We start from the raw sequence: 72,089 nt of genomic DNA on the forward strand, positions 1-72,089 counted from the left end.
TTTAATTTTCTAAAATAATGAAAACGCGTTCTCTTTATTATTTTTAAAAATATATTTTTGAAAATAAAAAAAAATTATAAAGAAAATTTAAAATAACAAAAAATTATTTTGAGTGTTTTCATCTAAAATAAACTTTAAATTCAACATACATTTATTTATTTATTTATTCATATTTTATTATTATAATGTGAAAAAATATTATAAAATTTATTAACTATATATTTTTTTAATAATATATTAACGTTAAATATTTCTAATTTACTGAATAATCAAATTTATTGAATAAAATATTATTTTCAAAATTTCAAAGAGAACGCTTTTTTAATTTTCTAAAAATAGATTATCAAAACAAAAAAACTGAAAATGAATTCAAAACTAAAAACTAAAAATTAAAAAGTAAAAGACAACATAGCTCAAGGGTTTTGAATGTAATTCACCCTTTTAGTTTGCATATATTTCAAAGTTCCGTTTGAGTATCATTGCCTAAGAAATATTACCTTTTATAAATTTTGGAAAAAATGTTATTTTTCTATATAGATATAATTGGTGGTTATATTTATTATGCGTCACATATATAATATATGGATTGAAGCAATCAAGCGTGAAAATAGAGTTTCCAAATTCAAATTTAGTTGCAATTTCAAATAATAAAATATGTAGGCAAATGTCATGCTAATAATTAATTCTCAGTTAATTATTGTGTATGTTAAAAAGGGATTTTTTCATGCTTCAATTGTGATCATGCGCGAGTTTGACGATGCGCAAGCACTTGCCGGCGCCCCACAATTTGCTGTCGCTATTATCCCAACATATAGCCAGACGGCAAGCCATTCAGCAGATCCACGCTCAACTACTCCTCACTGGAGCCTTCCACTCCATCAACCCAACGTTATGCAATCCTTTGCTCCGCCATTACTCGCTCGGATCCTTCCCCCAAGAAGCCATCCTCCTCTTCAAGCACCTCCAACTTCACCCCTTATCTATCTGCTTCTTCGACAGCTTCGCCTACTCCTTCCTTATCAAGGCCGCCGCCAACTTGCAGGACACCGCTGCCGGTAATCAGCTTCACGCCCTCACGTTCAGGGCTGGATTCCAGTTCCACGTCTACGTGCAAACTGCTCTGCTCAACATGTACGCGGATTGTGGGTCGTTGGTTTACGCCAAGCAGGTGTTCGACGAAATGCCTCAGAGAAACTTAGTTACCTGGAATGCCATGATCACTGCCTTTGCCAAGTGGGGTGATCTTCGGTTGGCACGTTCTATGTTTGAGCAGATGCCGACTGCCAATGTTGTCTCCTGGACTGCGCTCATTGCCGGCTACACCCGCGCAAACAATCCCAGGGAAGCTCTGGCCTTGTTACGGAGAATGGTCATGGACAATGGTATTGTCAAGCCAAATGAAGTAACAGTCTTGGCTGTTCTCCCGGCCATATGTAATCTTGGGCGCCTTGAATCTTGCCAATCGGTTCATGCTTACATAGAGAAGAGTGGCTTCACCGCGTATGATATTCAAGTTGCTAATTCCCTTATAGACACTTACGCAAAATGTGGATGCATTAATAGTGCATTCAAAGTCTTCGAGGCTATATCTCATGAGAAGAGGACTTTGGTGTCATGGACATCCATAATCTCTGGGTTTGCAATGCACGGAATGGGAAAGCAAGCAGCAGATAGCTTCAAGCAAATGAAAGAAAAGTGTTTAAAGCCAAACCAGGTAACCTTCTTAAGCATCTTAAATGCTTGCAGCCATGGAGGATTGGTCAAAGAGGGGATTGAATTCTTCAGAAAGATGGTCGATGAGTGTCAAATTCTGCCAGATATCAAGCATTATGGGTGCTTGATCGACATGCTGGGGAGGGCCGGTTGGTTGGAGGAAGCCGAGAAGATATCTCTGCAGATTCCTGGCCAGATTTCCAATGTTGTGATATGGAGGACGTTATTGGGAGCGTGTCAGTTGTATGGTGATGTTCAGATGGCAGAGAGAGTTGTGGGGAAGATAATGGAGATGGAGATGAGATATGGTGGAGACTATGTGCTTTTCTCCAACATAGTTGCTGGCTCTGGTAAATTTGAAGATGTTGAGAAGGTTAGGAGAGTGAAGGATGAAAGGAACGCCTCGAAAGTTCTTGGCATTAGCATGGTCTGATAATTTGAATGTTTACTAATTGTAACATTTAACAACAACGAACAACGAAGCAACGCAAGGCTGCACGGAATTGAACTATGGCAAACTGAAATCCACGGATGTGCCTGAAGGTACCGTAGTTGGTTTGCAGAAGGACACTGATCGAGTTGGATTTGTGCTCGTGCGTATCCATGGAGCGAACAACCCGCAAAGGGTAAATATATCAACTCTAGAGAGAGTTACATCTAGCTTTGCTGCCGGAGATTGGGTGCGCTTGATGGAAGAAAATGGCCAGCACTCCCCTGTTGGGAGTTCTACACTCCATACGACGAGATGGAACTGGGTATATTGGTGTTCTTGGGCTAGAGACTATCCGGAGAGGGCATTGTTCTGAACTTGAGGTGGCAGAACCTTAATTCTGTGGGACAGTTTGTGAGGTTAAGTGAAGATGTCTTCAGTCAAGATGTTGGTACTTTGCAATGGGTGTCTTGTTGTAAGATTTCCAGGGAGGTTTGTGTTTGGAGATGAATATGATAGCTTCTTGGCCGGTCCAGCTCAAGTGGGACTGGTGTCTTTCGATAGTTGTCCTGGGATAGTGAGTTTTGAGACAAATATTTAGCGAAATAAGTGTAAAAGTAGAAATTAATATCATTTTATTAATTTTTTTATTTTATTTTGTTTCTCAATTTCTTTTATGCTCTAGAATGCCAATTAGATTATGATTGCCTTTATTATTTTATGTAGAATTTTAATAAAAATTGCATGCGGTATGTAAAAATACTTGGATCGTTGCGGAATAATCGAAATTAATTTGTCTAACGATCTTCATGGAAAAAAATTATAAAAACTTTCTTACTTGTCCATCCCTTGTCTGTTCAAGACTCGAATAATGATGTCGAAGATGGTATATAAGTAATTAGAAATTGATTCTGATTGTTATGTATTTTTTATTGTCTTCTATACATATTAATAGATATTACACAAATATAAATAGGCATATCTCTATAAGAATTTGAATTTAATTCAAATTTTAATTACTTATTCCATCGTATTATTAAAATTCAAATACGAATGAATTTAAAATAATTTTAAATTCTAGATACTTATCTAATCATTAAGAAACTTATCCCAACGTAACTATAATTCTAAGAATCTTTCACTTGAGTATATGGGATAATACTCAACTCATCTCTTCATATAGGACGTAAAAGAGTGCGAATTAAATGATATTAATAAGAGTACTATATCAAACAATCACAAATGCCAACGTAGTACTGTTATAAAATGAAATAAACGAGGACAATAGCATCTATGGCTTAGATAATACATAATACATCATTCAAATGCTTCAAATCTCTCGAGAGTAACTCTGAACAGCATTTGATCATCAATCGAAGTTTTTACACTCATGACCATCACACGGATAATTATCCGGACTATAAGTTGCAAAACTTACATGATGTGGTATAGATTTTCTTTCCTAAAATTCTAATCAATCAATCTCTTGGTTCAACCACTTGCCCAATCATGGCCCGTCTAGCTGCTTTCTTGTTGGCCAATTGGGTGACATGCTAAATTAGTGTAATTGGACATCAATTTCATGAAACAATGTTAGGTAAGAAGACATGTGTGAATAGGGTCACACGTAGTGACAGAGAGAGAACAATTTTGTCACTTTCCTATAACGATCGAACAGTGGAACCCTCACTAATCAAGGATGTCACATTCAAAACACCTTAAAATAAGTTTTATATCAATTAATTTTTTATAAATAATCATTAAAAGAAATTGGAAGACATATTTTGATGAATAATATTAAATATTAATATTAATTTTGAGTAATCAAGATTATTCTTGTTTCTTTTGATTTGGCTTATGCATTAATTGGTATGAATTCATAAATTGTTTTTGGGGATTTTCTAAAATTTTTTAGAAAATTTTAGAAAACTCAGCAGTGTTTCCAAGCCCTTACACGCCATTGAAGAATCAGTGTAAACCCTAGTCGCATAAGCCATCACCATCGGGATCCTTTGCTTAACCTCACCGGAAGCTGCGACAGTCTTACCGAAAACTGTGTTGTCTAAACCATAACCTGTGAAGTCGGAACCCTCGGAACCCTTCTTTTAACATGTTCGCAGCAAGCCAGCGAACGGAATGGGATTGAGTTGATGGTGAAGGATTCACTGTAACAGACCTCGTGACAGTAGTGAACGACGTTGAATTGTCCTCATCCGATCTCCTCGCGCACATGTTACTCACTGTTCGAAGCCATTGGAGTACTCATCTACCGTCAGCAGCATCCACGGCTCCCCAGTCGTCGGTCGCCACCATCACGATGCCTCAATCACCACTGTGAGTTCAAGCTGCAATCTTGCTAGTAACCACCACGCCTTCACTGCTTCCCCTTCTTGTTGCATTGTAAGTATAACCTTACCCAATTTCTCAACTCAAATCCTAACCCGATTTGACGATCCATAACCATTTGACTCATGTGATCCGATCCATTTAACAGAAAAATTTCTAAAACCCACGACCTAATTACCCATTGACGTGATTCCTAACTTGACCCTACTATTCCCAAACCCATCAACCCACAAACCTTATGGAACCGCCCAATACACATGCTTGTACACTTCATTCCTTTTTACACCATGAACAAAAAACCTCCACTTTCCTTTAATTAAAGGTATATTCCTTCTTTTCAAAATATGATTAATATTTATCAATTGGGTATCTTTAGTAAAGAGAGAGAGAAAGAGAGTGAGGAGTGGGGGAATTACCATATTTGTTGAATCTTGAGCATTGTTTTTTTGTTATTCATATTGCCATTTAATTTAAATTTCTTGGTCTTAATTGTGCAGGTTTCTTGTCTGCAATTAAGTTGTAATTTGAGTTTTCTCAGTAGTTAATTTATTGCATGTCTCCTTGGCCTTCTTCCCCTTATTATTGTTTCCTTTCCCATGGCCTCCAATAAACATGAACAACCTTTCTTCACTACACTGATTGATGTTCACTCATTATAAAATTTAGTAACATCTATTGAAACTTGAATGAACAATCTCGAGAGTCTTTCAAATACATTGGGAACCTTTACTGAGTAGATGACAGAAATCCTCAAAATACTAAGTAAAAGATAGGATTGTTATGACCCCAGGAGGTAAACCAGTAAATGTATCGATAGAACTACTTGTATTAACCGTTAGTGGTTAATTAGCTGGGGGGAGGGGTTAAGTAGTTAGGGGATTAGCTAACTGTACAACAGCCTACTCTTTGTTGTTGCGTTAGTTAGTTTGTTGTTAGCTTGCTATTATATTGTTAGAAGTGATGTTATAGGCTCTATAAGAAACCTACAACAATGAGAGGGAAGGGCATCGAGACTAATAACAAGTTCTACACTTTCAATATCTCTCTCTTAACTTTCTCTCATTCTTTCTTTCTCCCTCCTATCTGTTTCTTCCTAAATTCATCTCTTCTTTTTTGAATTCTGCTCAAATTCTTTTAATTGTCCAGCCCACAATCTGAGGGCTGAGGGCTTGACAAGGAGATGATTTTGTAGAGTCCCCTCCTTCTAAATCTATATGTGGTGCACTCCATAGCCCAGGGATACACATTGCTTCCAACAAGATTCCTCACTCACAAGAAACAATGGATCCCTTTGAACCTAGACAACCCTAAGATAGGAATGCACATCTTGAAGCACCTAGATATGACTGCCAGCATCTAAACTTTGAAGAACCTATAAGTGGAAATTCTAGAATCGATGCATATCATGAAAGGAATCTAGAAAGATAATATAGACAATCACCTCCACTCCATACACTACAAGAAAAATCAATTTTAGTGACGGGTTTTGTGACGGGGATGCTCCCGTCACTAATTTGTGACGGATTTAGTGATGGAAAGCCGTCACTAAAGTGGTTTAGTGACGGTTTGAAATTACCGTCACAAAATTGCGACGGGATGGTGTATCCCGTCGCAAATCAGCGACGGGATACATTGTCCCGTCGTAAAATAGCGATGGGACCGAGCTGTCCTGTCGCAGAACTGCGACGCGTCTGACGACCCGTCGCAGTTCTGCTACAGGGACTGACGCCCCGTCGCAGATTTTCCTTTAAAATCAACCCCCCCTCTCCTTCCCCACTCTGAACGAACCCTCTCCCATTTTACCCCCTCACTCTCTTAGTTTTCTCTCTTTGGTGCTCATCAGTGGAGGGGTAAGTAATTATTTTATATTTTTTAGATTGTTTTAGTTTTAATTATTTTATGTTAATTTAGTTGTAGTTATTTGTGTTAGTTTAGTTTAATAGTATAATTTATTTGTGTTAGTTTAGTTGTAGTTATTTTATTTTTGTGTTAGTTTAATAGTTTATTTTATATTAGTTGTTGAATTTAATGATTATTTTATATTAATTAGTTTAGTTTTAGTTTAATTGTTTATATTATTTGTAATGCTTAGAAATTAAAATGTAAAATTTATTAATTGTTTATAAATTAATTCATTAATTATTTTGATATGTAATAATTGGACTAGGGAACCATGCAACTCTAAACATACACATATAAATAATGTTTATTTTTTTATTTTAGATATATTTTTAATGAAAAATACTGTAATTTTAAATAAAATATGTAAAAAAATTATATACTAAAAATAGACTTACTATTTAAGAAAGCATATATTTTATGACAATAAAAAAATATTTAAGTGTATACATTAAAAAATTAAAAAAATTCTATTAAAAATATAAAAAATTCTATTTAAAATATAAAAATAATAAATAATAAATAAAATTTTAATTAAAAAATTTAAAATTAACATATGAAATAAATTAAATAATTATTTTTAAAATTAAAAACGTATAGATTAAGATTATTATTTAAAATAAAACACTAGCTAAAATTAAAATTAACATGACAAATTAATTAGATAAATATTTAAATTAAAATATATAAGGAATGCAATATTAAAAATAAAATATAATATAAAAGTAAACACTAAAAATACACTAACGAATTTTAATATTTTTATTTAAAATTAAACACTAAAAATACAAAATAAAATTTACCGTGAAAAATATATTAGTTTTTATAACAATAAATAACCATAATAATTTTAATAACTCAATGAAAATAAAATAAAAAATGTAACAAATCAAAATTTGAATAATTGTTTAAGTAGTAAAGGAAATAAAAGTTTAAATTGCGTTAGTTTAGTTTAATAGTTAATTTATTTTTGTGTTTAGTATGTATGTTGAGTTTAATGATTATTTTATTTTAAATAGTTTAGGTGCATTTTAATTGTTTATATTATTTGTAATGTTTAGAAATTAAAATGTGAACTTTATTAATTGTTTATAAATTATTTCTTTAGTTATTTTGTTTTGTAATTGTATTAATAACATTTATTTTTTTGTTTTTAATTTAAAACATATTTTTAATTTAAAATACTGTAATTTTAAATAAAATACGTAAAAAATAAAATACTGAAAGTAAATACAATATTTATGAAAACATATATTTTGTTGCCATAAGATTAAATATAGACATTAAAAATTAAAAAATTCCTATTTAAAACATTAAAAATAGTAAATTTGTAAAATTAGAATATTTAAAATAATGTACGAAATAAATTAGATAATTATTTTAAAAATTAAAATAGAATTTAAAAAGGTATAAATTTTAATTTTTTTATTTAAAATAAAACACTAAAAATTAAAAATTACATGAGAAACAAATTAGATAAATATTTAAATTCAAATATATAAGAAATACAATATTAAAAATAAAATACTATTAATGAGTAATATAATTTATTGTTATAAAATAAAATAAGTACACTAATGGATTTTAATATTTTTATTTAAAATTTCAACGTGAGACATTTATAACTAACTTAGAAAATATATTAGATACACTATTTTAACCATATTATTCTTAATTACTCAATCAAAATAAAATAAAAAATGTAACAAATAAAGTTTTTAATAATTGTTTAAGTATTAAAGGAAATACAAATTTAAATAAGTATTTAGGAAAAATTCAATTCAAACATGTAGAGTTAAGTAAAGATATTAAAATTTATCTTAATTATTTATTATCTCAATTTATTAAAAACATACAAAATTTATCTTAATAAATTATTTATTATTATATTTATTTTTTGTTCATATTTATCAATTACCTATGACAGTCTGGAATGATGAAATATAATTTGGTTAGTTTTCACTATAAAATATCTATTAGGAACTAGCGCGTGCTTCTTATACAATTTTGAATTGAAAATGGAAACTCCGTTGCATCGTCGATGGATTGATAATAGGTGTATGCCAAGAAGGGGTGGGATCACTCCTGAATTTTATGCTGGTGTTGATGAGTTTATTCATCTTGCATGTTCTCAAGAAAGTTTCATAAGACTAGGAGTGTTGAAATGTCTTTGCATGAAATGTGAGTGTTTGAAGTTTAAATCAGTTAATGAGGTGAAAAGGGATCTTTGTAAGCATGGGTTCATGAAAGGGTATTATTATTGGACGAACCATAGGGAAGAAATGCCAATAATGCCTCCAAATGTTATTGTAAATGAATATTATAGAGAAGATAATTTTAGAGATCAGTTTAATCCGTATGAACAAATGGTAATGGATGCGGCAGGACCGTCACATGGGCATGCTACAATGCAATGAGCGTTTAGCGAAAGTGGTCATCAGTCATACAATATTGAGGAACCACCTAATGAAAATGCAAAAGCATTTTATGAGATGTTATCTGCTGCACAATCCCCATTATACTCGGGTTGTGATGTAGAGAGTGAACTTTCAGCTGCAGTTAGGATGTTGAGCATTAAATCTGATTACAACATGCCTGAAGGTTGTTATAATGAAATCATGTAGTTTATGCAACATACAATGCCAACTGGTAACCGTGTGCCCGATGACTTTTATCATACTAAAAAGTTGGTGTCTAAGCTTGGACTTGGTTGTCAGAAGATTAATTGTTGTCCAAATAGTTATATGTTATATTATAAGGATGATTAATTTGAGACGAGTTGTAAGTTTTGCAGTCATCCTCGTTTTAAGTCTGCAAGAAGTGGCACAGGAAAATTTAAAGAAATTCATTTTAAGAGAATGTGGTATTTGCCACTACAAGAAAACAGTCAATTTGAGACGGATTTCGAGATGAATTTTGGGCCGTCGCTAAAATCTCCGTCGGTAAATTTGAGACGGATTTTGAGACCGATTAGAGACGGATTATTTCCGTCTCTGTTTGAGACGAATTTAGAGACGGTTTTTTTTCGTCTCTGTTTGAGACAGATTTAGAGACGGATTATTTCCGTCTCTGTTTGAGATGGATTTAGAGACGGATTAGTTCCGTCGCTATTTGAGACAGATTTAGAGACAAATTTTTCTGTCTCTGTTTGAGACGGATTTAGAGACGGTTTTTTTCCGTCTCTATTTGAGACGAATTTAGAGACGAATTTTTCCGTCTCTATTTGAGACTGATTTAGAGACAGATTTTAGAGACGAATTTTTGCGTCTCAAATTGAGACGAACTTATAGACGAAGTTTGAAAAGAATTTGAGACGGATTTTTGCCGTCTCTAAATCCGTCTCTATTTTAAATTTAATTAAAAAATAATTTTCTTACAAAATTTTATATATAAACCTGTTATGCACAATATAAATAATGTATAAATATATAAATATGATATACACAATATTAAATCCATATAATATTAAATTCATACAAGAAATCCATACAATATTAATAAAATACATCGTCCATGAATAATAAAAATAATACAATGTAATATCTATCCATGGCAATGACGAATCCTCTTAATGATCCGATCCCATATACACGACCCTTCTTTTTCTTGCCTGCAACCTCCAACCATAATGATGTCTCATCAAAAGCTGGTTGTGAAGGTTGTGCAGCAGCGTCACTATCTTCTGTCGGGCCAACTGCTGATGATTGTGATGATGCATCATGTTAGCGCATCTGGAAGTCAGCCTGCAAGTATATACATGGAATAAGTTGTATTATCAAAAATGTCAGTTAAGCATAATAGAATATAAGACACAAGTATTGTTGTATACTTACATAAGTTTCCTCAGACCTATTGTCAATGAATCCTGATTTATCTTTTTTTTGGTGCGTCGCAATAAATAACTCAACCTGTGTAGGTGGGCGACCAAGTAACTTAGACTGCAAGGGAAAAAATAAAGTGTTCATGCAACCATACTTAAGTAATTAAGTATAATGAAAATAACAAAAAATATCAAATATTACCAGTCTCTTCTTATGCTCTGATATAGGGATGGAACCACAAGTATGCTTGCTACCTCCGACATCTGAAGACTGATTTTTCTTGGCCTTTTCTGATTTGTTTTTAAATTCTGGAGTATTCCAATACTCCTTGAGTGCTTCAAATATAACTTCACACATCCAAGATGATTTTTTTGACAAGTCCATCCTCACATGGAACAAAAGGTCAGTCAAACAATCAGAGGCTGTCTTTTCCTCCCTCACATTCTAAGTAAGCCAACACTGACAAAATAGGTATATAAACTACCCTAAGCCCAGTGCATATATATTTAGTCACTAATATCCAATGTTATTTTTAAAACTATTGTTTTTCACAAGACACTCAAAAATATAAATGATAAAATAATGAATCTCAAGTGAGAAAAAACAAATCTAAATAGTAACACCACAAAGAACATCAATCATATTCGGATTCCTTCAGATCCCAAACATCTTTGATCAATTCATCAATGATTTATCTCCATAAGTCATCAAATACCTCTACCAATAATCATCTCTAAGGGATATATGCATGAAAATGCTATTTGCTTGTATACTACAATAAACACATCCAAGGAACTATTAGTGTGTGTGTGAGAGAGTGTGTTTAAAAGAAAGAGAGAAAGTAGAAAGAGAAGGTAGCCATAGCAGTAGAGGCAACTGTTCACGACTAAGGCCTCGTTTGGCTTGGCAGTGTTGTGTTGTCCATAAGACCGCAAAATAAATAAAGATTTCCATCATTGGGCAAATGTATCGAGATATATACCACATTCAACCTTAACTTGTATATGAACATAACTTCAAAGGAGTGCAATATAGATCACACAGAGCAACTGCTTGCTAGTGATCAGACCAAAAAATCAGCAATTTAATGGCGGAAGAGGCAAGGAAAATCTGGGGCTAGAGAAGGCAGTGATTTTAAATAGTCATTCCATGCTTTGATAAAAATAGTGTTGGTAACGATTAAACGCCTGCTTGGTATAACAATATTAAACTAAACAATAATTGATAGGTAGTACACAAAAGCTTAAGCAAGGAAAACACTATTCTAATCCTCAAACAAACTAGCAATACAACAACATAGTATAGCTATACAAAATAATTGCAATAAGAAAACCACTATAACTTCTAAAGCTTCATACTTGAAACACCTACAAGTAAAAATAACATTTAAGTAATCATGAATTAAAGAATCAAGACATAATCAACAAGTTAAAATCAATTGACTAGAGCGAGCATATCAAAGTTTCATGGAAGTGCTGGAAAGCAAAAGGAATAATGACTGATTTTTCACAAAAAGAATAAAAAAGTCAAGCAATACAACAAATTGGTACAAACTTTAATGATATTGAATTATAGATAAGGCCACAAATCCTAGTGAATCTATTTCCTATCTTTCAAAACTGCTTGTTCTTTTGTGTTGTTAAGGAGTTGGATGAAAACTATGGCAATTTTCAGCACTTTGAGAAAAAGAAAAAGGACATAAAGCGCATTTATTCACATTTACAAAGACCAAAGTCTCTATATATACATTTTGAAGTTAATTTATTCTTTCTAAATGAATGAACAAATGAATAAGTACTCCAATTTCTTTCACAACAAGAAGAGGAAGTATAGATTGTCCAAACATTTTAAAAGCTAACATTTGAAGCAAAGGTACACTTGAACCATAGCATGTTCAACACTTCCTAAGTTCCATGTCATACCTCTCATAATAGAATCTAAATTTCCAAATAGCCCACTTTTGAGAAAAAAAAATTTATGTATTGCCCCACCCCCACTCACTTCATATATTTATATATATTTTATTTATATTGCCCCTCTAGCCTACAATACCTTCATATATCTTGTTGTTTGGTTAATTGGCTTAGATTGGTAGACATTTTTTTGCTTGAAAAAATTGCAGGCTAGTAAAGCAAGTAATATGATCATTATCTCATAAATCATGCTACTTTATCAGAACATCAAATTAGAGTTTGGGAGTGTATTTTAATTAGTGATAATGATAACAATAAGGGAAGGTTATCATTGATCCCACCCACTTCAGTTGCAAGCATGTAATCCCCTGGCATCACTGTGCTCCCAAATTATTGGATTTTCAATGCATATATATATATATATATAATACGCATACGTAGAGGAAATGGGCACTTCAATTATTCATTCATTTCATATCTTCCAAATCACATGATTTTCATGAGTATAATAGAGATTAATATGTGTTCAAGTTACCTATGGTTTTGTTACAAAAAAAAGTCACCTCAAATAATATATATTTAGAAAATAAATAAAAACAGAATTTGAGAGTTTAAAAGTTCATGTCTCTCTGAAAACTATATCTATCTATATACATTTTAAAAGATTATGTGGTATTCCAATTTCCACATAATCTATGGAAAATAGGAGTATACAGTTTGTTGTGTGAATCAAAGATACGTGTACAGTAATTTTCTTTTAACAGTTAGACATAGTAATTCATAATTCAATGGGATACTCATAGCTATAACACATTCAAGTAAATGTCTAAAACTAGACATCGAAAACACTCTGGCTGCAGCAATTTCACCTGTCTGATGAACATTGCCTTTTAGTCACTTAACGAACAGTCTTATTTGCTATTCAGTTGAATCAAACGAGAAAATATCTTATATTAAATTATCATCAACGACTTATTTCCTTTCTTGCTCTCTATATTTTATTCTATTTTGTTATTATCATTTTTGCTTTTCGATTGTTCCTTTAGAACCTGCAAGCACCTATATGGCACAGCCAAGCATGCACCGATCCATCCTCAAGAAGGTTGAGATTTCTAATTGAACTGACACAAACACAATTCTTATCCTAGAGTTGAGCTCTGTATGAAACGATTAAAATCAAACAGCATATAATTAACTACCAAACTGACTAGAACAAATGGAATCATCAAACTCTTAACCAACCTAGTCGAGGAGGACTTGGAGAAGAGCTGGTTGAAGAGTGAGAGAGAAAGGGGGGGAGTTTAGCCTTACGGTTTCTTTTCGCAAAGAGGGAAATCGAAATGGGCGGTGGAAGAACTAGACCTTGAGGCAGCTGCGATGATGATTGGAGGCGGATCAGGAGGCGGTGACGGCGACCGAAGGCGGGAGACGAAGCGGCAGCGATGACCCGAGGCGGGAGATGAAGGCGGCGGCGACGACCGGAGGCGGAGACGTCGGGCGTGAGTTCAAAGAGAGAGAGGGGGGAGCTAGGGATTTGAGGGAAAGAGGGAATGAGTGGAGGAAAGAAGGATTTGGGGATTTGAATTTTTTTTTAAAAATAATTAATTATTAATTAAATCTTAATAAATTTTTTAAGTACTGTGTCACACAACTTGGTTTATAAAATATTAAAAAATTATAATTTTTATAAAAAACAACAAAATTTATTATTAGATATACTTTTTAATAATAAATGATACAAAAGTGGTTTTTTACTTTCTCATTTGTATATGTACTTTTCTATTATTAGATATATTTTTTCAATGATAATCTTTATTATCCTTTCTTGAATATCAAATATTACTTTAATATTTTCATATTTATGTATATATTTATCATTTATATTTTTTAGCTGAAAAAATCTCAATGATCTAAATATAAAGGATAATGATAACATCAAAATTAGTTGTCCAAATTGATTGTTGAGTTAATAAAAAAATAAAAAATAAAATGTCAAATAAATTATTATGTAAATAAATAAAAAATAAACTATCAAATATTTTATTATATTTTAAGTTTGGGAGTGTCATAATACTTGAAAAGTAATCAAATAAATATTTAATTTTGAATCAAATTAGTCAATAAACTTTATAATAGTAAAATAATAAATTATTTTACTTTTAGAATTAGGAATCTAATTTTGAGTTAGTATTTAAATTACGACTTAAATTTGATAATGTGTTGCAAGTGCCATTATTTTTATGAAACGCTTGTGTTTTTGAGTTTCAATACCATTCATTCTCCTACCAACATACTCAATTAATCAAAAAAAAAAAAATTAAATAAATCATACATAAGCCCTCAAACTTCTAAAGAAAGGGCTGCACGATTAATGAAGATTCATAAAACAAAGTGAAACACTGTCAATTGTCGCCGGCTATTTTCGACGATCAGAGACAAGCACCCAATACCCTTACCCATATTGACCAACATACCCAAAAATCAACAAAATCCAACGGTTGGATCTCTATAGATCTATGTTTAAACTTCTGGCCAAATACTTAATTTCCACATATAAGTATATATATCATGGATATATACTGAAAAAATTGTATTGATGAAACTAAAAGACTTACCTACTTGTACATCGAGTTCACTTTCATAATTAAAACGTGTCGGATCGACGATCGAACGGCTAGATACATGACATAAAGCGATGATTTAGAAAAGTGTTATTGAGATAAAATTGAGAGAAAAAATAGAGCAAAATTGGTGGGGAAACTTTCGCCTCCCACTATCGACCCCATCCTATTTATCTTTGGGCTGATCGGCAAGAGACCTTCTCTTTTAGTAGGCGGATCTGACCCGGTTCGCTTGATTTCTCTTCTTTTTTTTTTAATATAGATATATGTGTATATATATATCTATTTTTTTAATATAGATATTATTATTATTATTATTATTATTATTTAGAGATCGATTTTCTCCCATATCTTCCGTCTCTAAATTTATCTCAAAAAATTTCGTCTCAAAAATCCGTCTCTAAACTGTTGCTTTATTATAGTGTCGTTTCGTTACAATAAATATGTTGTCAGAATTTTCATACCTATTGTGACAAATTAGTTTGTCAGAATAAGTCTAAATTCTTGTAGTAAATGTATTCACTATCTTAATGTGACTGGCATTGTTGAAATCTATAGGGTCCAATTGAACATGTCTTTAACCTATCATCTTTAAATAAATAGACAGTTCTTAGATTTCTCAGAAGAAAAATATCATAAATTAATTATAAACTGACACATGGACTACTACTTTTAATTAGTATGAAATATTTATATTAAAGAATAATAAGTCACATATCAATATTCATGAGATGAATATAATAGATATATGGATAAATGTTAGTTGAACATCTACTGAATGTGACACGAGTCACATAGGTAGTACCATTTTTTTTGTTGATTCATATTAGAAAATTATTTATATATTTATTATTGAATGTCTATAATTTTTTTTATTTAACATTTTTTTAATTAATTTAAAGGTGTTTTTAATTAATTAATCATCTTAAATTTTAGATTAATTAATTTTTAATTTAATTATTTTTTAATATTTGATTCTCCCATTTTACGTCCTCAAAATTTAAAATGTAATGTATGTTTAGTATATATTTTATTTATAGAGTTTTATAATATTAAAATGTAGTGTATTACTAATTAAAATGTAATGTATATATTATTAATATTAATTACTAATTAAAATGGAGTGTGTGTTTTATAAAATTTTATATTTAGTTTGCATTTTTTAATATATTTTTTTATTATTTATCTATTTAAATAAACTTTCAATAGATTTTAAATTAAATAATTATATTTAATTGCTAATTAGAGACGGATTTAGAGACAGAAAAATATTCGTCTCTGAAGTTTGAGACGGATTTTAAGACGGATTTTTTTCCGTCTCAAATTAAAGACGGATTTAGAGGTGCAAAAAAATTCATCTCTAATTAGAGACGGAAAAAAATCCGTCTCAAAATCTGTCTCACATTTCAAAGACGGATTTTTTCCGTCTCTAAATCCGTCTTTAATTTGAGACCGATTTATTTTTGTCTCTAAATCCGTCTCAAATTAGAGACGGATTTTTTCCGTCTCTAAATTCGTCTTAAAAATTTTCTGTCTCAAAATCCATCTCTAAATCCGTCTCTATTTGAGACGGAAAAATCCGTCTCTAATTTACTGTTTTTTTGTAGTGTGCCCCTCATACCAAGATTGCAAAGAATCTATGCTTCAACCATTACTGCTTCGAACATGAGATGACACTATGAAAATCGGAGAGAGTTTGGGGTATTGTCTCACCCGTGTGACGGTGAAGCATGGAAATATTTTGATTGGACACATCATGACTTCTCTGCTGATCCTAGAAATGTAAGGCTTGGTTTGTGTGCAGATGGGTTCACTCCATATGGTCAATCGGGTGGCCCGTACTCTTGTTGGCCAGTAATTGTGACCCCATATAATTTACCTCCTGGATTATGTTTGAAAAGAGAGTTTATGTTTTTAACGGTTATTATTCCGAATCCTTCAAATCCCAAAAGTAAGATAGACGTATTTTTACAACCTCTAATTGATGAATTGAAATTGCTTTGGCACGAAGGAGTGTTGACTTATGACATATCCACAAAGCAAAATTTTATGATGAAAGCAGCTCTGTTGTGGACTGTCAATGATTTTCCTGCATATGGAATGTTATCTGGTTGGATGACATCAGGTAGATTAGCATGCCCTTATTGTATGGAAAACACAAAAGCTTTTAATCTCAAGTACGGTGTGAAAACATCATTTTTTGATTGTCATCGATAATTTTTGCCAATGGATCACCCTTTTCGAAGGAATACAACTGCATTTCGAAAAAATAAAGTTGATAATTATTGTCCACCTCCTCGTTTAAGTGGAGAAAACGTATTTGGTAGAGTATGTAATGTCCTGTCTATCTTAGAACAACAAAATTGTGTTATGATCGGATATGGTGTGCAACACAATTGGACAAAAAGAAGTATTTTTTTGGGATTTGCCATATTGGAAAGATAATCTTATCCGACACAACTTAGATGTCATGCACATCGAGAAGAATATTTTTGATAATATTTTCAATACAATCATGGATGTGAAAGGTAAAACTAAAGATAATAGCAAAGCTAGAATGGACCTGAAAGAATATTGCAGGCGGAAGGAGTTGGAATTAGTAGAACGTGGTGAGGGTAAATATTGGAAACCTAAAGCTCAATATACTTTCACGAGAGAACAAAAGTTAAGTATTTTGAAATGGATAAAAGAACTTAAACTCCCTGACGGGTATGCATCTAGATTAGACAGATGTGTTGATATGAAAAATGAAAAATTGTTTGGCTTGAAGAGTCATGATTGTCATGTTCTCATGGAACGGTTACTTCCAACGACATTTTCAGGATTACCAGATCGAATTTGGAGTCCAATAATTGAGTTATGCCAGTTTTTCAAAGAAATATGCTCAACAACGTTAAGAACTGAACATTTGGAAGTTATGGAACAGAACATCCCAATCATTCTATGCAAAATAGAGCGTGTATTTCCGCCTGGATGGTTTAACTCAATGGAACATCTCCCAGTACATTTGGTTTACGAAGCAAAGGTCGGAGGGCCAATCCAATACAGATGGATGTATCCATTTGAACGGTAATAATAATTTTATATTTATATAATTTATTGATTTTGTCGTATAGTTTATTATGTTCTATTTCATAAATTAAGACAACTTTAAAATGATTTAGATTTCTCAATACTTTAAAGAAGAAAGTTCGGAATAAGGCTCGCATAGAAGGATCTATCTATGAGGCATATTTAATTGAGAAGACGGCCACATTTGGTTCATATTATTTTGAATCAAATATTCAATCAAGGAGGACGAGAGCCCCTCGAAATGATGATGGGGGAGAATCTTCGCATCCACAAATTTCTATCTTCAATTATCCAGGTCGTGCGACTGGTCCAATGAAAAAAAGATGGTTGGATGTTGATTAGTGGTTAATTTTGTAAAAATTTTGTTATAATTATACCCTTCTTTCGATCTTAAATATCGTTTAAATTAGATATTAATATATATTTTATGGTTATATGTAAATTTAAATTGAAAGATGAATGAAATGAAGTTCTAAAGTAAATAATAATAATATATAAAATTATATATAATACATATATATCATTATATGCATGCATGTAATATATATATAATATAATCTAATATATATATGTGCCATGTGTAATACATATATATAATATATAATTTATTAATAACATTAAATTATTTTTATTTTTTTTAGGCATGAAGAATTCAAGCCCATGAAGACTTAAAGTCCATGAAGAATTTAAGTCCATGAAGAAATCAAAGCCATGGAGAAATCAAGTCCATGAAGAAATCAAACCCATGAAAAATTAAAGTCCATGAAGAATTCAAGCCCATGAAGAATTAAGGCCCAATTTGAGCAACCCATGGAAAATATTATTTGGAGAAGGCCCAAGGATTATTTTTAATCCTAATGAAGATTAAAAACCAATTTATAGAAATCTATTTTTATTTTTTATGTGAGAGCTTTATTAGGTGTGTTTTTTAGCTAAAATCCATTTAACTATTAGGTGGATATTATAGCTAAAATCCATTTAACTTTATGAGTGCTTTATTAGGTATGTATTTTAGCTAAAATCCATTTAATATTAGGTGTGTATTATAGCTAAAATCCATTTAACTTTAAGTGTGTGAGTGCCCATTAGATATAATTATGTCTAATTGAATAATTGAAATTGTATGGTTTGTATTGCATCTTGTGGCCTATAAATAGCTCACTTGATTGCATTTGTAAGTGTGATTATTATTCTTGAATAAAAGTTTAGTTGTTTCCTTATAATTCTCTCTTTGAGAATTGTTCTTGTTCTTTCTCATTTTCTTTAGTACTTTCTCTTATAATCTTACTTTTTTTTCTTTCTTCTTTTAAATTCTTATGTCATTTATTATTACTTTATTATTCACCGCCTAAATGACCGGTTAATTTGTGCCTTTAAATTTCTGTAATTTTAATTCTTGTCATTTAATTATTCACCGCCTAAATGGCCGGTTAGTTTATGCCTTTAAATTTCTGCAATTTTAATTCTTGTCATTTAATTATCCACCGCCTAAATGGCCGGTTAGTTTATGCTTTTAAATTTCTTGTCATTTAAATTCTGTTATTTAAATTGCGTCATTTAAATTTCTGTCAATTAACTTTCAAATAAAAATGAGTAGTTAAATCTAATCTTGGGTTAAGGCAAGGACAGTGTCCAATGCCAATGATTCCCAAAGAAAGCTGCGCTTTAAATAAGTAACATTAATTTAAATTTCAGTATGAGTGTGTATTAATTATTAAAAAATCACTAGGTTTGGATTGGAGCGTAAGCCTAACTTAGAGCTTTCATGCCATGTATGAGAGTTACTAGAACTGGAAACGCTATCATACCTAAACCCAGATGATTAATTTAGTTGTTTTGTGTATTAATTGCAATTGGATTTATGGTGGTTGCTTAAATTAGAATCTCGCATATCATGTATGGGGATTGCTTAATCTAGAACTATCATCATCTCTAATTGCATTTAATAACAAACCCTCATATCTGAAATTAAATTAGTGTTGCTAATTTTTTATGCTAAAATTTGGGAATCAACGGGTTGGTACTGAAATTGTCTTAACTCAAGCACTATCCAAATTCATATTTTTACGTTTAATGTTTATTTCAATTTCTGCCTTACTTTATTTTTTAGTATCTGTTGTCTAAAAAAAACTCATAAAAAAACATTGTTTCCAATTTGTCCAAATGCGTGTGCGTGTGTGTGACATTCTTTTTCTTTTGCCATAAATAAATCTCTCAGTGGACGACCTGGATTCATCCAGAAAATATAAATTTAAATTTGGACTACAACTGCACTCGTACACTGGCGAGTATAAACCTCTCACTAAAATAAAACAAATATAAAAGTTTTATTATGATTTGTTCTTATTATGTTTTAATTGCAGGGTGAGAGTGCAGCCAGATGTGAATGAGTTCCAAACAGCAAAGTTGTATGTCTTGCTAAATACGCCAAAGGTCGAAACTTATATTGAGTAAGAACCCAAACTTAATTATATTAATATATTTATGAGTTCATATTAATAATTTTTTCATATTATGTTGATATATATATTTTAATGTTTCAGCATCTATACAAACATGTTACGTGAATTATCGCCAGTAATCAGTGACGAAGAATTAGATAAACAAATCGAGGAGCATTTTTGTGTTTGGTTCCATAATCATGTAAGTTTGTAAAGTTTAAGATATTTATTAATTTAATATTAATTATGTATACATAAAGTACTAATGGAAATATTTGGTTAGGTGAATTTGAGTGGCGAAGTTATTGCAGACCCACTAATTTAGAACATAGGGTGGGGGCCAACTTCCAACGTGAAACATTGGCCAATGTATTTCATCAATGGATACAAATTTCATACTATTGAATGGAGTCAGAGTAGGTCGACAGAAAACTATGGTGTTTGCGTGTCTGCGTCAGGAGGCGGAGCTTCACATATGAATTATTATGGAAAACTTATAGACATACTTGAGTTAGAATATGCAGGCTTACCAATAAAAAGAGTAATTTTGTTCAAATGTGAATGGTATGATCCAAGTCCACGAGGAACTAAAATTCATGATAAATATGGAATTGTAGACATTCGATCATCAAGAAGATATAGGAAATATGATCCATTCATATTTGCCCAACAAGTTGAACAAGTGTATTACGCGCCTTACCCTGATTACTGTCATGAAAAAAATGGTTGAATGGTTGTAATTAAACCAAAGGCACGAGATACAGTAAATGCTCCTGAAGCTAACATGGAAGAGCCTTTTCAAGAGGATGAAATATTGCAACGGCCTGTAATTGATGTAAATATTGACCTCGGAGGCACTTTATAAGATGATAATGGCCTAGTAGAAGAAGTTGATGTCTCGAATATCGTTGAGGAAGAAGAAAATGATATGGATGAAGAATCTGTTTCAGAAGAAGACGAGGAAGATATATTATCTGATGACAGAGATAGTGACCAGGAAGACATTGATGAATATATAGAAGATGACTGATAGTTTTTTTTTTTTTTTGTGCATGCTAATTAATTACCTTTGTAATTTTAAAATAGGAATATTAATAATTTGTGTACATGTACTTTTAGTATGTTGACTTTGATGTTAATGTAATTATATATATATATATATATATAATTGTCAAAATAGATGTCAAGACATTCAACACCTCCAGGTAGGGGAAGAGGTAGAAGTAGAACATCCTATAGGACCACACCTTCTCCAGATGCCAATTCTGGTTCGCAATATTCTTCTCCTGACTCCACACCTATTGTCCAATCCACACAATTCAATCTCCAGTCACCACCCCCACCACCACCCTTACAACCTTTTGCTCCCATGCCTCATCAGTTTCCATATCCTGAAAGCACGATTCCATGGGGTTATTATGGTGTTCCACCTACTTTCTACCCACCAGATGTTGTACCACCGAGTGGCTAATATGTTGGGGAAACTTCTCATATGCCAGACAGACCTTCCCTATACACATTCGTGCCGACACCGCAATGACTCAATTCATCATCTGCTTCTGCACAACATTCTGAGCCCATTCCAACTGACCCGGTTGACATCAGCCGAGGAGATGGTCGAAAACACTTATCTTGCGATGAACAGTGTAATCAATGAGTATCGTATTTATTATTTTAAATTTATTACTTGCAATTATATTATACATTCAAATATATATATATTTTGTGTTTGACAGTTTTATCCCTAAGAGTGGCCCACCAAGCAAACTGGGAAAGATTTGGAGGGCATGATACACTGAACCGTGGATTCATTGGGATGAAGTGCCAGAAATAATACGAAGGATGTGGCTTGAAGAATTTAACGTAAGTTAATTTATAATTCTTTTTTAATATAAGTTTGTATTTAAATTCTTATATATATATATATGTTTCTTAACTTAATGTAGAAGACGTATTTCTGGCAACCCGAGGAGAATGATCGCATATGGCTCACATGGAATAAGTCTGGTAGATGAAGTTTTAGGAGCCATATGCATCGAATTAGAAACGGGGAAGACGGAGCAATGTGGATGGATCCCAACGTGCGTAAGCCACTTGATGCAAAGTGGGCAGAAGAAAGCAACAAAAAAATTGCCACACAAAATAAAAAAAATCGTGCTTCCGAGACCGGTGGGTCGCTCCACACTGGCGGGTCCATTCCATTCTCCTTGACTCGAAGAAGGCTGGTAATTACTTATGCTAACTTATATATTTTTTTAATTTATTTAAATTATAAGTTTAGTTTGATCAAATTTACTATATTATTTATTAATTTCTTATACAGGCAACTGAATTGAATCGTGAGCCCAATGAGTTTGAATTCTTCAGGAGAACCCACACTAGGAAAGATAATCAAGGAGAAGAAGTGTGGGTCGATGATAGATCTAGGGCCGTTGCTGTATGTGTGTTTTATAAATTAAATTAAAATTTTTATTTTAAAATAATTTCTTAATTCATTTACATGAATGTTTTAATTTTATAGGAAAAATATGAAAGATTGAGTGCAGAGGCATCTTCATCATCCGCAAGTACCGGAGAGTCCTCATCGCCTACAGTTAATGAACACGACATCTTCTATCAAGCTGTTAGTGGTCGGAATAGAAAGGGTCGAATATACGGGTTGGGCTCTTAAGTTAATTTGTTATATCCATCTACCGCCAATCGTTCTAGCCAATTATCTTCAAATGTGTCACCAGAGTTTGAACAAATGAAACTTAAAGTCACCAAATTAAACGATGAGCTGCTTGAATCCCGGGCTGAGAATCGGCAATTACGATAGTGGCAAAAACAGGTGACAGCGTGGCAGTTAGAAATGAATATGGTAATAAGTAGATTGACAAAACTATCTACTGTAGATGCTGGACCGTCGATTGTTCCAAGTGGATCTGACCCGGTAGTTGATCAAGATGAGGGTGATAATGATGAAGATGAAAATGATAATAATAATGATGATTGATTGTAGTTGAATGTTGTAAACATTGATGATGTGAACGTGGGTAATATTAATATTAATTTTCTTTTTAATGTTAAATTTGTTTTATTTTTAATGTGAGTGTGGGTAATATTAATTTTTTTAATATTTTATTTAAATTTTAAAAAAAATTCTTGTTATTTTAAATTTTTTTATTCTTATAAAAGAAAATATTAATATTAATTTTAATTTTAATAAATATTAATTTTTAAAAAATATTTTAATATAAATTTTAATTTTATAAATTTAAAAATTAAAAAAATATTAATTTTGTAAAAACATATTGATTTAAAATATTAATATTAAATTTAATATTTTTTTTCAATTTTTTTTATTTCAAAATATTTGCGACGGGCTGTCCCATAGCAGATTGGCTGAATTTTATTTTTTTAAATAAAATTATTTATTTTATATTTTTTTTATTTAAAAAAATTTGTGACGGGGTACTGCCCGTCACAGAGCCCGTCTCAGATTGTTAGTGTAAGTTTTAATTTTTTTTTAATTTTAAGAATATTTGTGACGGGGTGTTGGCCATCATAGATCTGTGATGGGAATTTACCCCTTCATAGATCTGTGACGGGGTACTGCCTATCACAGATATGTGACGGGGTAGTACTGTCCGTCACAGATCTGTGACGGAATTTACCCCGTCACAGATCTGTGACGGACAGTACTACCCCGTCACAGATCTGTGACGGGTGTCCCGTCACAAATTTGTGATGGAATTGCTCTCCTATCATAGATCTGTGACGGGTTACCCACACCCCGTCACTAAAATTCTATCACGCCCTCTTTTGTGACGGTTCGTTACCTCGTCACTAAACCCGTCATAGAAAAATTTTGTGATGAATTTTATGTTTTTAGTGACTGATTTTCCTGTGACTAAAACTGATTTTTCTTATAGTGATAATAATAGATAGGAATATAATAGAGAAAATAATAGGAATGTAAAAGTGGATGTCACTACAAGAAACAAGCTTTTTAGTGGAGGCCATGATTGTCACTAAAAGCCCAAAAAGCCGTCACTAAAAGTATTAGTGACGGCCAGACAGACCGTCACAAATCGTAACTAATGCCCTCGTCACTAATGTAATTAGTGACGATAAAACTGGCCGTCACTAAAATTAACCTATTAGTGACAGCCATATGTGGCCATCACTAAAGTTAACCTATTAGTGACAGTTAATATGACCGTCACTCCATGTTGACTGTCACTAAAGTTAACCCGTTAGTGACACGATGTTGACTGTCACTAAAGTTAACCCGTTAGTGACACGATGTTAGCTGTCACTAAAGGTAATCCATTAATGATGACGATGTTGGCCGTCACTAAAGTTAACCCATTAGTGACGATAATGTCGGTTGTCACTAAAAGTGGTTTACCCATTAGTGATTACCATATGTGGTCGTCACTAAAAGTGGTTTACCCATTAGTGACGACCATATGTGGCCGTTACTAAAAGTGGTTTTAACCCATTAGTAATGACCATATGCGGCCGTCACTAAAAGTGGTTTACTCATTCCAGTGAACTAAAACGCGACCTAGGTGGCCGTTGGCCGCCGCAATTATGGCCAAATCGGCCACCTTAGGGGCTAGCTCGGCTAATCGGTACCGGCGGACGCCTAGCCGCGTGAACCACCTGGCCGATTATGGCCTAATCGGCCGCATGAATAGATTAGTATAAATTTATTAGGGTTTTGTTTCCCCTTACCCGTTACCATTTCTCTCTCATCGATTTCCCCTTCTCTCTCACACGTACCGCCATCGATAATCTGTTGCAAAGTCGCCGTCGTCGGCGCCTCTCTTGTGCTCGCACGCAGCCACCGTCTCTTGCAGTTGCAGAGTTGCCGTCATCGCTATCTCGTGCTCGCACACCGTTGCCGTCTCCTCTCTCGTTCTTTCTCACACATCTTCCTCACTCACCCTGCGCCTCCTCTGGTAAGTAGTACGCTACTGCTTGCTATTGCCTCTCTCGTGCTCGCACGCCGCCACCATCTCTTGCGTTGCTGGTTCTTGATCTTTTTCCTCCGTCGAGTGTTTTTGTTACAACTGCTTGTTGTTGCTGTTGGTTGTAATTTGTTGCTTGTATTTTGTTGAGTTGTTCTTCCTCCACCAAGTGTTGTATTTTGTTATTGTTGTATTTTGTTATTATGTCTATTTGATTATATTATTTTTAATGCCTATAAATTGTGTTTCACAAAGTCTAAACTCTAAATTTAATAATTTCATAATCTTTATTTAATTTCTATATGTATTTGGGATAATATGAATTTTAATTTGTATGTACATTTAGAATAATATGAATTTTAATTTAAAAAATAACAATTTTTCTAGTTCCCGCCTAGGCCCCAACCTGTCGCCCAACTAGCGCCTAGCGCGTTTTAAAACACTGCCCATTAGTGACGACCATATATGGCCGTCACTAAAAGTGGTTTTAACCTATTAGTGATGACCATATGCGGTCATCACTAAAAGTGATTTTAACCCATTAGTGACGACCATATCTGGCTGTCACTAAAAGTGGTTTACAATTTCACCTTTTTTGGCCTACAACTTATACCATGTACATTTACTTTACAAATTTACGAACACCTGTTTTACAAAATGTTACAAACTATCACAATATATGAAATATATTGTTATACAATCATCAACAACCCAAAAGGCAAACATATATATATACTCACATTATCAACAATCAAAAACTATGATTCAAAGTTTTGGGGGGTTTGGCGGGAGGATCTCCCGCTTCATAGAAATACATAGGTTTTTTTTTATTTTAGTTAAAACATTTAATTGTTAAATAAAAATAAAATAACTTATAAAATTAATATTAATAATAGTTTGATTGATAAAATAAAATAATTATGATTATGATAACTAATAAAATAATTTAAATTATAATAATTATTAAATAATTTAATTAATAATATATTATAATAATCTAAATTATAATAATAAAATAATTTAAATTATTGCATCAAATTAATATTTATTTAAAAATATAGTTATATTATAAATATAATAATTATAATAAATTAGTTTAATATATTATATTATTTTTAACGTGTTCGTAATTTTTTAATACATTGTATTATCAATAAATAATTAATGTTAAATGTTAGTTAAATCTTAATAATTTGTTTCTATTATTTAACAGTTAGAATTTAAATTTTGAATCAATAATGTTGGAAAAATGGTATAACTATTTTTTAGGAGTATAGTTAGTTGTCTTTATTTAAATTATTATAATATTTCACATTAAAATAAGTTATATTAATTTATCTAATGTTTCATTTATTTATGTTTTTAGGTTCTTGCAATGCATAAATAATAAAAGAAGAAATAGCACGAAATTAAATTTAATGTTGCTATCATTACATGTATTCACATTAAAAATAGTTAGAGATTTTTTGTAATGTGTGGTTAACATTAGTTTTATTTTATGTGATTAATTGAAAATTTTTAAAGTTATATATTGTGTGCTTTATATTTCATTTAGATTGTATAGGTTGGTATAGGTTTAGAAAAAAATATTATTCCCAAAAAAATGATTTTTTTCTACTACAAAATTAAATTTAGTAATATCATACATAGTGATTTATTAGTTTTTTATAAAATTAACTATAAAAATATAATTATTGATTACAAAATTTTTTGTAAAGAAAATCAATTTACAATGAAAATTAATATAATTAGCAATGATTTGATGTAGTGAAAAATAAGGTTGCGTTCTATTTGCGTTTTAATTTTCAATTTTGAGTTTAGAATTCATTTTCAATTTTCTGTTTTGAGAGTTTGTTTTCAAAAAATTGAAAATGCATTCTCTTTATTATTTTGAAAAACTGTTTCTCAAAATAGAAAGTTAGAAAATGCATTCTTTTCGAAATTTTGAGAATAATTTTTTAATAATATTTTATTTAATAAATTAGATTATTCAATAAATTATAAATATTTAATATTAATATAATATTAAAAATATATACATTTTAAAGTTAGTGAATTTTGTAATATTTTTTCCCATTACAATAATAAAATACGAATAAATATTGAAAATGAAACTTGTTTGATGTGTTTTGAAGGGTAAATTACACCAAAAATCACTAAACTTTGGTGTATTTTTTATTTTAATCACTAAACTTTAATTATTTGCAATGTGATCACATATAAGATTTTTCGATCACTATATAGATGAAGTGGGTGACGTGGCGCTGATGTGGTCAGAACGTGCCACGTGTCAAAAAAATATTTTTATTATTTGTCACATTAGCACCACTTCATCCACTCTGGCTATAGAGTAACCGAAAAATTTTATATGTGACCACATTGCAAATTTTTTTAAACTTTTATAATCATATTGCAAATAATTAAAGTTTAGTGATCAAAATGAAAAACACACCAAAATTTAATAATATTTGGTGTGAGTTATTCGTATTTTGAGTTTAAAGTTTGTTTTGAATAAAAACATTTTTGTTGTTTTGGATTTTTTTTACAATTTTTTTTTATTTTTGAAAATGTTTTTTTAAAAATAATAATTCATTATTTTAGAAAATTAAAAACAAAAAATGGCTTAAAAACAATAAAGAGAATGCAGCCTAAGTGTTTTATCTACAATTTCGTAGAGAAAATGAAACTTTTTGCAGTGAATACAAATTTTGATTAATTATTTTTTTGTATTACAAGAATTGTTGTGACTAGATAAATAAAATTACTCAAAATATCTAGCTATTTGAATGAAAAAGTGATTAATTATCTAGAGTTAAAAAAATATGTAAATTTACAATTTAATTTGTGTGAAGACATTAGTATATCTATATATTTTTTTAATTCAAAAACTACACCATCACTATTTAAGTGGATTCATTTTATTAGTTTCAAATTACATAATTAAGTGTATTAAGACTAAATCATGTTAAATTTATATATTTTATTTTTTTTAATGTGCAACTCTTTTTGATGATTCTTTTTTAATCCTTAAATATCACATTTAGTGACGGCCAAGTGTGGCCATCACTATTAACCTCTATTTGTGACCACCATCTCTTGGCTATTACTAAAGGCGTACATTTAGTGACAACCAATTCTGACCGCCACTATTGCTAACCCATTTGTGATCAAGCATTTCCAAGTCTCACTGAAGGTCAAATATTCAGTGACGACCATGTGTGGTGGTCACATTATGTTTCCATCTATGATTGAGGTTACCCGACCCTCACTAAATGTGATACATTCAGTGACGACCATCTCTGGTCGTCACTATTGTGCCTCCATCTGTGATCGACGTTGCCCTACCCTCACTGAAGGTGGCACTTTTAGTGACGACTGCATGTGGCCGTCACTATTGTGCCTCAATTTGTGACCAATGTTGCCCGGCCCTCACTGAAGGTGGCACTTTTAGTGACAACCACGTGTGACCGTCACTATTGTGCCTCCATCTGTGATCGACATCGCCCGGCCCTAACTGAAGGTGGCACTTTCAGTGACGACCGCATGTGGCCGTCACTATTGTGCCTCCATCTGTGACCGACGTCGTCCGACCCTCACTGAAGGTGACACTTTCAGTGACGACCGCGTGTGGCCATCACTATTGGGCACCATCTGTGACGGATTCAATCTGACCGTCACTAAAGATTGGAATTAGTGACGACTTTTAACTAGCCATCACTAAATGTGGTCACTAAAAGTCATATTTCTTGTAGAGTGTTCAAGAGTATAATGGTAGGCTAGACCCTAATGTGTTTTTAGATTGGGTACATGACATGGAAAATTACTTCACTTGGTATAACATGACTAATATTGAGAGAGTTCGTTTCACAAAAATGAAATTTACTTGTTTTGCAAAGAGATTGATAAAATGTTCAACATAATTTTGAGAGATTAGGTGAACCTTTCATCACCCAATAGGCCGTCATGAAGCAAAAGTTAAAAGAGAAATACATACCTTCCTTCTATATATAAGACTTAGTTACGTCAACAACTACTAAACCTAAGACAGTCCAATTTAAGTATAACTGAATACTTGACTCAATTTGAAAATCTTCTCATCCAATGTTACTTAATTAAAGATTCTTTCTTTATAATGCAAATGTTTATAAATTGATTGAGAATAAACATAAGAAAGAGATTATATTATACTTCCCTAAAACTGTGGAGAAAGCTTATCATAAAGCTTTGCAAATAGAAAAATACCTTAAATCCTCTCTTGTTCATCAAATGTCCACACAATTATCTAACTCCTAACCATTAAGATCATTTTCTCCACCTTTCCTAGATATATTAATGTCAATAGGGTAGTCCTTTACTCAGCCTTTAGGGATAGCTTTGCTAAGAAAAGAAAATTTCTGAACAATAATTCTCAACCTAGTATTTCTCGTCCTTATAGCCCTTCCATTCAATGCCACCAAATTCATAAGAAATGACACATAGCTACTCGTTGTCTTGAGTGTGCCTCATCTTTAGAGCATGAGTAAGAACTTACTAATCAACTTGAGGATGAAAATGAAATAGTTAATTCATTAGATTTTTTTAGAGGAGAAGAAAAGGTTGATGACGATTTTAATTTGGTTGAACAGGTTAACATTGTGAGGTGTGTATTGACAAAAAGCATCCATGATGATGAATAGAAGCACACTAGTATTTTTTAGACATGCATCTGGAGTGGTGAGAGAATTTGCATACTAGTTATTGATGAGTGTAGTACTATGAACATGATTTCTAAGTTTGTAGTTACTTGCCTTAATCTTAAGGTAGAATCATATCTAAAACCATTTAAAGTTACAAGGGTGAATAACACAACCTTACCTGTCACTGAGAGCTGTCTTGTTCCTATTCAATTGGGTGATTACAAAAATGAGATTTTTTTGTGATGTTTTACCTATGGATGTTACTCATATTCTTTTAAGTCATCCTTGGTTTTATGACATAGGTGTAGTTTATTATTGGCAAGAAAATACCTATGCCTTCAACTATAAGGTTAAAAAAATCACATTGATCCCTACTAAACCTCTTAGTAGAGGCACCAAGATCAAGCCCAAGAAAATACCACATGTCCCTAGTAAAAACACATTCATTTGATAGATTTTTAGGTATTCGAAAAAGACTATCAAGAAAGTGGATATGAGTTAGCCACCATAGCCAATAAGTCCTCTTTAAGTTCTTCTACGAGTTTGGGGTTTGCTTGTAACAACTCTATTAATAGATCCACTTGGAAAAGTCATTTTAAGATTGTTTGTGATTATTCCCTTTGCACCCTTATTTATCTTGTACCCTTACCCCTATAAACCTAAATTTTCAAGTCTATTAAAAACTTTGCCCAACATATCCATGACTTGCATGTTGAGATTAGAATAAAAATTGTAATAAGCAATGTTGACTATAAACTTGCTACTGTACATCATAGGGCTTAGGAATTTAACGAATGTGACTATGTCATGATTTGTATTTGCCCCGAGCACTTCCTTAAAACATTCTTTCAGAAACTACATGCTTGAGCTAGTGATCTCTTTCTTAACATTCAAAAACTTGGACCTAATGCTTATTTACTCGACTTACCTAATAATATGAATATTAGTCAAGTTTTTAATGTGGAAGATTTAATAAGGAAGATTTAATAATTCTTACCGAGGCACATTTGAGCCTTCTCACTTACCTGCCAGTACCAGTGTTCCTACAGGTCATTAGGTTTCTTGTATTCCACACATACAACAACAAATAGATGTGATTGATGTTGTGCTTGACGATGAGATTGTGGCTTCTTATCATGGTGGTGGTTATTGCCATTTTCTTATCAAATGAAAAGATCGACCAGATTCCAATAACACTTGGATTATTAAAAGGGATTTCTAGTCCTAGATCCTAAGCTCTTAGAATGGTATTTATAGTCCAACTCATTGGAGTTGAGTTATTTTCAACAAGGAGAGAGATGAAGATATCATAGAGACAAATATTTTGGAAAATAATGCTTTAAACATAAAAGTAGATATTAATATTATTTTATTAATTTCTTTATTTTAGTTTGTTTCATAGTTTATTTTAATTTCTTTTATATCCTAGAATTCTAATTAGATTAGGATTGCCTTTATTAGGTTAAATACAAGGAAATTTTTGTTAGACTAGGTTTATGTTTATTTGTGATAATTATGACTCAAAATCCTAATTCATCCATCACTACAAGAAAAACGACATTTAGCGACGGGCATCTTCCCGCTGCTAAAATTTAGTGACGGCACAAATTAGTGACGAAATCAGCGACAGAAATTTTCATTGCTGATTAAAATAAAAAAAATATTTAAAAAATTAAAAATTATTTTGGCCATGAAAAACTTTCCGTCGCTAATACATAATAAAAAAAATTAAACATTAAAATAAATTTGAATCAGCGACGAAAAAAGATCTATCACTAATCAGCAACGAAAATAGTTCCGTCGCTGATTTTTATTTTTTTAAAAAAAAATAATTAATCCTATGGGCAGGCACGTGTGCAAGCCTCTACGCGCCAAGCGATGCCCCCTTAAGCTGCCATGTGTACGACTGGAAATAATCCCCCGACGCAACCTTCTTTACTCCTCCTTAATTTCGATCTCAGGTCCCTCGCGTGAGAACACGCGCGCACGACCATCCGAGCTGCAAGTCTTCTCATTATATATACTACATATATTAATTATATACTAAATTTAGTTGTAGTCATTTTAATTTTATTTTAAATTAAAATTTTAAATCTTTTAAATTTATAAATTAATACATAAAAAAATAAATATTATAAATTTTTAACTCAACTAATGTACCACTTAAATGTTGTACTTAATTAATATTTTAAAATTTTAAATTTCATTTAATTAAAAATTAGTTTAATACATATTTGTTATTATAAATTTTACAATATCATATCAATTTACATATTTTGGTTTGTAAATAAAATACAAAAAATATGCCTACTAAAGAAATTTAATTTTTATTTACTTTTTGTTTAATACATAATTAATAAATTTTATTTCTTATTAATTTTTTATTTTTTAGCGATGGGGTTATCCCATCACTAAAGTTTCTAATTATTAATTTATTTTTCTTAATTCTTTAGCGACGAGGTCACACCCATCGCTAAAAAATTAAATAAAAATTAAAAATTCAGTGAAGGGGTCACACCCATTGCTAAAAAATAGAAAAAATTAAATAAAAATTTAAAATTCAGCGACGGGGTCACGCGTGTCGTTAAAAAATAAATAAAAATTAAAAATTTAGTGACGGATCACGCCCATCGCTAAAAAATAAAAAAAATTAAAAATTCAACGACGGGGTCAAGCCCATCGCTGAAAAAATTAAATAAAAAATAAAAAATAAAAATTTTGCAATGGGATAACCTCCATCGCTAAAAAAAAAAATAAAAAATTAACAATTCAGTGACGGGGTCACACCTGTCGCTAAAAAATAAAAAATAAATAATTTTTTTAATTATTTAGCTACAAAATATTTTGTAGCTAAATTTAAAAGTTTAATAAAAAATATTAAAAATATTTAGTGGCAAAATATTCCGTCGCTAAATTTTAAAAAAAATAAAAAATTTGGCAACAGAATATCCGTCACTAAGATGTCTCTAATTAGCGCTAAATCCGTCACTAAATTATGAATTTTTTGTAGTGCACGATTGAGTTTCCTAATTCGACCGCAATTAGAATTTCGAATTTGACTATTATTATGATGATATTTTACTTTTGTGTTTAGGTTTTGATGATAAAAAATAGTTATATGCATATGGTTATATACTAAATCAAGGTTATGTTTTTCTAACAAAAATTACTTTCAAATACGTTGTTGAATTAGAATTAAATCAAATGAACTATGATTTTCTGTATACATATATATTAAATGGAAATTAGCAACATCTTGTATAAATCTCCTAAATGTTTTTCTAAAAAATTAGTTTTGAACTGGTTGTTAAAATGAAGTTAAAATTTTTCAAGGCAAGAGACCATCTGTCGATCGATTTTAAGAACCAGTCGACCAATTTGGCATTTGAACCAAATTGTCGACAGATCTCTTATAATTGTCGACCATTAGCCTTAGGGTTATCGACCGACAATAGGCTTACTCATGAAAGTGTGATATTTGCCTTGCATCTATTGATCAGTATCTTTGGATCTGTCTATTACCAAAGTGCTTGTTTCTCTTAGTTTGGAATTTGCCTTGCATCTTTTGACTGATCAGCCTTGAACTGTTGACTGACAGAGGCCTTACTTAAGAGGCTGCCAATAGTTCTTCATAGGCTATTGACCGATTTTCAAATTTGCATTAACTTGTCGACCGATACTTTTGATCTTTCAATCTTTTCTATTACAGAGATTTTCAAAGGCTATTTTAGTCAAGTCTTCAATTTCGGCTATATATTTACCATCAACGATAATATTTTTTAGATTCATCAACAACCACTATAACTAGAGGTCTTGTGGATCATTCAAGACATCTAAGTGCATCCATTACAACCTCTCAAGTGTTTTTTCTCTCAAGTGCTCAATTGTTTCATTTATTTTTCTAGAAAAGGCTTTACATTTCATTTGTATAATTTGATTTCAAGCCTTGCATCTATTTTTGAGAGATTTTTTATATCTAAGAGATTTATCTCTTAGAATCTATTATCTGTAAAATCTTTTACATTCCTTAACTTGTTGTTAGAGGGCCTACATGAATTGTAGGAAGTTATATTGCCTAGCTCATTACTAGAGGGTTTGTTTGTCTAAAAAAGAAATTGTATTACCTAGTTTGTTGCTAGAGGAACTATTTGTCATAGTAGAAGGCTCATAGTTCCTAGTTGTTTATACTAGAGGGTCTATTTGGTCTGATTGGAGGTTTTTCATGGATTGCTTGAAAATTCTTAGTGAGAAATTAAGGGAGTGGATTAAGTTTGATTTAAATCGAATCATTATAAATCATTTGTGTCCCTCTATTGCTTTTATTCTTAGATTCATTTATTGTGCCGAGCATTCTCAAACATTGGTGTTAAAATCTCATTTCTAAGTAAAGAGTTTTTCAAGTTCAATTAATATTTTTTAAAGTACCTAATTCACCCATTTCTTGGGTTGTGATGCCATTGCAATACGATTTTATCATATGATATTGTCAAATTAGATTTTGATTGAAATTTATCTCATTTAAAAAAATATCCTCTTGACTTATCTCATTTGGAAAAATATTCTCGTGAATTTTCTAATTAGAATAGAATTTTTTGTATACATTTATAGGTGATTTTAAGTCTAAAAATAGGTGTCCAATGCCATGAAATTAGTGTAGCTATTCACTTTTGTAGTACTAGTATCCGATTAATAATATTTTGTTCTTTCTGTACATGATATTTTTCTATTTGAATTTTTTACGTTAAATTTTGTGTTTATTTTTTGTGTGGCTAATGGTTTGTTCATGGTTTATTTTCGATTCAAATTGGTAACACTATTAATTGTCTATAAATAATTTTTTTAAAAAAGTATTAAAAAATAGATTTTGATGAATAATATTTAATATTAATATTAATTTTGAGTAATTGAGAGTACCCAAAATTATTAGATCAGGATTGCCTTTATTAGGTTAAATACTATGAAATCTTAGTTAAAAAGGAATTTTTGTTAGATTAGATTTGTATCTATTAATTGTTAATAAATAATTACTTAAAAAATTATTAAAAAATGAATCAAATAATATTAAATATTGATATTAATTTTGAGTAAATATGATTACTCTTTTTCTTTGTTTTTTTGCGTTGTATATCAATAAGGGTGTGTTTGATAATATAGAAATTTCATAAAAAATGTCTCATCTAAGGAATTGAATTTCATTTTTGTTATTTGACATACTGTATTTTTTATAGAATTGAATTCTATGATATAATCATTAAAACATAATTTGACTCTTTTTTTTTTTATCATTTGACCTATTTTTGTTTTTTTTTTTTCATTTTTTTTTATTTTTTTTAAGAATCTGAAAAAATCAGATGCAGAGTGATGACTATTCTCAAGATGGCCAAGGTGGTGGGTGGTAGTGGTGGCAATTCAGTCTGGCTTCCACCTCCATTGGCAAATATCATTTTCAGAGAAGGTACTGTACTTCCACTGCTACTGCTAGATCGATCATTATATTAACATGGAACATGTCCAACTTTCTTCTATATATATTCTGAAGACCCACCCACCCAGATGTAAATATGTATATATTTATGTACAGATACTCTTTATGCACAAAATGAATGAATTTCTTTTATGTAATAATAATAAGCAATCGCAAGTGCGTACAAATCGATTTTGGTTTGACATGGCCAAGCACTAGGAATGATGACACGTGTCGCCAGCACGGACACGTGGCAAACAAAAACCAGGCATTCAGATTCTGGGCTTGACACGTGCGTGAAAGATCGCCACATGGTATGCACGCATGACGTTACCATCTCTGATTGATGGTCAAGCATTCAAGCCATACTTGCATCAATCTTGAATCAAACCCAGAAACTATCAATCAAAATGCAGGCAACAATGGAGTTTAAGGACAGTAGTGAAAGTCATCGGAGGAGGCTTAGGGACAAGAAGGTGATCGACGTTCTGGCGCCGGACAAGCGGCGGCTGGTGGAGGTGCCGTACACCGCATCCCTTGCTGACACCATGAACGCCCTTGTGGCCAACCGAGTGGGGGCAGTGCCGGTGGCGGCCCCGCCGGGCCACTGGATCGGGGCCGGGGGGTCCATGATCTTGGAGTGCGACAAGCAGACGGGCGCCGTCAGGAAGCACTACATAGGGATAGTCACCATGCTTGACATTCTGGCCCATATCCCTAGCGAGGACGGCGGCGGCGGAATCCTTTCCTATCTTGACCCGAGGATGGTGGTCCCGGTTTCTTCCATCATCGGGCATTCTCTGGAAAGCCTTAGCTTGTGGACACTCAACCCTAATACTAGGTAAGTATTAATTAATTTCACGTCGATAAAAATATCATTATTCTGAGTTAAAATGAAAGACGGGTTTGTTGATGCAGCGTTGGGGACTGTATGGAAGTGTTCAGCAAAGGAATCCACCGGGCGCTGGTGCCTCTGCACAGCCTCAAGGAAAACGTGGCCGGAGTGGAGCTGGCGGAGTCGGCGTCGACCTATCGGATGCTCACCCAAATGGACTTATTGAGGTTCTTGACGGCGCACGATTCGGAGCTCAAAGCCGTGATGTCGAACAGCGTGGCTCAGCTTGGCGGAGTCACCGATCCCATATTCGCCGTCACAAACAGTGCCACAGTCATCGACACCATCAAGTGCATGAAGGAGACTTCTCTCTACGCCGTCCCAATCGTTGAAGCGTCCGATGATTCCGTAGAAGATCACAGCCAGCTTATAAATGTCAGCTCTCTCCCCCTTTCTTAATTCATAGATGAAGATGCATGTGTGTGTATACATATGCGCGCGAGCGAGCGAGAGAGAGAGAGAGAGAGGTTGGATTAATTTTAAGGAAATTGATGATGATGCAGGGGAAAGGGAGGAAGCTGATGGGGACATTTTCGGCGACGGATTTGAGAGGATGTCCGATGGGTCAGTTGGGGGCGTGGTTGCATGGGAACGTACTGGAGTTCACGGAGATGCTAAATGGGAGTTCGGAAACGGGGGAGGGGGCGACGCCAAGGGAGATGGTGACGTGCCGGGGAGAGTCGGCGGTGGAGGAGGTGGTGGAGAAGGCGTTGAGCAAGCACGTGCACCGCGTGTGGGTAGTGGAAGAGGGAGGCTGGCTGGACGGCGTCGTTTCCCTCACAGACGTGATTAGGGCATGCAGGATCCATCTTCTTTCAGAATCCTAGAATTTATTAATTTGTGTGGCTTTGTATCTTGCCTCGAGGGATTTCGATACTTCTTTTGTTGATAAAAGTCAAGGAAATGCTCTCTCTCTTCCTTTTGTTTTTCTTTTAAGAGTTCTATAAAATTTTTGAAAAATACTACTTTGTGCGACTTGTGCAAATAATTGAATTACTGAGAAGATGACTGAATGTATCAAATGATAAAAATACTCACTTAATTTGTCGTCGTCACCTCTAGAGAAAGTCCCAGGCTTTATCCTAAATGAAAGATGAAGCCTGAGCTTGCTTTATGAAGCAAGCCCAATTGGATTTCATGAAGTTTGGGCTTTTCCATTTGTGACGCTTGATAATCAATAATGAAATTCAATTTATGAAATTTAATCGGACTTGTTAATCCGTCGATACATGTAAATGGTCTAAAAATTATTAGTAATATTGTACTGTATTGTACATCTTCTTGATGAGTCCGAAAATGGACAACATATATATTCCATGTAATTGTGAAACCTTATTAGCCAACCACAGGTCATTCTTTTGCATAAACCCTAGAGAGGTCTAAAACCGGCTGTATGATAAAAGGGTGTTGGAGCATAGGAAGGATGACTTCTATACGACCCTTTCAGACATATTTTTAAATTATGATATTTTATCTAAAATTATAAGTACCATGCATTTAATTGACCATAAAGAAATTTTTTTCGAAACATGCCTATTCATGTACCAAAAGATAAACTATTATAAGTAATAATTTATACTGATGCGTCATAAGATAAAAGTTTATTAAGATAAAAAAAAGTTTAAAAGTTTAAAAGTCTAAAAGTATTATTTTGGGCTAGGCTAAAAATGATATCTGGTAGACTAAATGTCTCTCAAATATGCAAAATGTTTATTGGAGATCGAAAAAAGTCGGGGACATGATCTATTAGAGGTGTTCACAGTACAGTTTAACCGATTTAAATCTTTTTCAATACGACAAATCATATGTATGATTTTTTTATTATTTCAAATCGCACAATCTGATGTAGTCTTCATAAATCGCATAACAAAATACGGTGCAGTTTCTATAGTTTGTTCAAGTGGGCTTTTTTATTAGACTTGGTAGATTAACAAATTGGGCGTACAGATTTTTTTTGTTAATCATTTTAATATAATTTGAGTTTTTCGTTTTAAAATTAACTTTTTTGCAAGTTAAAAAAAAAGAAAAAGAAAAGAGAAACTATACTAGTAAATAGTTTAAACAAACTATAACTATTAAAGTCTAAATACCAAGTATAATCAACTTATTACTAATTACTAAAGTTTAAACACCAAGCATTTAAAATCATGGAGTTCAAAGTAAAATAAGTTACAATCTAAAATTTGTTAAGACTTTAGGGTTTTATTTTTTTTAATTTTTATATTGTTAGACTAGTTGGGAAATTTAGTTAAAAATCGAAATTATTTTTATCAAATTGCAAATCGCATGATTTATGGATTTATCAAACCATCTCAAATCATTCCCCTAAAAAAACTATGCGGTGCAATGTAGTGCAATTAGTTTTCATGGTTTAGTGGTTTTTCTGAACACCCTTATGGTCTACCAGAGACCGAAAGAAACCAAGAGACCATTTCAACCTCTAGAGATAGGTCCCTAAAAACTCTTAGGGAGCGTTTGGTACAAGAAAAATTTTAAGATTTCTGGAAATATTAGGTTGGGAATCTATATTCTTATGTTTGGTATAATTTTTTTATAAAAAGAATTATGGGAAATAGGATTCCCGAGAATGATTTTTAAACAACTTTCCCACAAAAAGATTTTCATAGGGGGGTTGAGAATCCAAGTTTTCCGTGGACTCGAAAATATTTTTAACAAAGAAAAAGACTAAAACACCCTTTACCCTTTTATAACCCCATACAAACATATTATATATATGTAATATATTATATATTAAATATAAAAATATATATTATAATATATTTATATTATTTATTATAAAATATTATATATATTAAAGTAAATATTCATAGAAATATATATATTATATATATACACATGCATATATATATATATACATAATGTGTAAGAAAATGATATTTTTTTAACTTTCTAAAGATGTTGTGAGTCCCAATATTTTATATAGTGGAAGGAATTTATCATTTTTAAATAAAAATTAAATAAGGATAATTTAAAAAAAAAATGAATTTCCAAGAATGTTACATTTAAACCAAACATAAGAATGTAAAATTCTCAGAAAAGAATATCCAACATTCCTGAGAATGTTTAAACCTAACCAAACATAAAATTACATAAATCATGGGAATCAAAGATTTTCAAGAGCATTCCCAAAAATCATGAATCCCAAGAATTTAAAAATTTTTCCCGTATCAAACGCCCCCTTATAGTCTTCTAGAGATTATAACCAAGCTCTAGGAGACTATAACATCCTGGAGCTTGTCCTATAAAGTTTCCCATTTTTTTTTTTTAGGGGGGGGGAGGGGGGGAAGGTCTTGAATAAAACACAAAATAGTTTCCCTCTAGAGATAGGTCCCGGAGTTTGTCCTATAAAGTTTCCCTCCAAGAGTTTTGTGAAAAGATAGACATTATTCATAAAAATTATAATTCTAGTGGATCTTAAAATACCAAGGATACTTATCACAAAACCCCATGCTCTTTTACAAATAGATGAGCTCTCATTCCAAAAATGGTAGTCCTCTGATACTGATTTCAATATTACATTCAAGTTTTCAATGAAGTTAATTGTTTAACTTAAGTATCAAAATATTTGTGCGGAACTGTTCTACACCTTTTAATCGTTCATTTTCTTGCAAAGTCTAAGTGGTTTAATGACGACGTTTTCAGTAAATAAATTCATTGTTGTGTTCAAACAACAACAATTGGTGTCGTTTGTGGAAAATATTCAAAAAGCCTAAGAAAACTAAAATGGTTCGCACAAGATCTCAATTCATGAGTAATAGACATGACGAAAAAGATCCTAATGTTGATAACCCTCCTAAACATATACAACAATTGACGTCGTCTATGAGAAACGTTCAAAAAACCTAAGGAAACTAAAATGGTTCGCATAAGATCTCAAATCATGGGTAACCGACATGACAAAGAGGGTCGTAATGTTGATAACCTTCCTAATCCTATACAACAATTGACGCTATTTGTGGGAAACGTTAAAAAAACCTAAGGAAACTACAATGGTTCGCAGAAGATCTCAAGTTGCAGGTGAAGGGGGTCCTGATGTTGATAACGCTTAATCTTAGACTATGGGAGATTTCTCTCCATTTGAAGTTTCTAGAGCCTTTGGAATGGTTCCTCTAACTGTCCCACTAAGTGAGTATGAAACTTTAAAGTATCATCATAAAGAGAGCACTAAACCTCTCTAGGAGATGGTTACATTCCTTTAAAATGCTCTCCCACATACTCCATTACCTCTCATCTTATAAAACCACTATGTATCGCAACCTCAAGAAAATTAAGTACAAACACGTCTCTGAGAGATTGAAAGTAGGTTGTAAGTGACTATTCATCAAAGGATTCCATGGAAAGAAAATCAAGGGACTATCTTGGAAAGAGGTCTCTGGGAGAATCGTTCGCCATGAGGGCACTACAAGAAAACAATCAATTTGAGACGGATTTTGCGTTTGAGACGGAAATTTTTCATCTCTATTTGAGACGAATGTAGAGATGGACTTAGAGACGATTTTAGAGACGAAATTAGAAACAGAAATTTTTCGCCTCTATTTGAGACGGATTTCGAGATGGATGTAAAAACAGATTTAAAGACGGATTTAAAGATGGATTTGGTCTTTATTTAGATACGGATTTCTAGATGATTTTGAGATGGATTTAGAGACGATCTGTTTGAGACGGATTTTTTCTGTCTCTATTTGAGACGGATTTACAGACGAAATTGGGGACGATTTTTCTGTCTCTGTTTGAGACGGATTTAGGGACAGATTTACCGATGGTTTTGAGACGGAATTTTTTTGTCTCAATTTTAAATTTAATTAAAAAAAATAATTAATATTCATACAAAATTTTACATATAAAACTGATATACAAAATTCAAATCATGCATAAATATATAAACCTGATATACACAATATTAAATCCATATAATATTAAATTCATTCAAAAAATCCATATAAAATTAAATTCATACAAGAAATCCATACAATATTAATCAGACACGTCGTCCATAAACATTAAAAATAATACAATGTAATATCTATCCATGGCAATGACGGATCCTCCTAATGATCCGAAGGATTTGAGGGCAGCTATGATGAATAAGGGTTATGTAATCTTTCTTCTATAGTTGACAAACGATGGTGAAATGGTTCTATAGCTGCGCTAATAGTGCAGCTAACAACTTGTTGAATTTGGTTTGCGAGTGAAATTGAAGACAACTGTAGAGGCGGTGGTAGTGGCGATGGTGACGACACATGATAGGAACTAGGGATGACATGTGCTTCTGACCCCATCCCATACACACGGCCTTTCTTTTTCCTGCCTGCAACCTCCAACCATAATGATGTCTCATCAAAAGCTAGATGTGAGGGCTGTTCAGCAGCGTCACTATCTTCTGTCGGGCCAACTACTAATGATTATGATGATGCTTGCCGCATTTGGAAGTCAGCCTGCAAGTATATATACATGCAATAAGTTGTACTATCAAAAGGCCAGTTAAGTATAATAAGACACAAGTATTGTTGTATACTTACATAAGTTTCCTCGAATCTACTATCAACGAATCGTAAATGATCTTTTCTTTGGTGCGTCGCAATGAATAACTCATCCTGTGTAGGTGGGTAACCAAATAGCTTAGACTGTAAGGGGAAAAAATAAAATGTTAATGCAACCATACTTAAGTAATTAAGTAAAATGAAAGTAACAAAAAATATCAAATATTACCAGTCTCTTCTTATGTTCAGACATAGGGATGGAACCACAAGTATGCTTACTACCTCCAACATTTGAGGACCGATTTTTCTTGGCCTTTTCTGATTTGTTCTTAAATTCTGGAGTATTCCAATACTCCTTTAGTGCTTCAAATACAACAGGACACATCCAAGATGGTTTTTTTGTTAAGTCCCTCCTCACATGGAACAAAAGGTCGGTCAAATGATCAGAAGCTGTCTTTTCAAAATTTATCCTTAGTTGATTTTCCAATTCACTCTCCTAAGACCAATTCTTCTGTAATGTAAAGCAAAGCAAAACAAAATAAAAAGTTAAATTAATCTATCCTAATCCATACTCCTACAATCTCTCCAGTCTATGTAGTTTCACTGGTAATAAGCAATCCAAAGCAGGGACATGAAAAGGAAAACACTATAATCACAAAACAAAAACAAACCAAAGTAATGGATTTGAAGTTACATGAAGATGAAAGTGTTGGTATTGAGTTTGTATATTTAAAAACTTACAGGGTGTTACTTAACTGAAAAGAAACTTATATGACGGTGTGCTCATTTTCAGGTAATCTTACTACTCAAGACTCAATACAGAGCATATCCTCATCTTCATGTAATTTCAATAGTCATATGCAATCCGGTTTATGTTCAAAACTAGCTTCAAGAAACTTAATTCTGCACCATAACAATGTAGTTCTACTTTTATTTGCTACTTTTTCATCTAGAGAAGGGTGTTAACTTGGTGCAAAATGTAGCAATTGATACCAGCATAATAAAGTAACGAACTAAGAGTTCAATATCCACATAAGCTGCACACACTTGTAAAAATTTTAACTCATATGCTTGGCATCATAAATAAAGGTGCATAATGATATTTCAGAAACAAGTATACTCAAAGCATAGGCCACTTATGCATGTCAATAACTCAATCAACACGCAACTCATGTAGCACTTGGTACTTAGAAATGAGAATAGATACTTGCAAGGATAAACCTTCAACAAAAGGGAACTTTTAAAAGAGTGACAGGGGTAAGACCATCATCAATGCTGCAGTATATTGCAGGAAAATTTTTAATATAAAACTTCCACTAAGTGAGAGTTTGCAACAACTGGTAGATTTCAGAATAGCACAGAACCTAGGAAATATCTTTTGCAATATGTACATACTGCAGCATGTTCAATTTCACACTCGATCTATTTCCTAGATTTTTTTTCCACAGATGGTGGTCCATCAGACATATCATCTTTAAAGAGATATGAATGACTCCTAAAGAGAGTAAGGTAAAAGGAAAGAAAGAAAAAAAGAAAATGGAAGGAAGGAACAAAAAATAAAGAATAAAACAAGAATAAGATAAACTAGGCTAAAAGAAAAAAGACACTATCCTCAACCAGATGAAGCCACTGCAACAACATTGTCATAGCAACCTTTGTGAATAGAAAACATAATGCTTACCAAAATGATCCCCAACCCAACAATCTATCTTCACATGTAACCACTTGTAGTAAATGAGCCTTACGTGCACCAAGTGGATTCAGATCTAAGACCCTGTGAGCTAAGGATTGATCCTAGAGTTCAGCACCTTCTCCATAGGGCTACCTATATAGGTAAAATTATAATGTTTTTGTGGTGTTGAGAAGCGGTTAGAATACTTTAGGCAATGAACACGTTCTGTTCTAAGGTAATCTACAATTTCAAGGTGAACTTGGCATTTAAGTTACATATTTTGTATTGTTACTATTTCCATATTTTCTTGGGGTTGAGGGTGGGTGAGTGGGTAAGGCGGTCACAAAATCGAACCTGAGGCCAGGTCCTGGTCCCATACTTAGGGCCTAATCCTAAGTTCAAGGTCTTCCAAAATAACCAACAAGGTTAGTGATCTCCATCCTTAAAGAGATATGGAGGACCAAATAAATCATTAAGGAGAGAATAAAAAAAAAAAAAAATTGTAATTTCACTACGAAAAACAAAACAAAGTAGAAATAGAAACAAAAACGCTTCCAACCATTAAGGAAACAATCAAAAACTAGATAAAGATCCGAACTCTCTCCTTCCCAACAAAAACAAAATAAAACAAAGATACAAATACGTAAGACAGGACAGAACAAGGCATACACACCTTCAATAGCAAACCAATGGGAACCAATGTTCATAAACACAACAACAAGAGTAATATTTTGTTCAATTCAATTCAATGTAATGGTTGGATCCATCTCACTTGATAAAATATATTTAAAAACTCATATCCCTAACCATACAGTGTTATATCTCAATTCCATTTCAGGAAGCTTCTTTATAGTAATACTTTGTGTGCAACATAATGGATAATAGATAATAAAAAGCACTATCTGTAGAGCTCATATTTTACATATGTTTGGTGCTTAAATTTTAAACTACTAGGGCATAAATATATTAAAAAATTATCCATTGGGTTAAAATAGGTCAAAAGCAAAAACAAGTATGGCTTCTAAAACTTTAAACAGTTTAGATATACTAAAGTAACACATTATCTTAAATTCGCCAAACCATATATCCCTGACAGTAGGGTCTGTCTTTTTCCAACTCGTGTATGGTTTCTCAAACTTACTTTGGATTATTCGTGTTATATCTCATTTGCACCAAATGTTATCAAACCTGTTGAAACACGCATTAGTTTGTGAAAACATCTACTAAAACTTTGTGCAAATAAAAATTGATTAATAAAATCAAGAATGCTTACGAGGAACCCAAGTGACGTATCATGATACGGTTTTGAGGGGTAGTAGGGGGTATTGATGAACCCCTAACCTCAACGGGCGTGTAAGAAGGCCCATCAGTGTAGGAGTAAGGTGTATGTGGGCTAAGGGAATCAAATCTCACATCAAAAGGAGATGAATCCCCCTACAAAAATAAATAATTGTGAGAGGTTCAACATGCAAGTGATGAATAATTTAAAGATGGAGTGTAGAGTGTACCAATGTGGTCCTCGCTAGCACTCTGTCTAAACTAACGACGTCGCATACCCTGACCATATGGTGTTCTTTCTCACATATCCTGTCATATAAGGAAAATAGGTAGTAGGCATGTGATGACAACTTTTAAATATTTTCACAATAAAATATGATTTATCATATACAAAATGGTTTATGTTATATTCATGAACCCGTGTTTAAAATTGCGTTTTTGAACCAATAACTTAAATGTAAGCATAACATTATAGTTAGTTGGCGTATGTTTAGCTGGCTATGTGATTTATAAATTATTATAAATATTTTTAATTTTACAAAATATACATTGAAGAACTAATGACCGCAAATTATTATAAGAAAGTATTATGTATATATACATATATATATATATATTAATCTAAGTTCCTAATCAGCCTCATATTTTGTTAGGAGTTCACAAATAACATTATTGATATCTCTTAGTTAGATATTAATAGTTTGAAAATGAAACTCACAACATCAAACTTTCTAATCTATAAAAGGATCATACCGATTGTGATAACAACTTTTAAATACTTTCGAAATAAAATATGATTTATCATATAGAACAATGGTTTATGTTATATTCATGAACTCGTGTTTCAAATTGTATTTTTGAACTAACAGATTAAATGTAAGGATAAGATTGCAGTTGTTCAATATCACCTATGTAGCTATTCTGTGTCATCTGACTGCTCATCTTCATACTCCTCTTCGTCCTCATCTTCATCCTCTTCGACTTCGTCAATGTCTACCTCCTCATCACCCGTAACAAGGTTCTAATCAAATGAGTGCTCATCCACCCATTCGAATTCACTAACTTCATCTCTAAGGATGTCGAGTTGTTCATCTCCAACTGTAGTTGGTTGCACTGGCATTTCCTCATTTGTCTGATATGCATCCCTTGGTCTCTCGATAGTTGGGGTGTGAACTGTGCTCTTAGCCTTAACTCAAATAACCACCCACCAATCTACCAAATTTCATTGTCGAGATAGATATGGAGCATAATAAACTCGATGCGCTTGAGAGGCAAGTATAAAAGGATCATACCGATTGTACCTTCTGTTAGCTCGGACCTCAACTATTCCATATTGATCATGTATTTGAGTCCCATGTCTAGGGGTCGGGTCGAACCATGTGCAATTAAATAGCACCACTTGTTTGGTTGGAAATCCTGGGTATTCCAATTGGATTACCTCTTGAAGTATACCATAATAGTCATCTTGGGGTTGCCCGTATACTGACCCTCTAGTGCAAACTCCGCTGTTTCTTGTTGACTTGCCTTGACACCATGAATATGTGAACAACTTGTACCCATTGATGATATACATAGGCCATGTGTACACCATTCTCAAGGGCCCCCATGACATGTCACGTATTTGTTGATCATTAATCTCATTTGTTGGATCGCACCTGTGCATATGAAATACATAGCATAATTCGTATATTTGTCACGATAATAAGTTCAGTAATTTAAGATAGATTTACGTATTCCTTAAACCATTTTGGGAAATCAACCTCTATCCTCTTATCTACATCAATTTCAGTCATATGTGGTGCATCCGTTTTAATAGAATCCACAAATAAACTACGTTTATATAGGACATGTTAATCATATATGCAAATGAGAAACCTAAAATTGGTAATACCAAGGATATGAGTGATTACTTACTAAATGTATGGTTGGACCTCATCATAGTTCAGAAGAACATACAATGTGGCACGGTCTATTTCTCGATCATCCAATAATCGATCTTTGTATGCACCTGATGGTCGACCAGAATGATTGAAGATAGAAAAAGTTGAATGATTTGGCGATATGTGGACACCATAATCATTTCGTGGACCTCGTCTGATTCTTGATTGTATATTAGGTCCAAAATAATGCAAACAAAAAGTGGAGGTTTCCTCTGTGATGCATGACTCGCAAATGGAGCCCTCCATATGTGCCTTATTTTTAACTTTACGCTTCAATGCGTGCAAAAACCTATTGGGTAACAAAAATATATTAACTCAAGTTTCTAGATCACATAACAAAGGATATTGTGTAATGTTTCAATTATAATTACCTATGTTTCAATTATAATTACCTCTCAAATGGATACATCCAACGATAGTGCACTGGGCTGCCAACACATGCCTCATAAGCTAAATGTATAGGCAAGTGCTCCATTGAGTTAAAGAACCCATGTGGGAAAATTTGCTTTATCTTGCAAATGATTACCTTAATATTTTCCTCCATTATTTCTAGCTTATCTACCCTAAGACTTGAAGAACATAGTTCCCTAAAGAATTGACTCAACTCTGCTAAAGGCTTCCTTATAGGGTCTAGGAATGCTCTTAATGAAATTAGGAGAAGGCGTTCCATGAAAACATGACAATCATGGCTTTTCATGCCATGCAACTTTGCTTCTCGCTTGTCTACAGAATGACCCAAATCAAATGCATATCCATCAGGAAGTTTTAATTGACATACCCATTCACACACTGCTCTCCTTTGTTCCACGTTGAGAGTATACCGAGCCTTTGGCTTTAAGTACTTGCCATTACCTTTTGCCATTAACTCAAGTTCCCTACGTCGATAATACTCTTTTATGTCCATCCTAGCCTTAATGTTGTCTTTTGTCTTGCCCCTCACATCCATCACGATGTTAAAAACTTTATCAAATACGTTCTTCTCAATATGCATTACATCCAAATTGTGGCGAATGAGATTTGTTTTCCAATATGGCAACTCTCAGAAAATACTTTTCTTGTCCAATTGTGGTCTGTCCCGTAGCCTTGTGTGTGAATTGGACATGTTTCAGTTATTTTTGGTAACGCCCAAACTTGACCCCATATTCCATCACCGCTCAACCGTGGTGGGGGCCCACCCTTCTCAATCTTATTCTTAACAAAAGCATCTCGGTTCCTTTCGAAATGGGTGATTCATGGGTAAAAACATTCGATGACAATCAAAAAAGGATGTCTTCTTACCATGCTTCAGCATGAATGCTTTTGAATTCTCCATGCAATAGGAGCATGCTAATTACTTGCCCGTAGTCATCCAACCTGATAGCATACCATAGGCTGGGAAGTCATTAATAGTCCACATTAGTGCAACCCTCATCTGAAAGTTTTGTTTTAGTGAAATATCGTATGTTGGCACGCCAATATCCCATAACATTTTCAACTCGTCTATGAGAGGTTGTAGGAACACATATATTTTGGATTTCGGATTGTGAGGACCATGGATGATTATTGTAAGAAACAAATACTCTTGTCGCATGCACATCCATGGAGGAAGATTATAAGGAGTGACAATCATGAGCCAATATGAATAGGTTTTCCCAGATTGACTATACGGTGTGAAGCCATTAGCACACAGCCCAAGCCTGACATTGTGTGGTTCACAAGCAAAATCAGGATGCACATTACCGAAGTGCTTCCATGCTTCTCCATTAGATGGGTGGGATAACACACCAGGCTCCCGTGGGTTTTCATAGTGCCATCTCATCTCCCCAGCTATTGTCTTTGATGCGTAAAGCCTCTGGAGCCTAGGTGTTATAGGTAAATACCACATCCGTTTAATTGGAACATCCTTTCGCCTCCCAGGACCTATCTTATGGCTTGTATATCATGGGGCATGACAAAACTTGCAATCGGTTGCATTAGTATCATCTTTAAAATAAAGCATACACATATTAACACAACAATCAATCTTTTGGAACCCAAGGCCTAGCTTAGAAACCATTTTCTTTTTCCTGTAAAAGTCCTTGGGCATCTAGTTGTCTTCGGGCATCAACTCATTTATTAGTTGCACCCAAGCATTATAGCATTTGCTCAGGTAAGTTGAAATCAACCTTAATGCTAAGCATCCTCATCACTGTTGAAAGTTCGGTGTGAGCAGTGCAACCATCATATATAGGTGTTCTTTCATTATCCAACATTTCATAGAAGTCTTGCGCATCTACATTGGGCTCTTCTTCTTCGTTCTCCAATGTATGTGCTCCAACAGAAGGACTTGCACCATCCATCACCATTGCATCATATGCATTTGGATTATCCTCGTAAACCCCTTGTGCTTCATTATATGCACCAGGATTCGTTTGGACCTGGGATTCCATGGGAGGCTCCTCTTCCCCATGGCATGTCCGGTAATAGTAATGGGCCATGAATCCCTTCTGATAAAGATGCAACTTCACATCATCCACACTTAGAAATTTTCTACATCGACACTTAACACACAGACACCTTAAGGTCTCATCGTCCCGTGTGAACTGTGGCCGAGCACATACATAATGAATGAAACTCTCAACTCCACATATGAACTCATTTGTTATCCCTCAACGATTAGGTGCCACTCTGTTATACATCCATGCTCGTTGCTCATGTACGTCCATGATCTGAAATAGATTCACATCAATTCTTAGCGCACATCAAAACTCTCAACCCTTATGGCTAATATATATAATATTTCCCTAGTTATATATGTACAAGGACAATTACAATAGTTTTTTTATTTGAGTTTTTTTTAATCTTTTTCCACTGAACCACTCCTTATAACTCTTCCTTAAAATTTGAAGGTTGGGACCTATCCCATTTGGAAATCAGTCGTGACATGACCACTAGCAGACGCATTTACTCATGATACGAAATTTTGGCAGCATCCCAACGCAGTTCTCCAGATGCACGATAAGGATTATGTGCCGATTTGTACGAGTTACGCTCAATTTGTGTCAATCGCATAAATCAGAACATATTCCTATATGCAACCGGAGAACAACATGAGATGCTACCGAATTTTCGTATCATGCATGAGTAAATTAATGCGTATCCATCGGGCACACAACACGACATCAAGTTTTCAGACTGTCCAACTGGACAATTCAGTGACCTCCACGCTCCATCGAGGAGGTCACCAAACGGGAATCTAAGGCTAACTTCTAACAAATCTAACTAAATCGCTGAAAATTATTTAATTAATTATATTCTTTATTTAATATAATTTCCTTTTAAAATCTATCAGAGTCTCCCCTCTGACCAGACTACACCTCCAATAAGATTGTTTAAAATTACAACAAAATTCATCTTACAGAGAATTACCAACATGTTCATAATGATAGATCATTTGCACAAATAACAATTGAAAATGCAAGATCATAAATATTTTTGGGTTGTCTCCAAATAAGACTTACCTACTTGTACATCGAGTTCACTTTCACATTGAAAATGTTGTTGGATCAATGATCGAACTGCTGAATATATACATGGCATAAATCGATGATTCAGAAAGGTGTTCTTGAAAGAAAATTGAGGGAGAGAGAGAGAGAGAGAGAGCAAAATTGGTGGGGGAACTTTCGACATCCACCATCAACCCCATCCTATTTATATCTGACCCAATCGGCACGGGTCGACCTTCCATTTTAGTAGGCGGATTCGACCCGGTCTGCCTGCCTTATCTTTTTTTTTTAATATAGATATATGTATATATATATATTTTAATATAGATACAGATATTATTATTATTATTATTATTATTATTATTATTATTATTTAGATCAGGATTTTCTCCCATCTCTAAATTTGTCTTAAAAAATTTTGTCTCAAAATTCATTTAAAAAATCCATGTCTAAACTGTTGTTTTATTGTAGAGACGATTTTCGTCACAATAAGTATGTTGTCATAATTTTCATACCTATTGTGACAAATTAGTTTATCAAAACAAGTCTAAATTCTTGTAGTAAAGGTGTTCACCATCTTACTATGAATGGCATTGTCGAAATCTTTAGGGGCTAAATTGAATATGTCTTTAACCTATCATCCTTAAATAAATAAACAATCCTTAGATTTCTCATAAGAGAAAAATATGATAAATCGATTATAAACTAATACATGGACTATTATTTTTAATTAGTATGAAATATTAATATTAAAGAATAATGAGTCACATGTCAATATTCATGAGATGAATATAGTAAATATGTGAATAAATGTTAGTTGAACATCTACTGAATGTGACACGAGTCGCATAGGTAGCACCATTTTTTTTTTTGTTGATTCCTTTAAGAAAATTATTTATATATTTATTATTGCATGTCTATAATTTTTTTATTTAACATTTTTTTGAATTGATTTAAAGGTTTTTTAATTATTTAATCATCTTAAGTCTTAGATTGATTAACTTTTAATTTAATTATTTTTTAATATTTGATTCCCCCATTTTACGTCCTTAAAATTTAAAATGTAGTGTATGTTTAGTATATATTTTATTTATAGAGTTTTATAATATTAAAATGTAGTGTATACATTATTAATATTACTAATTAAAATGGAGTGTGTGTTTTATAAAATTTTATATTTAGTTTACATTTTCTAATATACTTTTCATTATATTTTTTATTTTATTATTTATATATTTAAATAAACTTTAAATTAAATAATTATATTTAATTTCTAAGTAGAGACGGATTTTGAGACAGAAAAAATTCGTCTCAAAAAAGAGCCGAATTTATTTGTCTCAAATTTGAGAAGGATTTTGAGACAGATTTTTTACTGTCTCTAATTGGAGACGGATTTTTTTCCATCTCTAAATCCGTCTCAAATTAGTGATGGATTTTAATGAAGGAAAAATCTGTCTCTAAGTTTTGAGATAGATTTTGAGATGAATTTTTTTCCGTCTCAAATTACAAACAGATTTAGAGACGTAAAAAAATTCTTATGTAATTAGAGATGGAAATAAATCCGTCTCAAATTTGAGAGACGGATTTTTTCCGTCTCTAAATCCTTCTTTAATTTGAGACTGATTTATGTCTGTCTCAAAATAGAGACGAATTTTTTTTCGTCTCAAATTTGACACGGATTTTCCCCGTCCCTAAATTCGTCTCAAAATAGTTCAGTCTCAAAATCCATCTATAATATGAGATGGAAAAATTCGTCTCAAAAATCCGTCTCTAAACTGCCTTTTTCTTGTAGTGGTAGTTTAGTTGGAGGAAGTAGGAACAATCAATCCAGCGTCACGTGAGCTTTTGTAGCTTTTGTAGTTCATTGATCATAACAGATATAATAAAGGTTTAGTTTAAGATAACCCATTTGAAAATTTCTATTCTTAATGGGCTGATGTCTCTATATCTAATAAATGGGCTGGGCCATTGGATGGTGTCTCACCAAATTGAAGATGAGGAGACAAAAAAGGACCAAAATTGACTTTGCTAAAGCTTTTTTTCCTCCTATGTAAAAAGTAACAAAAACAATTTGTAATAAAGAAACATAGGATTAAAATAAATGAAAGATCCAATTTGTAACCTCTTTTCCACACTAATTTTTTCCTATTTTCTTGCAATAGGAAGACTTGATGTTGAGAGGAAATAAAGGACTATGATAATGTGTTTAACGAGTTCTTTAGAGCAAATCCCCAATGGATTCATGAGCTGCTTAAAGGCATATTTGCAATATTGTTAAGGGGTGGGGGATAATTTTGTCAAAGCAATTTATTTTGGTACAGCCATTGGTAAGTTTTGTCGGGCAGTATAGAATTGCTAGTTTGCTTATTATCTTAATTTCACAGAAAAGAAAAACACCCAGTAAAAATTATGCCTGAATTCCAATGACCTAAATTTAGTTATTTAATGTTGTGTCATGTCTCGAGGTTGTGTGGGTTAGTCGTGAGGTGCAATAAGTTGTTTTTGGAGATTATTAATTAAGTGTTTAGTCTAAGTTGGAATATCCAAATGAATATGAAGTTATATTTAAATTGGAGTTTAGATATTCTGGATGGATAGTTAGGTATTCAGATAGGAGGATGAGACATCCAAATGCTACAGTGATCAATTTGAATTGGGAGTGAGTCATTCGAATAGGAGGTCTTGTCATTCAGATGGTTTGAGGCTAATTCAAATGAGTTTTGTGAGTATGATTCGAATGGTACAGTAAGTGATTCGAATAAAGGCTAATTCGGATGAATTTTTGTGACTTATGTGATTGTCATTTGAATGCTACAGTAGCTCATTCGAATGGCTTTGAGGGTGATTCGAATGGGGAGTGCGTGATTCGAATGGAGCTAAGGTTTCGAACTTTTAGTGTGCGATTTTCACCTTGTGACCCAAGTTTGACCATGATACAGCCTGAATCTCTCAAAGCCCAAAACATGAAAGTTGTAGATCTTTCTCTTTTCTTTTAATAGCATCTTGAATCACCTCAATCAGAGTTCGGATGAGAGAGTTATTCCCATAATTCAAAAGGGTGTTGAATTTGTCCAGAATGTCCTATTTCATTTAATTCCTCTCATTCGAATTATCCACTATAGCATCCGAACGGGTCTTTCTGAGACTGAATTCTAAGGACATTTTCTCTATCCACCCAAGTTTTTCAGAAGGCATGTTGGGGAATTTACCCTCCCATCTTGCCACGTGTCCTCACCCATCAATTTTTATCCTTTACATATACATATATATAAATATGTGTGCTCGCCAGATGCTTTTGTTCATCATCTGGAAGCATTTTTACGAAGCAGAGAGCAGTAAAGAAGAAGAAAAAGAAGCAAAAGAGGGGAGTTAGCGTGTTGTTCTCGATGAAGGCAAGCATTCTACCTCTTTTACCCTTCTTTATCATTCCAAGCTCTTATACCTTTCTACCTTCATAACCTCCGATCTTTAGTTGTGAGAAATTCTACTATGTTCTTGTTGGATGTATTTCCTTGTTGTGTGTTGATTTGGAGGCTGAAATTAGAGTTTCTAGATAAGCTTGTTAAATGAGAATTTATTGAAGATCTCCTCACTGTAATCTTGATATTTGAAGATTTGTTTGAGGATAATAGTTATAGATGGATTTTATTTGAGGATTTTCTTGTTGTGATGTAGATTTGTAGTTTGATATTCGAATAACAGAGAATGCATCCGGATATGTGGGTTTGTTGCATGCATGTTTATATATATACATATATACATATACTGATATGCATGGCCGAGAAGCATATGTATGTTTGAGTTAAGTGGCCGAAAGTTGAGTTATGCATATTTGTGGCCGAGACTCTCTGTTATGTAGGTTTAGTCACATATATATATATATGGCTAAGAAACATATATATGCTTTGGGTTAAGTGGCTGAAGGTTGGGATTTATATATATATGTGTGTGTGTGTGTGTGTGGTCGAGACTGTAGTAACAAGGTGAGTTATATAAGTATATATACATATATATTATATATATTTATATATTTATTTGGATAAATGGGTTTGTGTTAAAAGAAAGTTAATTAGAGAGAGATGAACTCGAGGGCAGTGGCCGATCCATGGTTTCTCAATTTGGTGATTGTCAGTTTGGGATTGATTTGATTGGGTCAATGAAGATTTACAGGTGACTTTGGGAGATTTCCTTTTTGATGACTCTTATGTATTTCGAAGATTAATCTAGATGATATATTGAGTCTTTGAAATGGCTCGGGACAGTTTGTTCGCTCCCCATTTCCTTCATGGAATGAAGCTAGGCCATCCTTGGGTAGTGCCTAATTTAGGTGTGTAGTGGTCGAAAGTAATTGCATGTGTTTCCTTTTATTTCTAGTATATCATCAGTTCATATGCATGCCGAGGCTTTGGATATGCATTTGGGGGTTTCATGTGACTGGTGTGCTTGGCCACGAGCATATTGCTTCAGATTTGTCTTCCCAGTGGGGCAAGCAAGGCTTGATGCATGGTTTTATGGGGGCTATGTATCATGGTTTATGCTCATTATGCCTCTGCATTATATTTAGTCACAAGCACTACATCGTATGTGATTTTCTATATGGGCGAGCAAGGCTTGATGCATGGTTTTATGGGGGTCATGTATCATCGTTTATGTTCATGATGCTACTACATTATATTTATGCATTACATGGTTACTGGTGCCGTATGGGTGTGTGTGGATGTTTTTCGATTTGGGCTTCGGCTCCAGTTAAAGTTTCAGTTGCAGTTACAGAGATGGGTGTTGGTCGCTCCCACCTGATAGAGCTTTGGGCTCGCGATTCAGGTACAGAGTCCTTTCCGGGCAATGATAGGGACTTGGGTGCCGTGTGTCTTATGTAGACCCCAAGGACTAGTATGTGCATATTTTATTATGCAGCGTATTTATATATATGTCATAAGATTCATGGGTATGTGATGTATGGTTGGTTGTCATGCTTTGCATGAGTTTTGCACTTGGGTGCGAGTTATCTTTAGCTTCCATATGCTTGTCAGCATTTCCTTTCTTATATGCTTGCTAAGTCTTGTGACTCACTCTTGCTTCTCTTCATTTCAGGTAAGGGCAAGGCTAAGTGTGGGGGCGAGGCTAGTAGTCTTTGTGTTGTATCATATATTTTGATATATGAGAAAAAGGGTTTGATGAAAAACCTATCTTAAAATGAAAATTCTTTTAGGTTAATATCATATTTTGAAATCAACATTCTATATTTCGAAGCCTGAATGAAAAGGTTTGGCGCGAATATTCAAATATTTGAAGAAAATTTAAAGTTCATGCATCATGTTTCGAAACCTATCTTCCATGTTTCGAAACATTATCAATCCATGTTTCTATTCTTGTTTTGAAACTCCCTTGAATAGGTTTTAAATGTTTCTCCATGTGTGCATGCTTTATTTCAAAACATCTATGAGATTTAAGCATATGTTTCAAAACCTACATAGTATGTTTCGAAACCTCTATCACTGTCAGCAAATCATTTATGAAAAATCGAGATGCTTTTGTTTTTCATTTTTCTTTACATCCAAAAGTTTTTCAAAAGTTTTTAATCTCCATGTTCTGAGATTTAAAATTCAAATTTGAAAGTGGAGAGCAAAACAAAATCATAGTAAGCATAAAGCATTGTCTCCTACTCAGTCTATCTCTAAGTGTAAGTCTAACTGTAAAGGTTGGATATTTCGATGTGTTATATGTTTCGAAACCATAGTGTAAAATTGTGTTATTTCGAAACCAATAAGCTATGTTTCAAAACCTTCTTTTATATATTGTCTCTAACGGTTATAAATAAGTCAATCATCTATAAATAGCAGGTGCATTAAGACAAGAAAGATAAATTTTCTTACGCATACACTCAAGATATAAATAAAACAATACACAAGTGGTGAACATAAGATTTCGATTGAGCTTTCAAAGAAGATCAACATACGTCATTGTGTGTAAAGGAGAGGTAAGTCGAAAACAAGAAGTATACTATCTTCAACTCTCCTCACCTCAAGTTAAGAGGTTTGTATAGCCATTGGTAAGGAATTTACTTGCTGTAAATTCATTGGGCTGTAAAGATAAATTTTTTTATCTTGTTGATTGTTGTAAGGTTTGAGTTGAGCCACAAAACTCATTGTGTACAAGGTTTTAGGGTGAACTGTGGTAACACTCTTATTGTTGATCACTAGTGAAAGTGATTGGGTTTGAAAATCCTTCAAGTGGGAAGACTTGAAGGTAGTGGACTAGGCAGGGTGCTGAACCACTATAAATCTCGTGTGTACTCAATTTATTAGTTTGCTTGCTTACTACTTATTGCTCAAACCTTCAAAAAGATCGTTTTTAAAAACTAAAACAGATTTTCTTTAAAGCATAAGTATTCGTAAACCTATCTTTAATCTCAAAGCAATCCCATTTTTGAAGAAATTATTTTTTCCAAAGTCATTTCTTTGAAATCCTAAGCTAAAAGTTTCGAAACTCTCAAATCATAAAAGTATATTTCGAAACATATATAGTATAGGTTTCGAAATCTACTTAACAGAAAGGTTTATTTTGAAAATACTCCCCTATATTTCAAAACATAATTCTCTTCTATATACCAGTCTTTAATTTATCAAACAATTTATACAAATTTCAATTCACCCCCCTCTTGGGATATATTTGCTATCATTTGGAACTAACATTTTGAGCTATCCCGATAGGTGGTGTATAGGGCAATCCTAGTAGATCCTGGTTTGGTGTATATCTTGTTATTTTGTGCCATGGATGTTTAATTTTTGAGTACTCGACATAGTTTCGTATGTGTATATGTATATACCATATATAACCCTGTGACCAGTTATCTTTCATATGCATGCCTAGGAAGTGAGTTATGCTTCTACTGTTATTCCTTCAGTATGGTTTCAAGTGATCCTAGTTGGGCATGCATGGCGGGTTAGGGTAGTTTCTTTTCTATTTTCTCTACCCCTCGTGGGTTCTCTCTCAGGTTCTTTAGCTTAGCTGGGGTATCCGAGTGGGGGTCCCATATGAACCCTGTAAATTTCCCACATCTGACATTTCTACTCTCATGTTTTCTAAGTAATGCTTCTATATTGTGATATGTTAAGTTTTTATTTTAATTTAAATTATTTGATAAATAAAAGTATATTATCAGCTTATATTTTTATATGGGTGACATGTGGTGTAAGAACCCATATTTTCATGACGCTACCGCGTAATTTAAGCAAGTTTAGAATACCAAAAATTTGGCTTGATAGTAGTTATAAGTACTGAATCGACTGTAGAGAATGTCTCGGAGTGAAACTATCTAAGGAAAATGATGTAGAATTGATGAGCGTCCCGATATAGGATTTATGGTACTAAAAGAAATTGGATCAGGAATAATTTTCGGTACAGCTAAAATGTAGCTTCCATTTAGGCTGCAAAACCAAATCATCGTAGGGGACTCCCGAAAAATCAACGGAACCCTAGGGGGCTTCGATTTTGCATAAGGATGAACCCTTTAGTGATTTCGAGATGAAACGATAGGCTTGTGAGGACACTGGGGAAAAATCGTCATTATCGAGTAACTCCGAGTTATTAATTTTGAATTTTTAGTATCATAATGTAAATTAATTTGATGATTAAGGATGTATTTACAATTACGGAGTTGCCTAAGTGAAATAAGATGAAAATTGAAATTTAATTATGTAATTTTCTATATATATTAATGTGATATATAGTGTATATATTTACATATATATATATGTGGCGTGCGTGAGGCCATTTACAGCCATCCCTCTGTAACTTACCCATGCCTTGCATGATTTGCAAAAGTTTGCACATAATAAAGTATGGCTAGGCAGTTAGGAGAGGCAGAGGATCGCTTATAAATAGAGGGAGAAGGGAAGAAAGGAAAACAAGAAATGGAAATAGAAGCCATGGGGAGAGAGAGCTTTGGCCGAGAGATGCGAGAAAGAGAGAGGGAGCTTGGGCTGGGAATTTCGAGAGAGAGGGAGAGAGAGCTGGAAGGGAGATTGGCCGCAGCCATGGCAACCGCGACCAGCGGCAGTAGGCGGCTGCGAGTGGTGGCGGCCGACAGAGATCGAGACGGGAGGTCGGTGAGGGTGAGAGCGGCGGTCGGCGATGCCACAGTGGCCAGTGGTGGCGACATGTGACGGATGGGCATGGAGGGTAGGCTGGTTGCAGGCAGTTCGCGGGTGAAGAAGAAAAGGGGGAAGAGAAGAAGGAGAAGGGGAGGGAAGAAAAAAGAAAAGGAAAGAAAAAGGAAACAAAGAAAAGAAATTGAGGAAAAACAGAAAAAATAGAGAAAATTCTCGAAAAAATCTAAAAAAAAATAGGAAATGAATATTTACTAATATTCTGGAGATTTTGGGCGAGAAAATAGTTCGGGCACGCATTTTGAGGATATAACATGCATACCAAGGAAGCCTGGGGGCTAAATCAAGGTGAGTAAAATTTCTTAGAAAATTTTAAAAATTCAAGAATATTATTTTACGAATTTTCATAGTGAAATATTTGAGAAATATTTAGTTTGGATTTATTAAGGAAAAATAAGAAGAAATAGAGAGAAAAATAAAGAAAATGCAAGAACTTATGGAAAATAGGTTTTAATGCTTATTTAAATAAATATGATGATTAGGATGCTTTGAAGCTTAAGTTGAAGTAACTTGTGCAAATTTTGAGGTTGACACGCAAATCAAGGCAATGCACGAATTTCGAGACAAGTGCGAATATCGAGGTAGCCCGATAAGCTTGAGAAGGTAAATGGTACTTCTCAACTGGACTTACTTTTATGGAAAATGCTTGGTTTGTAAGTGGTTCAACCCAAACCCGATTTAAATAAATGATTTTGTCATGTTGTCATATATTGTTATGAATATGTCATGTAGATTGCATTTACATGCTATGAAATGCATTTATACACGTTGATATCATTGATCACGCGCATTGTATCCGTAGGGAGTACGAATTGGCACCGCTGCTTCACCAAGAGTGCCCCCATACACCTCGGTTTCGAAAGAGGTGGCCGTAAAAATGGTGAGTAGCATAAAGGGTGCAGTTGACCCTTATGATGAAGTAAGACATTGCATACATGCATGATAAAACATTTTGTGCCATTACTTAGATGATTCATCATCTAACTTGGGCTTTTCCCTAGAATATTCAAATGTTCCAGATGGAGATTATAACAGATACGAGGATGGATGAGGCATGAAATGGCACTTAGCGAAGTGAACGATGAATTGAGTGACGAATGACATGTATGTAATGTAGCCTATGTATTTAAGTTCTGCTACTTGAATTCTGAACGTTTTGAGGAATGATGTATAACCATATTTAGGGTTAATGCTAGTTGAGAACTTATGCTTTGTATTAAGTTATGTTGAGGAACGATAATGTAGGAACTTATTTAATGCTAAAGTAAGATGTCAGGTTCGATCCTTGGCTTCCGCATTTGATGTGTATAATAATTCTTTTTTGAGAAAATGATTGGGAATTCTATGACGGATATGAGGAATGGTGTGATTTAGGATTAGTTTGATAGAAAAACAAAATTATTATCCCAGAATTATCCCAATTTATGACCAGCCAGAAAAGCGGGGCGTTACAGTTGGTATCAGAGCTTATGTTTATTTAGAAGCCTTAAGTGACTCTGATGTAGTTGATATCAGAGTTAAACCCTATTTAGAAATTAAGGAATAGCTGTTTGGAGACTTAAGAAGATCCAATATTGATAGAACCAGTTAGTAGGACCCCTAGGTGGAGGTTTATGGAAAGAAACTAATAGTTCGTAAGACGAAATCCCTATTTGGAGATTTGAGGATTGTCAGTTGAAGGCTTAGAGGTTATTGGATTTAAGTGTTATGTAGTGGAAGTGCATGTCTAGGAAAGTTCTGGCTAAGGAAAGACTTGGTATTTAAGTGTGTCCATTTGTGACCCACCTCTCTTTCCTGGGAACTTACCTGGTGTACTATTCACGAACATACACTATTCCAGTATCCAGTTACTATTCTTAGTGAATAGTAAAAGCCTGATGGGGGCTAGTACAAGCAGAATGATCTAGCTATTGAAGTTAGGATCCGATGATATGATTTGGGTGTAAGGTTGACTCGGTAACCATAATTATGGATCCAAGAGATTTAGAGACTATTGATTTGAGGTCATTAGTTGAAATCCTTGCAATGAAAGATAGGATAACTATGGTTATTGAGGATGATCAAATCATGGGTGATTTGTTTGATATGACATGGCTTAGTTGATGAGTTAAGATCGAATGATAAGTATTTTTGAGGATCATTTAGTGTCTCAGAAATGAGATGTAAAGATCAAGAATCTAACGGATTGGGTCAAGCAAAATGTTGAAAATGGCCAAGTGATGGCGTATGAGTTACATCAATTGATGAGCTGGCAGTGGTACAACCGATGTGACTCGCAGAGATGGGATAAGGAACCCTAGCAGCGTGACGACACTACTGGTTTGGTGTTCGCAGTGACGGATTTGGATCTAGGGACCCACGTGCAGAGGGCTGATGGATGGCTTGTGGTAAGGTATGGGAGACTCGTCGACCAAAGCATCATAGCGGACTGCATGAGAGACGATCAGATGCTGAAGATTTGGGATAGCCCAGTAGGGTCTGTACCTTGTATGGGTCTAAGTCCCAATGGTCTAGAATGCGAGGTGTGCCACTAGTTGTGATTGGTCAAGACTGAAAGTCTAGGGAATCAACCCAAAATGAAATGGATTGTATATGGACCAAGTGTCTTATTTAAAGAATTGTATCAGGATTCGTGGTCAGCTTGGGAGTGGGTGACATGACGAACAGTGTGAGGCTCGAGTAGTAGAATACCTCGGTATCAAGTATGGCAATGGGATTACGAGATGGTCACGTTTGCAATTGCCTCAAAGAAAGAGTGGGGTTGCAAAGGAAAAACTACTCGACGTCTGAAATAAACATGAGAGATGTATACTCGTGAGTCGTTTAGGCGCTACCTATGAGGTAAGGAAATCATCGGTCGTGATGAGGGCCAAGAATAAATGTTCTTGCAAAAGGAGTTAGACTCAGGGTAGCGACAACGAATGATAGTTCTGGGAGGACTACGACGAGACCGTGCAGTTTTCACTCAGCACGTACCCGTGTGAGAGTCGATGTATGGTGTAGGAGTAAACCTACTATGTGATCGAGGTGATGATGACAGCTTGTGTGCTGGTTGACGATAAGTATAGTGCTTAGAAAGAATTAATTTAATGGTCGTGTGCCAATAGTTAACTGGACCTGAAGAACGAAATGTGAGAGTCAATGGATTCTCGGTAAATAAGATTTCAGGTAGTGGAGCATGGCTAGTTTAAAACCTTGACGATGAGTAGGGAGATGACAACCTCAGTTCAAGGTAGAGTTCGGGTATCGAAAAATGAAAGAGTTGCTTGATAGATCATATTGACCCTAAAGGAATAATGAGGAGACCTAGTCAACAGAGGTTGTGACTACGGTTCAGTGTGCCAAATAGACCTATGGAATCAAGTAAAGTTGCCGGTGGTCAAGCCGACAAGGAGAATTCGAAGGCACCATGATTGAGAACAATAGTTGCAAGGAAATAGAGTTCACAGAAGATGATTGGAACCAGATATCGTGATCTGATTCGGGACTTTTGGAGATAAATCGATTTGAGATTCTTGAAAATTTTCTTGAAAGAATTGATTAAGGATCTAAGGATTCGTGATGAAACTTTAGAGTTTTCAGGAAGAAATTCAGTGAAGATTGGAGTACCGTAGGTGATGTAAGTACCTGCCTACTCTAGCTGGCAGTATAGTTATGGATTATCATCTTAAAGATTGTGCAAATCCTTAGCGTGATTGAGAGAATCAAGTAATGGCATATGTGTCAGGATAACAGGTCGCAATAGGAGAAGCTGCAGACCTAAATCGATTAGAGATCCGAGATTTTCGATTTTGGGAAATGAAATTCTCATATGGCTAGACGGTTAGTCTAGGTACCCTGGTAGGCAAATTGGGAGATGTATAGCTGAGTGATGTCAGCAAGTTATGGAAATAAAGAGCCTGCTAAGATATGGTACAGGCACTTGTGTCAATAAAAAATCGTAAGAAAAATGGAAAATACTAGAAGGTATTCTCGGAAGATTTGTCGGGATTATTTCTTAATGATGAAATTGCCAATAATAGCTTAAGGTTATTAGATCCTTAGCTATAAGTGGCTTGATTGAGGATGTAAATTATCAGGCTTTGAAAGATGTGATAATTAAGAGTCGATATCTTTACCTCGAATTTGATGAATTATAAAACAACTGCAAGAGGATGGAATATTTATTATTGATGTGCGATCGAGGAATGAGGCATTCCGGAAATCGATAATGGAGTCATGATTTGGCCAAAGTACCTTCTGCGTTGAAGTCGCATGGTAATTATGTTTATTGATGATATTGGTGTACTCCTCGGATAAGGAGACGCATAAGGAACATTGAGGATAATGTTAGGGAACATCACGATAGAGGTTGAGACCGAGATTGGCTTGCTAGGTCGTAAGCAAATCGAGAAAGGAATGATGAGAGCATGAGGCTCCATATAGGTGAACGTGAAATCATGATTGATTGTCATAAGCACCATGAGGATCGGAAGTTTTGAAAAGTTAGATATCTCGATAGGTTTTAGGAGACGAGCCAAATGTTTTGAATAGAGGTTGGTTCGAGCAAAAGTTGGTAACCTGAGTGAGTGTAACTTCGAAAAGGATCGAGGATCCATGAGATTTGGAGATTTAGGTTGGTATTGAGAAAAGTATCAGAAGTGACGAGAGTCAGGTCAATTACAACTCTCGGAGACAGGACAAGGAAGCTCTAGAATGACGATAACATCATGGGTGTGTGGCCTGTTAACAATGGATTTGAGCCTAGGGACCAAGGCAGAAGGCATGCAAGTGTATTTGTCTAGGGATTGGTGAGCATGGTCAACCCAAGGGTTTTAATTAGAGATGCGAGGTGACATTCTCAAGTTTCGAATAAGATATATGTTCCAAAGTTCTTGTGATTAAGAGAGAATTATAGTCAATATAAATTTTCTTTGGGATATGTGATTTCATGTGAAGTGCTATGATAAGATTATTTGAAATAAGGTATTGAGGTATGTTCTTCCCTAGTTATTTGATCAGTCAAGTGCTAATTTCAAAGATGGAATTTTGGGATTTAGAACATATGGCAAATTTTGAGGATGAAATTTTTGTAAGGAGGGGAGAATGTAAGAACCCATATTTTCGTGATACTGCCACGTAATTTAAGCAAGTTTAGAATACCGAAAATTTGTCTTGATAGTAGTTATAAGTACCGAATTGACTGAAAGGAATGTCTCGAAGTGAAGTTGTCTAAGAAAAATGATACGGCATTGATGAGCATCAGGGGATAGGATTTATGATATCGAAAGAAATTGGATTGAAAATAACTTTCGATATAGCTAAAATGTAGCTGCCATTTAGGTTACAAAATTGAATCATCGTAGGGGACTCCCAAAAAATCAACGGAACCCTAAAGGGGCTCTAGTTTTGCGTAAGGATTAACCCTTCAGTGATTTCGGGATGAAACGATAGCCCGGTGAGGACACTGGGGCAAAATTGTCATTATTGAATAACTCTGAGTTATTAATTTTGGATTTTCGATATCATAATGTAAATTAATTTGAGGGTGCAAGCACGACCAGTGGCAGTGGGCGGCTGCAAGCGGTGGCGGAGTGGGAGTGACCAGCAGCGGTCACGACGGAGGTCGTTGAGGGTGCGAGCGGCGGTCGGCCAGGCCACGGTGGCCGGTGGTGGCGGCATGCGGCGGCTGGGCATGGAGGGCAAGCTGGTTGCAGGCAGTTCGCGGGTGAAGAAGAAGAAGGGGAAGAGAAGAAGGAGAAGGGAGAAGAAAATGGAAGAAGAGAAGAAGAAAAGAAGAAAGAAAAAGAAAAGAGAAGAAGAAGCTGCTGGTCGTGAGTTGTAGGGAAGGAATATCGAGGTAGCTCGATAAACTTAAGAAGGTAAGTGGTATTTCCAACTGAACTTAGTTTTATGGAAAATGTTTGGTTTGTAAGTGATTCAACCCAAACCCGATTTAAGTAAATGATTTTGTCATGTTGTCATATCTTGTTATGAATATGTCATGTAGATTGCATTTATATGCTATGAAATGCATTTATACACTTTGATATCATTGATCACGCGCATTGTATCATTAGGGAGTACGAACTAGCACTGCTGCTTTACCAAGGGTGCCCTTATACACCCCATGTATTTAAGTTCTGCTACTTTGAATTTTGAACGTTTTGAGAAATGATGATGTATAACCATATTTAGGGTTAATGTTAGTTGAGAACTTATGTTTTGTATTAAGTTATGTTGAGGAACGATAATGTAGGAACTTATTTAATGCTAAAGTAAGATGTCAGGTTCGATCATTGCTTCTGCATTTGATGTGTATAATAATTCTCTTTTGAGAAAACAATTAGGAATTCTGGGACGGATATGAGGAATTATGTGATTTAGGATTAGTTTGATAAAAAAAACATTATTATCCCATAATTGTCTCAGTTTATGACGCGCCCGAAAATGGGGCGTTACATGTGACATCAGATCAATGTGTTTATTTCTGGCCATTGATCTCTATTTCATCCTATGATTTAATGGTTGCTGATGATTTCCCCTTTATATATAAAGTTGCCTTCTTCTATTTGGACGAGAGAGAGATATTTTTTAGCGTTCTCAATTTTCAACGTGAGAACTAGAGAAACCTTAAGATCAGAGCCCTAACCCTAAAGGTTTGTATTGATTCTTTCTCTAAGAATTGCACTAGGTTGTGAGAGAGAGGTTTACGATTGTGAGAGTGCTGGGAATCGCTCGGGGGATTGAGCATATACTTTGGTTCGTCGTCGTGTTCGATATTGTAAGTTGGTTCTATTTTCTTGTTGCTTTCTCGTTTCTGTAATTGTTTTTGTAATTCGCTTGTTCATCATATTAGTAGATTGACTAAGGGTGAAACCCCTGTCGTGAGTAAAATTTATTTACGGATTCAAACACGTAAAACTGCTGTTATTGTAATTGTGTGTGCGTTGTGGTCTTGTGTGTCTTTCCTGGTTCTTTGTTTTGGTTTTTCGTTTGGTTCTTGGTTCTACTGTGGTCTTGGTGTGTTGGTAACACATTTACATCGCAAGGTTCAACCAATTTCCCAGGGCATTGTGTTGATTTAGATGGGTGAGTTATTTAGAATTCCCAATATGTCTGATTCTACGTACTGGGATGGGATAAAAGCCTTGATATGTAAACTATGTTATTATTGTTGTTTATTGTGTTGGTTCTGAGATTAGAACAAACAGAGACAAACCTATCGATTGAGAGCAATATATGTCCAGGATCGAACAATATTGTGTACATATATAGTTTAATTGCGGTAAACCCATCCTTGAAAAAATCTGCTAGAGGGGCGCAGCAAACAATGAGCGAATGACACATTATCCGATTCTGACCCAAAATTTGAAGCTTCGAAGTCCAGCAATTCAGAGCTTCCTTTATAACTTTTCAGGGATAAGTTTCAAAACCACCTTGTTCTTCTATTTGTTGCTGGAGAAGTCCCATTATTATACTTCCATCCAGTGCAATTATTGCCAATGCTTTCTTATTTGATCCAATGGTGTGAATACATATCTCATTTTTCTGCATACATATATATATATATATATAAATAACGTCATGTGCAGGCTATCAAATTCTTATTTGATCCAATGGTATGAGTTATAATTGACGTGGACTCTGTTAAGTAGGGGTGTTAAAAAAATCGATGCACCGCAGAAACTGGCTAAACCAAACCGAACCAGTGGATTTTTTTTTTTTTTTTTTTACAGTCGAAAACGGTTTGAAAGCTGTCCAAATCACTCACAGTAGGCAGTTTGGTTTTAAATCGAACCGCCAAGAAAATAATAATAAAAATAATTAAAAATAATTGTTTTGAAAATAATTGGTTTGGACAATACGTTATTCAATTATATGTATGTATATATATTAGGAAATAATTGTATGTTACATATTTATTGTATGATGACATGTATTATTTGATGTTATGTCACTGATAATCTGATGGTAATCACTAGTAATCTTTATTTACTATTTTTAAGTAACATTTTTAGTAATTTTAAGACTCACCTGTACCAGATTTTCAAACCGCACCAAAATAGACCGCAAATGCAGTGTGATTTGGTGCGGTTTGGCTACACCAAAATCAGACCGCGGTCTGGTTTGTTCGAAAAATCGCACTAACAGTTTAGCGTGCTGAAAATAGTTCAGACCGGCCAAACCGCACCGCCACACCCCTAATGTTAAGTTAGTTCGGGTAGTCAATTAATGCTTTGCTCTAAAAACAATGGGAAGAACTGGCACTAACACAATCATAAACAAATTATTTTGTAAAAAATAAAAATAAAAAGAGGAACCAAACAAAAATAATTAATTTGATTTGATTGAACGGTTTGAACTACATCTCTAAATATGCAACTTAATTTAATGGCTGGAATCAGTTTGTGCTCATTTTCTGCTTGACAATGTCATAGTTTTTTAAAATTTTGAAAAGAAAACGATGTTTGCGAAAGAAACCTTATGTATTTTATTCAATGAATAATAATAAGAAAAATATTATCAAAAATAGTTTATGACAATTTAGTTGACGAATGGGGCAGACATAATATTGGGTCCACGGGGATGGCGGTAACTTCTCAATTATGGGATGTTTATGTATGTTATTAGTCAACCATGATTTATTTTATTTAAAATTTTATCTAAAAATTTAAAAATAAATAAAATATAATCATCATAATTTTTTAATTACTTTTTTATGCATAAATAACACAAATCACCGCTCTAATTATTATTAATTTTAGAGTATAGAGGCGTACATCAATGTGATGTAAAAATCAATCCCTTTCTTGCAATGCAGACTAGCATTGCTAAGTTAGTGTCCTTTAATGATGTTGACAGATAAAGACACAAAGTTAAGACAATTGATATATTATATGGTGTGACTTGATGAATGAGTTAAGGAAAATGATTCCATGTATTTAAGTGGATGTGATCGAAAAGTTAAGTTTAACGAATTTTCACAAACAACATTTGTGTATTAAATAAATGTTTGAGTTTGATGTGTTAAAGTATCTAAATTTTCTTTAAATTTTCATTTGAGTGATAAGCATAAGTTAGCAAGTAAGCAAATCTCAATTTTAGTTAAGTATTCTTATCATATTAATTGAGTAAGGCGTAATATCAATCGAGTATCAAGTACAAAATCTATGTTACTCGAGCAAAATATTGATTTAGACAAATGAGTTTTTGTACTCCTCATTTTGTGAGTATAATATCATTTATAATCAAGTACATCTCTATATTCTATTTTATAATCAAATAAAATTCTTTTGTACTCGAGTAAGTTAAAATTGCATAGTATATAATCAATTATAAACTAATATGTATTCGAGTATATATAAGTTTGTACTCGACTAAATAGACTTTTGTAATCGAATGGTTATTGCAAGTTTTTGATAGAGTAAAAGTAATTGAGTACTAAACTTTATAATTGAGTAAATATCTCAATGTACTTGAATAAATCTAAATTGTAATAAAATGAATGCCAAAGTATACTTGACTAAATATGTTTTTGTAATCAAGTAACTAATCTAAAAAAAAATTGCAAGTTTTTGGAATAGCAATTGCAATCGAGTACTTAAATTCATAATCGAATAAAATCTTATCTTAGTCAAGTATTTCTATACCATAGTCGATTAAATTTTCTTGGATAAAGGTTGGGTCTCTATATTTGAAATATTAATTGACTATGTATATTTTGTAATTGAGTAAAAGTTTAAGTTTAATAAATTACAATTTTAATCCACTTGAGTAAATGCAAAAATTAATTGAGTATTATTCTTTTGTAATTAAGTAAGAAAAAGACCCACTCGAGTAAATATTAGTTGAGAAAGAATGGGTTGTTGTTCTGTAGCTTTAATTGAGTAAAATTTTTTTTACTCAAATACAATAGAAAAATAATCGATTACAAATAATTCTTACTAGAGTAATTGTTGATCATGTGATTCAAAATTGTTTAAATGATTTTTTATTTCAGTTTGATTTATCAAAATTGATTGCATGTTGTTATATGAAATTGAGAATCATATTATATTCATGTTAATTGAATTTAAATGTTATGCATATTTTGTTGATATATATATCATGTGGGCTATCTGGTTTCATGTGGTCTGAGTTTATTATGGGCCGAGCCCATGTCTGTATTCTTTCTGCGTTGCATCTGTTACTGGCCCAACCCATTTCCATTCACTTGATGATGTTATATAAGGGCAGTGAGATGCCCTAATCTCGACATATTGCATTCTCTCTTTCTAAAACCCAAAATCGGCAATCTCTCTTGAAGCGGGACACATCTCGTGAATCTTTCTCTCATGTTTTTGATCGGTAGGTTGTTTTCGTGGTAAGATCGTGTGGTAAGTGACTTTATTGCTTTAATCTCTATGTCGTTTTAAGCGCCCGAGGCGTGAGAGATTGGTTGGTTGAAAGAACAGATCCGAAGCCTTGATCTTGAGATCGGTTAAGAAGAGATATTCGCTTGTTCTTGTTTTTGGATTCTATTTTAGTTGTGTTTTTGCAATATTGGTTTTACTTCCATTTGAGATCTTGTAACCGATTGTAACACTTGAGATATTAGTGGATTGACTAGAGGCGGAGCCTCTACCGTGAGTAGGATCTATTGATCCAAACACATATCTCGTTGTGTTACTATTTATGTGTGTGAGTTGTGGTTGTGATTTTCGTTTCTGCATTCTTGTTTACTGCGCTTGATCTGCGTTTGGCCAAGGAAATAGGTTAGTTTGAAAACCAATAAGTGGTATCAGAGCCACGAGGATCCAAGATCCTGGTCAAGCTGTCTCAGATTCGAAAGGTAAATCACAGATCTGGTAAGATCTTCGAAGAAGTAAGGGTGTAATATCCCAAAATTTTGGAAATGATAATGCATATCAAATTTTGTATTAGAGAATTTAAGGTATTAAGTAATAGAGACAATAAATTATCATAATAATAATAAATGAAATTAAATTAATTAAATTAATTAATTTGTTTAAAATTTGAGGTGGTGCGCGTATGCTTGGAAGCTACGCTTTGCACAGTGGCCACTTTCTGTCAAATTAAATCAAAGAAGAAATAGAGGAGAGAGAGATCAGTGGGCCGAGAGATTGGGTGAGGGAGATGGCTCGGCCAAGTGAAGGAGGAAGGGAGAGACCGAGAGAGGGAGGTGGCTGCGCTCGGCCATGGAAGAAGCAGCCTTGAGCTGCTGTTGCAGTGACCGAGAGAAGCTCGGCCATGGCAGCCAAGCAAAGCAACACACAACAGCGGTTGCGGGAGGTGGAGTAGCTATGACAGGGGATGGTGATGGAGCTGGTTCGTGGTGGCACGAGGCAACGACCAGGAGCTCGAGGTTCGGCCATGGCAGCCGGTAGTTGCAGCGCAAGGGAGGCGAGCCGAGGGCGATTGCAGCTGGCGGTGGTCGCTTGACTGTCGGTTGAGGTTGGCGATGGCCGGAGGCAGGCACGACGACCAGCGGAGGGCCGAATGGCGAAGGCCGGCCGTGGCCATACGTGGTTGCAGGCGGCCCGGACGCGTGAGGAAGATAGTGAACAGGAGCGCGCGCCAAGGGGGGGGAAGAAGGAGAAGAAGAAGGAAGAAGAAGAAGAAAAGAAAAGAAAGGAAAGGAAAGAAAATAAGGTAAAAATAAAAAGAATTTTGGGATTTCCGACATGAAAAGTGATCAGGTATGTGGGTAAATATTAGTAGAAGAGTGATATGTTTAAATTATAAATTTTGCGCGATTAGAATTTTATTTTGGGTCCAATTTTATTAATTTTGGGAGTTATTCTATTTTACAACGTATATTAATTTGGTGATATTCAAGCGTGGAAATGCCGTAAACGACTAGATTCAGGCAAGTTCTCATCTACCCTTACAATTTCTTTCCATTTTATGATCCCCTTATCTTCCCTTAACTCGTTTCGGTATCGCGTATTAATTATATATATAAATTGAAGATGTTATTGACATTATTTAATTTAAAATAAATATGAGATTTATTGGGATTTTATTTAAGGTGCGCCTACGTGAGATTTTAGATGGCTAAATTAATTATATTACATGGTAGATTTATTTAATTAAAGTTGCAATTTTATTTATTACCAACAAACGTTTTACTTCGCAGCGGGAATGCAAGAAAGAGAAGACTTCGTGGTTTCTCGTATTTGATCCCCTCCCTTACTCTAATTTGGCGTCAGGCATTATTTATTGAGGATTATTCATTGTTTTAATTTAAATTAAATCCGAGACTTCTAGAGTTTTATTTGTTGAGTGCTTACGGGGGTTTGTACTGCCCCCATTCCTTTCGGAATGATGCCGGACCCAGCTTGGGAACTAGGTTCTTAGACGTGTGGGTTTATTTCTAGTTTTCTTGGGTTTATTTATGGTTCGGTTAGAGCTATCGAGCAATGGGGCAGGGGTCGACTGTTTGGTGACATTAGGGTAGACTATTGTACGGCCCTGAAGTGGACCGTCAGGTGGACACTCCTAGTCACTAACTGTTGACCGGTGCCGGGCACTGCTGACTAGCTCTGTCAGTATGTGATTTACTGCACATTTAGATTCATTATATTGCTGTTCATGATTTGATATGCACATGGGTACGGGTTGCATGTTGGGATATTCATTTATTGAGTATGCTTGGACACGGACATTCTAGCTTGGTTAGGTTACATCCAGCACGGGCATATGCATCGCATGTGATTTACTATGTGGGCGGAGCATGGCCTGATGCCTGGATGTATGGGCGCCAGTGTATCACGTTGATGCTCACTACGCCATTGCATTGTTATGTGCATTGCATGGTTACTGGTAGTATATAGTTCTCGGACTGGAGTACCGTTCTGAGAGAGCCTATGGCTCGGGTGTCTGGAGTACCGACATGGACGGGTGACGGGAGTACCGACCCAAGATAGCGCAGGCAAGTTTGTTAGAGATTTATGTTGCCTTTCAGGGCAACGGTAGGTTGGTATGGGACTTGGGTGCAGTGTGTCTTGTGTGGGCCCCAAGGACCGGTATGTGCTTTTATTATGTTATGCTATTGTGTTATAGCGTCTCATGGCTTGTGTGTACCTGGGGGTTTATTCTGGGGAGAGAGTTTTCTGGATATATTCAGCCTTTAGCCTTTCTTTCCTTATGCTTGCTGAGTCTCTCGACTCACCCTGTTTTTCCATCATTCCAGGTAGGGGCAGCTTGAGCCATGGGCAAGAAAGTCAGCTTTTAGCGGTAGAGTCGGAATGGTGTACAGGCAGTCCCGTCAATCCCTGTCAACTTTGATATCTGAGTAGGATTTACTCTATTAGTTTGTACTATGCCAGGTCTTTCCTCAAGTCTCATGTATGTCAGCACAGGAGTCTGTGTTTATTTGTTTCTCATGTGACCGCTATGTTAGCGGGGTACCCGCAATCCATGCATGTGTTTTGCTTTGCTTCCACTGTCCTTATTTTTGTATATGCATGCCATGATGGTTTTTGTCTTGTGGTTCATTCTTTTCCCTCCGTAGGCGCTCCCGTTCGAGTAGTCCGGGTGGTTGGGGATATCCGGGCGGGGGTGCTTACAAAGGGTTTCTCTGTCTCATACTCTAATTTGCCCTAATTTTTCTACGAATATACTTGTCTACTTTAATTTGTTAGACATACGCTGCATGCCCTAAATTTTTGTATATTCTTGATCTTGAATCAGTAATCTGTTGCTTACTTTATTCTGTTATACATATAATGTCGTGTGTTCTTGTTTGTATTTGATGAAAGAAAAACCTAATTTAGGTTTAACTATTTTTTTTTTGAAAAACTAATTTTTCAATCTTTGTCCTCGTATTCAAA

At 33.9% G+C, this 72,089-nt stretch overlaps 2 protein-coding genes and 1 long non-coding RNA gene across 3 annotated transcripts; 2 read left to right on the forward strand and 1 right to left on the reverse strand.

Annotated features, from left to right (window-relative positions):
- The first annotated feature begins 751 nt into the window (after positions 1-751).
- Positions 752-2,796, forward strand: LOC127795274 (pentatricopeptide repeat-containing protein At1g09220, mitochondrial). The gene has a single exon (XM_052326850.1). The coding sequence runs from the start codon at positions 758-760 to the stop codon at positions 2,144-2,146; it is 1,389 nt and encodes a 462-aa protein (XP_052182810.1). The 5' UTR covers positions 752-757; the 3' UTR covers positions 2,147-2,796.
- A 7,032-nt stretch (positions 2,797-9,828) lies between these two features.
- Positions 9,829-13,584, reverse strand: LOC127793958 (uncharacterized). Its single transcript, XR_008021515.1, has 2 exons — positions 10,222-13,584; positions 9,829-10,131 (listed from the first exon to the last, which is right to left on the reverse strand). It is a non-coding gene; the product is annotated as an uncharacterized LOC127793958 (long non-coding RNA).
- A 22,067-nt stretch (positions 13,585-35,651) lies between these two features.
- On the forward strand, positions 35,652-37,157 carry LOC127795671 (SNF1-related protein kinase regulatory subunit gamma-like PV42a). The gene is made up of 3 exons (XM_052327486.1): positions 35,652-36,195; positions 36,273-36,624; positions 36,753-37,157. Exons 1-3 carry the CDS (start codon positions 35,765-35,767, stop codon positions 37,074-37,076), a joined length of 1,107 nt encoding a protein of 368 aa, XP_052183446.1. The 5' UTR covers positions 35,652-35,764; the 3' UTR covers positions 37,077-37,157.
- Positions 37,158-72,089: the final 34,932 nt, after the last annotated feature.

Source organism: Diospyros lotus, chromosome 2 (assembly GCF_014633365.1).
Source record: "Diospyros lotus cultivar Yz01 chromosome 2, ASM1463336v1, whole genome shotgun sequence".
Lineage (NCBI taxonomy): Eukaryota > Viridiplantae > Streptophyta > Magnoliopsida > Ericales > Ebenaceae > Diospyros > Diospyros lotus.

What these genes read in the sequence shown, in the direction of transcription:
- LOC127795671 (XM_052327486.1), top strand. Translation starts at nt 35,765, where the DNA reads ATGCAGGCAACAATGGAGTTTAAGGACAGTAGTGAAAGTCATCGGAGG. An exon ending in ACACTCAACCCTAATACTAG is followed by an intron (nt 36,196 to 36,272) that starts GTAAGTATTAAT and finishes TTGTTGATGCAG; the next exon opens with CGTTGGGGACTGTATGGAAG. An exon ending in ATCACAGCCAGCTTATAAAT is followed by an intron (nt 36,625 to 36,752) that starts GTCAGCTCTCTC and finishes ATGATGATGCAG; the next exon opens with GGGAAAGGGAGGAAGCTGAT.
- LOC127795274 (XM_052326850.1), top strand. Translation starts at nt 758, where the DNA reads ATGCGCAAGCACTTGCCGGCGCCCCACAATTTGCTGTCGCTATTATCC.